This window comes from Phyllobates terribilis, unplaced genomic scaffold (assembly GCF_046119375.1).
Source record: "Phyllobates terribilis strain yellow unplaced genomic scaffold, ASM4611937v1 Scaffold_152__1_contigs__length_4461920, whole genome shotgun sequence".
NCBI classification, from domain to species: Eukaryota; Metazoa; Chordata; class Amphibia; order Anura; family Dendrobatidae; genus Phyllobates; species Phyllobates terribilis.
Window position 1 is genome coordinate 4338434 of NW_027362912.1, and position 72089 is coordinate 4410522.

Below are 72089 nucleotides of genomic sequence, written 5' to 3' on the forward strand. Positions count from 1 at the left end.
GGCTTTAGACCCCTCACAGTTGTACTATTTTGGTGCAGGAAAAATCAGTTTGCAGAACCATCCTGTTCATGTTACTCACTGATTCTCACTTGTTGCCTCATTTCAGGCCAAACAGGAGATACAGAGCAGAATACCGAACTTACCAGAAAGCAGACAGATCAGACCCCAGCCGGGTGAGATGGGCGTCCTCTGATTATTATCCAGATTATTTTGTGCATATTATGTGACAGATACCACAGTGGGGCAGTGGGGTCTTAATCACTGCAACGGTCACATGATGCAACCAACGTGGGGGGTCACATAATTTCTTATGCAGTTGATTACATGTAAATGCTGCTTGGCTTTTGCCGATTTTATTGTGTTTTTGTTCACTTTTTGTTTTTATTTCTGTGTTAGGTTTCTGCATTAAAACTCGCACATCCAAAAATACCAAAATCTTTATTAACATCTGCAAGTCGAACCAGATCCCAGCGGCCCCGGACCTGACGGAGCAGGAGTTAGTCAGCATCCTGGAATCTGATGATCCCTCCGGCTATCGAGTCCCCATGAGCCTTGGAGAGCCCCACGTTGAAGTTGATAATAGTACGTTTTTTTTTAATACAGCGCTTCTCTTTTTAAAGGGATAGTCCAGAGATATCCTTAAAGGGGTTAAAATAGCAAGTATTACAACTTACTAATCCTCAATGGTCAAAGGTGCCATCTCCACAGGTTCTGGTAGGTCCACTTCCAGTCTGCGGAATAAAGTTTGACATCTTGTTGTTGACTTTTGAACTTTTTTGGTTTAGATTTGGGACTTAGAGGGATTGTCCACTACTTGGATTCCCCTTTAAGAACTTATACCACTTATTCATAGCAGCCCTACTAAGGTCAATGGATTGAGTCGGCACCGCAAAGTATCTAAGTCCTGGTGCACTTTGTCCTACAGGTAGAGGCGGCTGCTCGGCGTACGACATAGTGATTAATGGCACCTTCTTTGAGAAAATTACGGTAACTGCAATTGCTTATTCCGACATACGAGCTGTCTGCTCTCCTTTGTGTCAGCTCCTTACTTTGTATTTTTTTTATTAGAATAATGAGCTTTTCAGGGAATTTTTTATCACCGTGGCCATGGAGGGACTAGAGAACAAGTACGAAATGGAGCTGTCAAGAGGTAACGACCGCATCACTGATCTTTTCCTTGATTTTTCCATCGACCACACAAGGACTTGTTCTTTCGTGGAGCAAGTTTACCATATAATATATTGAACATTTTTATGTACCAACCTGTTGTATGGCACCGTATCAAATGCCTTTGAAAAGTCCAGATAGACAACATCCACTAAGTTTCCCTGGTCCAACCTGAACTTACCTCCCCATAGAATCTTTTCAGATTAGTTTGCAGGACAGATCCCTCATAATCATATGTTTAGGTTATTCTTATTGAGGTGCTCCAGGTTAGTATCTCTTAGAAAACCCTCAAAGTTGTTGCCCACAGTACAAGTTAAACTTACCGACCTATAAATTCCAGGCTCAGATGTTATCCCCTTCTTGAATATTGGTACCACATTTGCTATGTGGGTGTAACCCTGGTGGATATGGACCCACTGCCCCACGGGAGGGTTGTGACTAGGTGTCTACTGGGTCTCCACTAGAACCTCTGGTGGTGAGGATAGACTGGGCCTCCGGTAGACACCAGGTACCACTTCAGTGCAGTTCCCGGGACTGCAGCAGCATTCCGGAGGTACCAGGGTACCAGACTCAGGAGAGCGAAGACAAGGACTAGGTCAGACAGTCCGAGATCAGGGCAGGAAGCACAGGTTCAGGATAGAGAAAAATGGCAAGGGGGACAGGGGTTTTTGATACCAGAAAACTCCTTTAACGCTTGCAACCTCTGTTGCTTGACTGCTACTCAAACAGTCAAATCAGTCAGTAAGAATTTAGGGAACTTCCATGGCGATATTTTGCATCAGTATTTGTTAGCAGACGCCAGGAATGGATCCAAAACAGAAGAGGTGAAAGTGTTTCAGTTACTATTTTTCACTGTGTTTGTTCCCCTCTGGTTTTTAGCTTACAAATACTGATGTAAATTAGTGCCCAAAATACTCACTGTGTGAATGAGACGAGGAAGCTGCTTGTAGTACTGTAATAGAAGTCCTTATTCTGAGGATGAGTTCTGTAATTCTTGTCTTCTCTGCTCCATCAAACTCCCCAGAGCAGGGGCAACCCCTGGAGCAAAACTTCTGGCGGCAGATGTCCAGACGTATGACTCAGTGATGTGTGATGGACCCCGACTCCCAAACAAAATGAATCAGACACATACAAAATAAATACACAAATCATTGCAATTAGGTGTCAAACGTTCTCAACTTTATTTAAATTTACATGACACCGAAAATGGCACAACCCTCGACTCACGAAGAGTCACCCTCCAGCTCTCAGGAGAGGAAAACCCCCTGTGGAGGAAACCTCTAGGGAACCATGGCTGGAGGGCTGCCCTTCCCTTGGGCTTAGAGAGTTAGTGCCGATATATGACGGAGTTTTAGAATTTCTACATATTTACAGAGAACGACATAACAAATATAGACTATTAATGTGATAAACTGGATGTGGGAGAGATCTGGCTGCGATATCTGTCACCACATTTATTGCTGGAACGAATTTAGTTGATCTGATTTCCCAGGTGGATCTACCACTTCTCCCTTACAGATCCAGCTCCGTCTCTCAAGATGTTGGGTACTTGGTTACAGGGGTTTCTCATTATGGATAACCCCTAATAGGATGAGTATCCCCTCCCCCTCCCAATTTATCACCCATTAAAGTCAAGGATCCATCTATGAACTCCCAAAGAAGAGCAGCTCTTTGTACATAGTAACAGAAGGGGATCCTGTTTTGGGGACCCCCCCTCTGTTACCTTCCCTTCCCCCCGGGGTGTCTAAGAAGACAACCCCTTTCCCTGCTAGAACCTCCAAATTACACCAACATTGGCACATTACGTGGGGTGGTCAAGCTCAAGGTCCTCAGGCGCATCATCAGTAATGGCGCTGATCATGGCAGCGCGGCATTCTTTTATGGAATCTTCTTTATGACACTTGTTTATGCCCTCACAATAGTTGTCATGGTTACTACAAGGGCTATTACTGATGCAGGGTCCAAGTATTAACCCTTTCATCATTGGTAATTCACTTTCATTATGGAGGCAAATAACTGCACTTGTTACCAAGCAGGAGTCTTATCATTACGGCTTCCCTTAGGCACCATAAGAAATAAAGATTATAGAACATACGTACAAGTGTTTCAGGAGTGTTTTGCACTTTTTATATCCATAGATTGGGCTTATAACTAGCACTTTACAAAGCGGAAAATTAAGAGGAAATTACTTGTAAAATAATATTATAGGGAATTGCATTTCAAGCATTTTCCTAATGTGCATTCTGCATACTTGCATAGTTACATAGGTTGAAAAAGTTTTAACTTTAATGTCCTTGGTCTATCTCCAAAGTTATACATTTTCTATTACTAGATTATTTATAACCCACAATGTCATGTTTTGTTAAAAAAGTATCCAGCCCTTCTATAAATGCTGTTATACTATCTGCCATTACTATATCTTGTGGTTGGCATTCCACAGTCTGACTGCTCTAACTGTAAAGAATCCTTTCCTATTAAGTTGCCAGAATCGCTTCACCTCCGCTTGTTATGAATGTTCCTGGTGCTTTGTAAGGTCCTGGAAAGTGATAAGTCATGTGCCAGTACTATGCATTGACCACATATGTATTTATACATATAAATGTATATTTATGAAGAAGATGATAATTACCCTTCATAGAGGTGTTACGATCATTCATAAATTGCTTTCATAGGTTTGATCTCCAGGATTAGGAGAGATTTGGGGTGTAAACGTAATAAACAATGAGTAAAACATCAAAGCAAACGAAAAAGGGTTTGTGACCCAAACTGGTAGGCGAGACCGGCTAGCCCCATATTATACAAGGTCACAACCAGGTTTCGCCTGAGGAGGGCAGCACTAATGAGTCCTCAGGAGCGCATAACCCTGAAATATGCAGCGATTCTACACTACCCATTATAAAAGGGTTTAATATGCTACTTACTACCATGTTTTAATTAAGATACAAGGCATACTTGTAAGGAGAGATGAAAAAGGTGATGGGGGACAACATATAAATATACTGAGGAACTCTATACACTAGTGGCCAAAATTGAGGCAACACCCCCAAGATTTATGAATTTTTAGCATTTTGCCAATACAAATACAAATTTCATGAATGTTTTTGATTTCACAGTAAAGTTTTTAAGTAGAAATAAAATCTCATATAGAAACACAATATTAGCTGGAAATTTGTTCATTTGTCAACAAATTGGACACTATTGTCACTCAGATGACTGTGGGAGAAAAGCCATTGATTTGTCCTATTTTCATATCTAACACAATGTTAATACTCAGTTGGATAGCCCTCGGCCTTGATGACTGCCTGGCGTCTACTTGGCATGCTATCTACCAGTTTGTGTAAATCAGATGGTGTGATGATATGAAGCCATGATTTGATGATGGCTGCAATGAGTTCCTGCTTGTGTGAAGCCCGCTGTTTTGACACCGCTCTTTTGAGCCGAGCCCAGAGATTCTCAATAGGATTGAGATCTGGGCTGTTTCCTGGCCAATTCAATAGCTGGACATTTTTGTCCTTGAACCAAGAGAGCCATTTTTTAGCTGTATGGCATGGGGCTCCATCTTAAAATAAACGGTGTCCCTTCACCAAATACATCACGTGCCGAAGGAATGAGTTTAGGCTGAAGGACTTCCTTGATGTACTTTTCAGCATTAACTGTTCCTTCAATTACCTGCAGCCGACCACCTGCATCTCTGGACACGCAGCCCCCTACCATAACACTCAGAGGAGGCTTCATGGTGGGTATTGTACCCTCTGGCAACCAGTCCTCTCCAGGTCGTCGTCGAACGTAGCGGACACCGTCGCTGCCAAAGATGGATATGCGTGTCTCATTGCTCCATATAACATTTCTCCATTGTTCAATGGTCCATTTACAATGTTCTTTGGCCCCTGCAGACGTTTCTGACGCTGTGAGGCATTCAGAAATGGCTTTTTACCTGGTATTCTGGCTCTTAACCCTGCATTTACCAATCGTCGTCGAACCGTCCGATCAGACACTGTCACTCCGGTGTTGACAAGCTCCTTGTTGATGTTAACAGCAGTTTATTTCCTGTTATTTAGGGCGATTCTAACAATTCTTCTATCAGTCTGAGGAGTTGTAGCCTTCTTCCTTTCTCTACCTGGTTTATTCTTTATCGAACCAGTCTCTTGAAACCGCTTACACACTTTGAGAACGGAAACATGTAATTGCTTACCTTCTGATGACAAACTGGCTTTAAAATATAAAAACCGCATTTTAATCGCACAATATCTGTCTTACAACCCACACCCAGGTCACTATAAACCAACATAGAATACATATGGCAGAAGAGGGCGTGTGTACAAGTAAGTAGGTCAGTGAAAACCTCCATTAAATATTGGTGATGGTGAAAAACTGAAAGTGTTGCCTCAATTTTGGCCACTAGTGTATAACACAAAATATAAACAAAAAAGAAAGGAAAGAACATTTCAGCACAAAAAACTTGTCGCTCGGCAGGAAAATCCCGTTGATGCTGCGTTTTTTGAGATTTTTTTTTCCCTTTCTTTAGAAACGCTGCAAAAATACTGAAAGAATAGACATGAAACTGCTTCAAATCTGCAAGGATTCACTTTTCCTGCTTTTCCTGGTACTATCAAACATAGCATTTTTGGGAACTTGGAGCTCTATATTACAAATATGTCCGTCCCTCCAGTTGAAAGAAATTAACATTTTCCTGGAGGGAAGTTTATATTTTACATTATGTCAGTTTTTGTCTATTGATGATAAAGTGCAGTTTGCTGCAATTTTTATTGTGACATATACCCAAATCATTCTCGAAAATATTTCACATTCAACGCGCGTCGGGCGGGCCTGCGTGCTCTCACATGCCAGGCCTGAGTTTCAGTTCCAGTCCGACCCTGTTAATCATCTATGGTTTCCCTTCAGAGTGGAAAATGCTGAAAAATCGGAAGTTCCTGGGATCCATTTTTGAACAGAATATCAGAACCAAATCAAAACCGATGATTCAGGAAATGGACATAATGGGGTAAGTCCCAACTCTAAGGTACAAGTCTATGGCATACAGTCTGTAAAAGATGACAGAGTAGGCTGCTGTTGAGCATCAGCGGCTTCTTCTCTGATGTTCCTCGCTCATCCATGCAGTACATGGTCGGCCATTCAATTGATTGGATGTCTTATAATACCACATTTCCCCTAGGGACACAAAGTATGACGAGCGCCACTCCTCCTGGTGATAGGTTATACCCAACAGATGGGGCAGCGCCACTCCTCGTGGTGATGGGTTACACCCAACAGATGGGGGAGCGCCACTCCTCCTGGTGATAGGTTATACCCAACAGATGGGGCAGTGCCACTCCTCGTGGTGATGGGTTACACCCAACAGATAGGGGAGCTCCACTCCTCGTGGTGATGGGTTACACCCAACAGATGGGGGAGTGCCACTACTCGTGGTGATGGGTTATACCCAACATATGGGGGAGCGCCACTCCTTGAGGTGATAGGTTATACCCAACAGATGGGGGAGCGCCACTCCTCATGGTGATGGGTTATACCCAACAGATGGGGGAGCGCCACTCCTCGTGGTGATGGGTTATACCCAACAGATGGGGGAGCACCACTCCTCGTGGTGATGGGTTATACCCAACAGATGGGGGAAGTTGCAGAATGGCTTGTTATGGTGCAAGAACAATGTGGACATTGTTTTGTTTTTTTGTTTTAACTATTATGCCTTTATGTTCTTTATTTTTTTCCTACAGACCCTCCCAGCTAACTCCAAGCAAGTCCCTCATCTCAGAAGTTGAAAGGTTTGGGTTACTTTGAGGTTTAATGCATGCATTTACTTTTTTTAGAATCCCATCTTACAAAAGATATAGGATATCCAACTTCTTGGACTCCAAGAATAAGGGGGCTGCAGCCTGGAAGTAACCCCGCTGCCCTTTTTAAAGAATATGCTGGTGTGGGTCAGCTACCCGGATTTTCACTGTGCAGGAGAACTGCAGCTAAGCCCATTCACTTTGCTGGATCTATGCTGTCGTTCCGCTGCACAGTGGAGGCCATGATGCCAATGTGCAGGGAATGACTGTGAAAGGGGCTGTTCCTCATTACCAGCATCAGTGCCCCTTTATTATATTAGAGATCGACCCCAACAGATCATAAATTGATGGTGTACCCTTGCAGTATACTGCTTCCTTCCTTTTTTTATCAGTTCACCCGTGAAACCAGATTACATGATTGTGGCGGAACCTCCTGTAGGACACCCAAGTTTTCTGGTGGCTGAAATCTCTTTACCTAAAGTGGTGAGACCCTCAGATGTGGTTTAGGATTGTGACCTTTTTGTATTTCATGTGATTTCCAATAGTCTTCCTAGTCTTCCCTTATTAAAAGTCTGTGCCAACCTCGTGCTACCGATCCTCCTCTGCCAACTTTTATCATCACAGCTTTGATGTGTCCACAGTAGCCAATTGCTGGCAGCTGTGACACATTTGCTGGATGATGATGATATAATTTTTTTTTCATACCATGGTGGGTTGTTTGCAAGCTGTTGGAATTGGAAAGAAGATCTCTGTAAACGACTCTGTCAGCGGAGAACGACTGTTCAAACCAAGCACAGACGCCCAGTGCTTCACGGCGGGACCAGTCATTTATATAAGCCTTCCCCCCTGCTTGTTTCCCCTCCATCTCCACCATCACCTCTTCTTTGACAGTTCTGGCTTCATAGATCCAGAGAGGGGATAGAGGGAAAACAAGCTGGTGGGAAGATGTATATATTATTATTATTATTTAATTATATAGTGCCATTGATTCCATGGTGCTGGTGCATATAAATGATGTTATAATGATGATATAAATGATGAAAGAGGCTTGTTGCAATAGTGTAGAACACGCCGCTCTTTATTTTTTCTATATTAATGCGACATTTGGAGGAATCGCACAGAAAATGCTTTAAATGTATTTATTTTTTAATTTGGTTTTTCCCATGTCCATAATTCACATTGCGTTAAATGAGGCATAATGAAGATTAAGAATGTTTCAGCTAACGTAGCCTTCATCAGACAGGATAATGTAGCTTAAGGGGACCCACTTGGTTAAATATAGGGGTCAGTTCTGGTCTTCCCAAAAAGAAGATGAAGTAGTCACCACACGGGAATCTGGTGATTACTTGGTTTGCTTTTGGGGACCCCAGATTTCTTCATATAACCGAGTGGGCCTTCTGCCTAATGAAGGCTACATTATGTGAAATTCTGGTACCATTCATTATGCCTCACTTAAAGGGGTTGCCTGGCACTTTAATATTGATGACCTATCCTAAGGATATTCCATTAGTATTAAAGTGGTGGACAACCCCTTTTAATGCAGTGTGAATCCTAAAAAATATTTTTCAGCATTTTCTGTGAGCAGTTCCTCCACGTGTCAGATTTAATGTATGAGACGTGTGGAGCTACACAGTAACTTCTAGTTGGCCACGTATCAAGATAAAAGTTTAGATTTTTGTGCACTTGTTGGTTACAACTTTCTTTCCCGTACAGAAGCATTCAGCGACATAAGCGTTGTTACCACGCTGGTCTTCTCTTTACAGTCTTCTGCTAGATCTCTTGTGTTGGAGTTGGGTGAAGACAGAATAGTCAGACGTCCCGATTTGTATCATCTAGACGTCTTCATTCCTTACAATATCATCCAAGAACAAAGTGGAGCTCAGTTCAACAAGGACAGTAAGGTGAGACAATTAAGCAAAGCTGGACATGTCTTACACCCCATTCTGAAATCTCCTTCTTAAAGAGGTTCTCTGAGAAAATATATAAAATAAAATTTTAAAAAATGTATACATTTATTTAGCAAAAATAAATTCTTTTAATTAGTGGATAATTCTATGTGAATACTTTTATGCCCAAAAATGGCAAAAGTATTCTTGGAGTGATACCTTTATTGGCTAACCAGAAAAAATATATATATATATGCAAGCTTTCAGAGCACAGAGGCTCCTTCTTCAGGCAATATTACAAATGAATTCTTAACATTTGTAATCCTGCCTGAAGAAGGAGCCTGTGTGCTCTGTAAGTTTGCATATATATATTTTTTTTTCTGGTTAGCCAATAAAGGTATCACTCCGAGAATACTTTTGCCATTTTTGGGCATAAAATTATTTCCATCAAATTTTCTGGCTAACACGGTACCACAATATAAATTTGTACTGTACATCACAATTAGGGGATAATAATTGTGTATGGACATAATGGCCAACGATGTCAGCAGCCATCCATCCTAGATGGGTGAAGGTAAACTGATTGAGACGGACATCTCTGACCTACCTGGCACTCAGAAGACTCATGGGTTCTTTTAGTGATTTTTAATAAAGTAATGTAGTAAATAACAAATAAACAGACGTTTCGGTCACAATAGACCTTCATCGGTGTACTACAAAAGCAAAAAAATATAATAGTGAGTACCACATAGAAATATGCAATTCATATAACTTAGGTTTGACAGAATGAGATCAAAATTCAATTGGTCATGGATAATGTACATACAGAAAATACAACATCGGGAAAAAATAATAATATAGTAGAGGATCTGGGGAAAGGGGATGGGAAGGAGAACTAGGTTAGGAGGGAAAGGGAAAAATAAAAAGTGACATACCGGTTTTATTAAAGGCGAGATGCATTTGGGCCGCTGTCTGTAGAAATTTGTAAACTAAGGGAACACATATAAAAAAAAATTTTTTTAAATAAAGAGGTCTAGAACAATGTAAGATGTGTGATGACACTTAGTGTAATCGGTGGCTATGAGGTTAGAAATACCCCGATAGGTGCTGTGGGATGAGGAACAATGAAGAGCACATAATGTGTGAGGGCAGGGGATGAAAAAACGTACCAGTTGCTTGCGGTAGGTACTTAAAGGTAATGGCCTGGTCGGTGCCGTAAGCTGTATAGAAAATGGAGTAAATAATAAAATATCTATGGGATATAGGGGCATTAAGTATAGTAGGAGCCAAAAAAGGAAAACATACCCGTAGAAGAAAATGAATAACCAGAGGCAGTAGCCCGGTAGGAAGTTGCATGCTAAGGGAAAAAATGGCACATTAAATGAAGCCCCAATAAGTATTAAGGATAAGGGGACCAGTGTAGGAAGCGTACCTGTATTGTAAAGGACGCAGGACGCGGTATCCACCGTTTGTCCAGAAGCATGTGGCAGGATAAGGCACCAGGGGTCTTTAAATAGGGGGTAGGAGGGGTGAAAGGTTGTAATAGGAGCCAATCATTGGTGGTAGTGGTGTGGGAACGCGCTTTACTAGATTCTGGGATAGGACCTGAAAACCGGAAGTAGCGTCAAATGACGCTATTCAGGTCCTGTAAGGAAAAAACCGGTCACGTGACCAGAAGTGACGTGTGTATGCGTTCCACACAGTGTTCTATGCGTTCCACTGAGCGAGGGGAGCGCTGTAATACTTGTAACAGCGCTGTAGAGCAGAGGAGACCCACTAATAGATATGTGGTTGCGTTCCACACAGGTACCATGCGTTCCACAGAGCGGTGGGAGCGCTTTAATACTTGTGACGGCATAGTAGAACAAGGGAAAGCCAGGATGGGAGTCCAGGAAGGATGGGGATCAGGAGGAGGGATGCCATATTAGGATGGGATCTGGAGAAACAGATAATGATAGCATAAGTTATTAAGGCAGAAAACACGGTGTATATCATAAAAACCACAATAAAGTGTAGTCATATCATCACGACCCCCCAAGTAACAAATAAAAGAAAATAAAAGAGGTTCCAACAAATAATATACCTGTGGTCTTGGTAGTGAATACATGTATATATGCAATCCGTGTTGTGTGGCAAGAATCAGTCGAAGTGGAAGAACTTAATTGGTTAGGAGGCACACACACATAAACACACATATACATTTATTTATAACTTATGCTATCATTATCTGTTTCTCCAGATCCCATCCTAATATGGCATCCCTCCTCCTGATCCCCATCCTTCCTGGACTCCCATCCTGGCTTTCCCTTGTTCTACTATGCCGTCACAAGTATTACAGCGCTCCCACCGCTCTGTGGAACGCATGGTACCTGTGTGGAACGCAGCCACATATCTATTAGTGGGTCTCCTCTGCTCTACAGCGCTGTTACAAGTATTACAGCGCTCCCACCGCTCTGTGGAACCTGTGTGGAATGCAGCCACACATCTATTAGTGGGTCTCCTCTGCTCTACAGCGCTGTTACAAGTATTACAGCGCTCCCCTCGCTCAGTGGAAAGCATAGAACACTGTGTGGAACGCATACACACGTCACTTCCGGTCACGTGACCGGTTTTTTCCTTACAGGACCTGAATAGCGTCATTTGACGCTACTTCCTGTTTTCAGGTCCTATCCCAGAATCTAGTAAAGCGCGTTCCCACACCACTACCACCAATGATTGGCTCCTATTACAACCTTTCACCCCTCCTACCCCCTATTTAAAGACCCCTGGTGCCTTATCCTGCCACATGCTTCTGGACAAACGGTGGATACCGCGTCCTGCGTCCTTTACAATACAGGTACGCTTCCTACACTGGTCCCCTTATCCTTAATACTTATTGGGGCTTCATTTAATGTGCCATTTTTTCCCTTAGCATACAACTTCCTACCGGGCTACTGCCTCTGGTTATTCATTTTCTTCTACGGGTATGTTTTCCTTTTTTGGCTCCTACTATACTTAATGCCCCTATATCCCATAGATATTTTATTATTTACTCCATTTTCTATACAGCTTACGGCACCGACCAGGCCATTACCTTTAAGTACCTACCGCAAGCAACGGGTACGTTTTTTCATCCCCTGCCCTCACACATTATGTGCTCTTCATTGTTCCTCATCCCACAGCACCTATCGGGGTATTTCTAACCTCATAGCCACCGATTACACTAAGTGTCATCACACATCTTACATTGTTCTAGACCTCTTTATTTTAAAAAAATTTTTTTTTATATGTGTTCCCTTAGTTTACAAATTTCTACAGACAGCGGCCCAAATGCATCACGCCTTTAATAAAACCGGTATGTCACTTTTTATTTTTCCCTTTCCCTCCTAACCTAGTTCTCCTTCCCATCCCCTTTCCCCAGATCCTCTACTATATTATTATTTTTTCCCGATGTTGTATTTTCTGTATGTACATTATCCATGACCAATTGAATTTTGATCTCATTCTGTCAAACCTATGTTATATGAATTGCATATTTCTATGTGGTACTCACTATTATATTTTTTTGCTTTTGTAGTAAACCGATGAAGGTCTATTGTGACCGAAACGTCTGTTTATTTGTTATTTACTACATTACTTTATTAAAAATCACTAAAAGAACCCATGAGTCTTCTGAGTGCCAGGTTATTTTTCTGTATCTATACGGGCTTGTAACCCTACCTGGGCACCACCACCACTCCAGGAGTGCGGTAGTTTCTATTTTTTATATCTCTGACCTACCTGTTGGAATCAAGAACGTGCATCTGTCATTGATTGACTGACTGATCACGTCCATGAGTCAACATGTTGTAAACCTGTCATGATGAGTGAGCAGATAGGATGCTGCCCCTCACCCTGACAGGAACTTATCTATCACAACATATAGTTGCCCAGAGACATCTGAATGCATCGGCTTTCCTTTATGCCATTCATCAAACATGTCGTATATTTTGTGTATAGCGAGTCACAAGCCTCGCACTGCTCTGCGTCTTATCATTTGGTTCTATGAGCTGCAGTGAAACGTGACGTATATTCCAGGTGCTGACGATCACAATGCCGGTCCAGCCAGCATAGCGGTGGGCTCCGAAGATCAGCTTTGGAAAATGTTCCTCTTATATAGATCCAGTGGATCCTACTTACATTCGCTGCTGTTTACTTTGTATGGTTACAATTCTATTTACACTTCAATATGACTCCAGAATAAATTTTTGTCTTTCTTATACTTGCCATATATTTTTCCCAAGGAAGGGGTTTAGGTATTGTGCTTTTTTTTTTTATTTCTACTGTAATATTTCATAATATCTGTGAATAAGTCTTGAAAATAATTTGCATTGAAAAGGTTGAGATTCTCTGAATCTACAGGGATTTTTAGGAATTAAAAATCTACAGCAGTAAATCTGCAGCAGAATTTAAATTTTGCACCATGTCTGGATTTAGTAGCAGCTGCCCCTTTAAATGGAATATGTCAGCAGGTTTTTGCTATCCCATTTGAGAGCAGCATAATCCGAGGCCCTGATTCCAACGATGTATCACTTACTGGGCTGCTTGGTGTTATTTTGATAAAATTGCAGGTTTTTTTTTCTCATGCAGATCTCTGAATGCTGAGCTCTGTATAATAACCCCACCCACACCTCTGATTGGCAGCTTTCTGTGTACACTGTATTTAAACTGCCAATCAGTGGTGGGGGGCGTGGTTGGACTACCTGGCTGCAGGTTTACTAGTCCTCTAGTGATAATCTTCTGCTAATAAAAGACCAGTAAGGGGTCTTTGTCTCTACATCATGCTGCTCTCAACAACAACCAATATATAGTACATCCGACAAGGGGTCAATGTGTTAAAAAAGACCTTTATTATAACAATTTGGGTACATGGCGGCAAAGAAAAGAGCACACACACATATATATAGTAATACCATATAATAGTGAGGAGGTATAATGTAAATATTTGAATTGCAGAGACACCAGGGCTAAATAGTAGTAGCTCCAATTGTGCTAATGCATACTGATAGTATATCCTAGGTCACATAGTAAAAGGATATAATCCCAAATAATAAAAGCCAATATAGGCATTCCCAAGATAATGACCTTTTGGTATATACATATCAAGGGATGTATTATATCCAAGTAGGTTAATTCCCAAGTAACAATAATGTTGTATTGGATTCATTCATACCTGGTATATATTGTCTGCACGTCTTGCAATAGCTCTGGGCTCGGTGGTCCTACTCCTAGTGTGGCGCTCACCCCATCATGCTGCTCTCAGAATAGCCAAGAAAAACCTGCTGACAGATTCCCTTTACAAATAGCTGAAATGGCTCCTAGATACCAGAGAAGGAAAACGTTATTAAAACGGTTTTGTTTCCTAAATAGGAAAGCAAATTAAACACCACTGGATAATGTGGTGTGTGAAACCGTCCATTGGATTGCTGTTTCGGGTGGGCTCAGGAGCAGAGCCCCCATCCTACACAGCTGACATCTTGCTGTAACAGCAGCAGCCAGAGCGGAGCGTCAATCACTGCTGTTTAACCATTTATATGCTGTCAATCACTGATGGCAAGTTAAATAGCGCAATCGCCGGTACGCTATGCAATGTTACTAGAATTTTTTTTTTTACTTTTCCATTTCCTTGAATTACTTGTTGTGATTTGCGGATCCATTGACTGGCCACGTGGAAGGGCTGCAGCCGATCATTCATGTCCGTAGCAGATACACATTTACATGTGTAAATAGGCCTTTATAGAAATCAATCAATAGAACGTATACCTGGATATCCAGGTTTATCCTTTGCATACATTTAAAGAGGTATAAGTCATGGCATATTACTAGGATGTCATTCTTGGGGGTCTGACAGCCTAATTTAGAAAGAAGTGGATGCATTATTTTTTTCACATTCCCAATTTAACAATTTGAGTACAGTTGGATCTATTGTTTTTTTTATTTTTTGCACTATGGGTGGGTGGTTGGGAGCACAGCTGTGCAGGAAAAAAAAAGCTTACAGGTTCTCAATTCCTTCATTCTTGGGATCGGTGGCGGAACCACAGGTCGGACCATCGCCAATCAAGATATTATATCCCTTCACACTCATCATTGCTCCCAATTAACAATTTGAGTACGTGCATTTTTTTAGGGTATTTTTGCGCAATGGGTGGGAGCACAGCTGTGCAGGAAAAAAAGCTGATAGGTTCCCCATTCCTTCTTTCTCAGAATCAGGGGATGGAACATCGCCTATCACAATATTATATCCTTCACACTAATCGCTGCTCCCAATTATCAATTTGAGTACGGTTATACCTATTGTTTTTTTAGGTTTTTTTTTTGCACTGTGGGTGGTTGGGAGCACAGCTGTGCAGGAAAAAAAAAAGCTGATAGGTTCCCCATTCCTTCATTCTCAGGATCAGTGGTGGAACCAGAGGTTGGATCATCTCCAATCAAAATATTATATTATTCACACTAATCATTGCTCCTAGTTAACAATTTGAGTACGGTTGAACCCATTGTGTTTTTTTAGGGTTTTTGTTTTTTTTGCACTATGGGTGCAAGTTATCGTAATATGTGTCACCGTAAAAAAAAAAAACTAATAGTGTCTCCTGATTGTTCAGACACAAATATATCTGTTGAAAATAGTCTGGTATACACCAGTAAATTATAACTGTGGTTTTGCTGTTCCACGGTAAAAAATCTCTATTATCCTGCTTTTGGCATTTTTTGCCGCAAAGAAAAACAGTAGTAGTGTCTCCTGATTGTTCAGACACAAATATATCTGTTGAAAATAGTCTGGTGTAGGCCCGAGAAATACAAGTGTGGTTTTGCAGTTCCACGGGTCAAATCTCTGTATTATCCTGCTTTTTTGCATTTTTTGCTGTAAAGAAAAACAGTACTGTCTCCTGATTGTTCAGACACAAATATATCTATTTAAAATTTTCTGGTAAACCCCAGTAAACAATAACTGTGGTTTTGCCATTCCACGGTAAAAAATCTCTATTATTCACCTTTTGGTATTTTTTCCGTAAAGAAAAACAGTAATAGTTTCTCCCTGATTGTTCAGATTGTTTAAAAGAGTCGGGTGTAGGCCAGAGAAATAGAACTGTGGTTTTCCTCTTCCACGGTTCTAATCTACTTTATTACCCTTTTTCCATTGATGGTGCGAGTGTAAGCTATTTTACTTACTTTACAATGGGCAAGGCGCGTGGCAAGGGACATGGAAGTGGACGTTCTGGTGATGGTGCATGCAGAGGACGGGGCCGTGGCCAAGGTGAAAATGTGCCACAACCAACAGCCATATCTTCTCGCTCCCACTTCTTGACCGAATTACTAGGGAAGCACAGAACAACACCAGATCAGTGTGAACAGGTTATTAATTGGATAGCAGATAATACTTCCAGTTACCTGGGCACCACCACCTCCGGTCTGTCTTCCACACGGTCAACTCTTAGTAGCCATGAGTCTCGACCGCATACTCCTCCTCACCCTGATGCTCCTCCCTCCCACCATGCCGAGTGTCGTCAGACAGCAACTGATCCCACACTTGGACACTCTGAAGAGCTGTTCACTGGTCCATTTCCAGATTTGTGCCCCTCGCCTGCTCCGCTTGAAGTGGTGGAAGAGGAGATCCCATGTAGAGATGCCCAAATATTTGAACAGCCACGGCCAGAGGAAGTCAACGCTGGCAATTTGTCACAAGAGGTTGACGATGACGAGACACAATTGCCAGGAAGTGAGGAGGAGGATCGTGGTGCGCAAGTGGAAGAGGAGGAGGTGGTGGATGATCTAGTAACTGACCCAATGTGGCAGGAGGACATGCAGAGCGAGGCCAGCAGCAGACAGGGTGAGGGAGGCAGAGTACTCCAACAGGCAGAAAAAAGCAGTGTGGTGGCCGCACACAGAAGGCCGGCAACAGTTCCCCGTAACACCAACACGAGGGACGTTGCCAGTACAACCTGTAGGTCTTCCAGAGTCTGGAATTTTTTTAAAGACTCTGCTGATATCCCCAAAAAGGCCATTTGTACCACCTGCCATGCCAGCATCAGCAGGGGTGACAAAACTACCAGCCTGACCAAGCACATGGCAGCAAAGCACCCGACTTTGTGGGGCGAACCCCAGGGTCCATGAGCAGTGTCAGCGGGTGTCACCTGTTGTGTGTGCATGGCAATCCCCTGTCCATACTGCATGCAAAGATGCCCCCTCCTCTCAGTCTTTATGGCAGTCTCTCAAGAGTGCAAAGCAGTCATCAAAGCAAAAGGTGGCTACTTTGAAGAACCTAGAATATAAGACATATTTTCAGTTGTTTCACACTTTTTTGTTAAGTATATAATTCCACATGTGTTAATTCATAGTTTTGATGCCTTCAGTGTGAATGTACAATTTTCATAGTCATGAAAATACAGAAAAATCTTTAAATGAGAAGGTGTGTCCAAACTTTTGGTCTGTACTGTATGTACCATCTTGACAAACTTTGAGGAGTCCACCAAGATGGTGAGTGGCGATGACGCCATCATTAGCGTCAGCATTCCACTTGTCTTTCTTTTGCAATGCTCTCTGCAGAGAATTAAAGAGGAGGCATTGCAGCCAGAGTATGATGAAATGGATCAAGAAGCCGTAGCGGTCGATTACACACAGCCCAGCCTCATCTCATCCCAACGTGCATTGGGGGACAATGAGGGAGAGGAGGAGGAGGAAGAACAGGAGCTTGTATCATGCGCTGTAGACGGTAGTACCTGTACAACTGTCATACTGTCAGTTCAGCGTGGGTGGCCTGAGGACAGGGGGGGGGGAGGAGGAGGAGGAGGAGAGCATGGTCAGTCGTCATCTTGGTGAGGACACGGAAGTCTTGCCCGTTACCAGTCTGGCACGCATGGCTGACTTTATGTTACTCTGCCTTAACCGTGACCCTCGCATTGTCAAAATGTTGGGTGACAGTCATTACTGGTTGGTGACACTTTTAGACCCCCGCTACAAGGAGAACTTTCACTCTCTTATTCCTGAGGTGGAGAGGTCTACGAAAATGGGGCAGTACCAGAAGGCCCTTGCTGCAGAACTGTTAAAAAAAAATTCCCATCTGAACACGCTAGCGGCAGAGGTCACAGTTCGTTGACCAACCAAGGCGTACAAGCGAGAGAGAGGCAACTCCAATCCAGCAGAGGCAGGGGAACACTGTCAACATTCTGGGACAGTTTTCTGAGACCTGCCCAGCTTACAGGCCCTGAGGCGCGGGGTACTCTCACAAGCAGTGGAAAGTTTCAAAAGATGGTGAGGGAGTACCTTGCCGACCGTACCAGCGTCCTCCGTGATTCCTCTGTGCCTTTTAATTATTGGGTATCCAAGCTGGACACTTGGAATGAAATCGCTCTGTACGCCTTGGAGGTCCTGGTCTGCCCTGCCGCTAGCGTGTTATTAGAGCGTGTTTTTAGTGCTGCTGGGGTAATTATAACTGATAAGCACACTCGCCTGTCAACTGACAATGCTGACAAGCTGACCCTTATCAAAATGAACAGTAGCTGGATTGGGCCAGACTTCTCATCACCACCAAATGACAGCAGAGTAACATAAAGTCAAATTCACTGTGTTATTTTGGAAGGTGTATTCACATGCACCGCTTCACACCCACACATGGGTATACGCTTCCTCATTTCGGCTGTTTTATGTTCTTCTCCTTATCCTCAGCCTCCACCACCATTATACCACTAGGGTGACCGTGGTCCGTGTTGCCATTATTGAAAGTTCCTCCGTCCTTATTTTTGTCAGCTTTTGCTTGGAAGGCATAAGCAAAGACTGTGGGAGACCCACTCCCCAATAATGGGAATAATATTTTTAAAATGCTGTACTGTATGGCTCTTGTAAGGGGCATTAAAAGCGTCTTGTTAAGCTACTGCGACCTCCACCACTTTTCCGAGGAGCATTAAAACCGTCTTGTTAATCTACTGGGACTTCCACATCTCTTCCAAGGGGCATTCAAACCGTCTTGTTAAGCTACTGGGACCTCCACCACTTTTCTGAGGGGCATTAAAAGCGTCTTATTAAGCTACTGGTACGTCCACCACTTTTCCGAGGGGCATTAAAAACGTCTTGTTAAGCTAGTGGGACCTCCACGTCTCTTCCAAAGGGCATTCAAACTGTCTTGTTAAGCTACTGGGACCTCCACGTCTCTTCCAAGGGGCATTCAAACCGTCTTGGTAAGCTACTGCGACCTCCACCACTTTTTCGAGGGGCATTAAAAGCGTCTTATTAAGCTACTGGGACCTCCACCACTTTTCCGAGAAGCATTAAAACCGTCTTGTTAAGCTACTGGGACCTCCACGTCTCTTCTGAGAGGCATTAAAAGCGTATTGTTAAGCTACTGGGACCTCCACCACTTTTCCGAGGGGCATTAAAACCGTCTTGTTAAGCTAATGGGACCTCCACCACTTTTCCGAGGGGCATTAAAACCGTCTTTTTAAGCTACTGGTACCTCCACGTCTCTTCCAAGGGGCATTCAAACCATCTTGTTAAGCTACTGGGACCTGCACCACTTTTCCAAGGGGCATTCAAACAGTCTTGTTAAGCTACTACGACCTCCACCACTTTTCCAAGGGGCATTAAAACCGTCTTGTTAAGCTACTGGGACCTCCACTTTTCCAAGGGGCATTAAAAGCATCTTGTTAAGCTACTGGGACCTCCACCACTTTTCCGAGGAGCATTAAAACCATCTTGTTAAGCTACTGTGACCTCCACGTCTCTTCCAAGGGGCATTCAAAGCGTCTTGTTAAGCTACTGGGACCTCCACCACTTTTCGGAGGGGCATTAAAACCATCTTGTTAAGCTACTGTGACCTCCACGTCTCTACCAAGGGGCATTCTAACCGTCTTGTTAAGCTACTGTGACCTCCACGTCTCTTCCAAGGGGCATTCAAACCGTCTTGTTAAGCTACTGGAATCTCCACTTCTCTTCTGAGGGGCATTAAAAGCGACTTGTTAAGCTACTGTGACCTCCACCACTTTTCCGAGGGGCATTAAAACCGTCTTGTTAAGCTACTGGGACCTCCACGTCTCTTCCAAGGGGCATTCAAACTGTCTTGTTAAGCTACTGTGACCTCCACGTCTCTACCAAGGGACATTCAAACCGTCTTGTTAAGCTACTGCGACCTCCGCCACTTTTTCGAGGGGCAGTAAAAGCGTCTTTTTAAGCTACTTGGACCTCCACCACTTTTCCGAGAAGCATTAAAACCGTCTTGTTAAGCTACTGGGACCTCCACTTCTCTTCCAAGGGGCATTCAAACCATCTTGTTAAGCTACTGGGACCTCCACGTCTCTTCTGAGAGGCATTAAAAACATCTTGTTAAGCTACTGTGACCTCCACAACTTTTCCGAGGGGCATTAAAACTGTCTTGTTAAGCTACTGGGACCTCCACGTCTCTTCCAAGGGGCATTCAAACCGTCTTGTTAAGCTACTGGGACCTCCACGTCTCTTCCAAGGGGCATTCAAACCGTCTTGTTAAGCTACTTGGACCTCCACGTCTCTTCCGAGGGGCATTAAAAGCGTCTTGTTAAGCTACTGTGACCTCCACCACTTTTCCGAGGGGCATTAAAACAGTCTTGTTAAGCTACTGGGACCTCCACGTCTCTTCCAAGGGGCATTCAAACCGTCTTGTTAAGCTACAGGGACCTCCACGTCTCTTCCAAGGGGCATTCAAACCGTCTTGTTAAGCTACTGCGACCTCCACCACTTTTCCAAGGGGCATTAAAACCGTCTTGTTAAGCTACTGGGACCTCCACCACTTTTCTGAGGAGCATTAAATCCGTCTTGTTAAGCTACTGGGACCTCCACGTCTCTTCCAAGGGGCATTCAAACCGTCTTGTTAAGCTACTGCGACCTCCACCACTTTTCCAAGGGGCATTAAAACCGTCTTGTTAAGCTACTGGGACCTCCACCACTTTTCTGAGGAGCATTAAAACCGTCTTGTTAAGCTACTGAGACCTCCACGTCTCTTCTGAGGGGCATTAATAGCGTTTTGTTAAGCTACTGTGAGCTCCACCACTTTTCCAAGGGGCATTTAAACCGGCCAGTTAAGCTACTGGGACCTCCACGTCTCTTCCAAGGGGCATTCAAACAGTCTTGTTAAGCTACTGGGACCTCCACTACGTTTCTGAGGGGCATTAAAACCATCTTGTTAAGCTACTGGGACCTCCACCACTTTTCTGAGGAGCATTAAAACCGTCATGTTAAGCTGCTGGAACCTCCACGTCTCTTCTGAGGGGCATTACTAAGCGTCTTGTTAAGCTACTGTGACCTCCACGTCTCTTCCAAGGGGCATTCAAACCGTCTTGTTAAGCTGCTGGGACCTCCACGTCTCTTCTGAGGGGCATTAATAGCGTCTTGTTAAGCTACTGCGACCTCCACCACTTTTCCAAGGGGCATTAAAACCGTCTTGTTAAGCTACTGGGATCTCCACGTTTCTTCTGAGGGGCATTAAAAGCGTCTTCTTAAGCTACTGTGACCTCCACCACTTTTCCGAGGGGTATTAAAACCGTCTTGTTAAGCTACTGGGACCTCCACCACTTTTCCAAGGGGTATTAAAACCGTCTTGTTAAGCTACTGGGACCTCCACATCTCTTTTGAGGGGCATTAATAGCGTCTTGTTAAACCACTCTGAACTCCACTGCTCTTCCAAGGGGCATTGATATGTTGTTTTTAATTAACTCTAACCTCCACGACTCTTCGAACGGGCATTGCAGTTCCTCTTAATTTTTGGCAGCTTTTTCTTGGAAGGCATAAGCAAATACTATGGGAGACCCACTCCCCAATAATGGGAATAATGTTTGTAATATGCTGTACTGCATGGCTCTTGTAAGGGGCATTGCAAGCTCCTTCGTCCTAATTTTTGGCAGCTTTTGCTTGGAAGGCATAAGCAAAGACTATGGGAGACTCACTCCCCAATAATGGGAATAATGTTTGGAATATGCTGTACTGCATGGCTCTTGTAAGGGGCATTGCAAGTTCCTCCGTCCCAATTTTTGGCAGCTTTTGCTTGGAAGGCATAAGCAATGACTATGGGATACACACTCCCCAATAATGGGAATAATGTTTGTACTATGCTGTACTGTATGGCTCTTGGAAGGGGCATTAAAAGCCCCTCTTCCGAGGGGCATTCAAACCGTCTGGTTAAGCTACTGGGACCTCCACGTCTTTTCCGAGGGGCATTAAAACCATCTTGTTAAGCTACTGTGACCTCCATGTCTCTTCAAAGGGACATTAAAACAGTCTTCTTAAGCCACTCTGAACTCCACAGCTCTTCCTAGGGGCATTGAAATGTTGTTTTTAATTACCTCTAACCTCCACAACTCTTCCAACGGACATTGCATTTCCTCCTAATTTTAGTCAGCTTTTGCTTTTCAATGCAAAGGCGAATACTAAGGGAGACCCACTCCCCAATAGTGGGTAGAAGGTTTTTAGTACGCTGTAATCCACGTCTGTTTCAAGGGGCATTGCAGTTCCTCATAATTTTTGGAAAGCCTTCCATTCACTGTTTAGGCCAACAGTGTACAGGAGACCCAGTTGCTATAAATGGAAAAAACTGTTTAGTTAAGGCCCTCTGACCTCCATGTCATTTCCAAGGTACATTGGAGTGCCTCGAAATTTTTGGTAGGCATTGCACTCACTGTATGCCCTATAACTGTGTAGCCAAACCGCTCCTTTTGTTACAGAAACATATCCTACAAGACATATGTGGTTGACTGGCCTGATATTGATGTGAATGGTCCCTGTTCCTCCTGCTCTCCTTTGCCACCACCTCATCCATCATTCATCACCTGAAGCTTTGTTTTAACGGGAGTCATAGAACTGGGATAGTAGCAGGAAAACATCCAGCAATCCTCGGAGGAGGTAGGATATGCGCCAAAACGCTGACCACCTCAGGCCTTGCCGCTACTACATACATGCGCTTGCATTCCAACAAAACAAAGCAGATGCTAACTTGTATCATCATCATGGTCCTCACCTTGGCACTCTCAACTCCCCTGATGGAGAAGCCAGGGCCCACCGGAGGAGTCTGGTTCTCTGGTGGGCTCGTCCAATGCTGCCCTAAAGCAGGCCAGGCTAAGAAAAGTGTGTGGGTGGATGTTCCAAGGAGAAATAGGGGCGGCTGGGGACCGTTTATGGACACCCGGCTGCCCCCAGGCGGCTGGCGACCGAGTATGGACACCCGGCCGCCCCCTGGCGGTTGGGGACCGAGTGTGGACACCCCGCCGCCGGGCGGCTGGGGACTGAGTATGGATACCAGGCCGCCAACGCTGCCATGACATGGTGGCCAGATTCCGCCTCCACATGCCTAAAAGGCCCAATTTCAAGTGCAAGCAAGCAGTATGGTATTGCAGCCTGGGGGTGGGTGGGTGGTTGGCTGCATATTTGCGCTTGCATTGCAAGGAATGGGGGAGGTACAATTGAACCCTGCCCTGGGACAAGAACTTGCACGGGGATAGTTGCAAGTCTGCATCTTCTGATGCTGCAAGGATGACTTCTGATGGGCACACTTTTAGGCAGTGACCGGGGAGTCAGAGATGCTTCCAGGGGTCTTCCCCATGCTGTCCCCATGTCTTTTCAGCACTGTATGCATGTGTCACACAGCACATGGCCAGATAAGGTTGTAAAATGTTAAAATGACATTTCCCGGTGAATGCATTTGTCACGGTTGAAGCAATACAAAAGTGCAAAAACACATTAAAAATGCTACTTGTGAACATAGCCCAAGGTGTGGAGGAGTATTTTTTTTTTTTTTGTTATTTATTTTTCCTTATACACAAGTCTTTACCCTGGAAAGGAACTTCCTTAACATATTTCACAGGAAAGCAGTTTCAGTTTAGTTTTTGAACGTTTTATTGTGAGCCCTTAAAAGTGGCTTAATACCTCTGACCACGTTGTTGACAGAAGTGACCTGGGGGTCAGAAATGCTTCCTGGGGCGATCCCCATGCTGTCCCCATGTCATTTGAGCACTGTCACTATCGTTTTGGGCACTTGTTAGGCTTTTAAAAGACAGCCGGGGATGCCGCCGCGAAAATGCTCGGGTCTCCCATAGACTAACATTGGGCTCGTGGCTCAGGTCGAGCAACCAAGTATCATGGCGAGCTCGGCCCGAGCTTTGAGCATCCGAGCATTTTAGTGCTCGCTCTTCACTACTAAATACCCTTCATTATTTATTATTTTTGCACTTTGCGATTTACCCATTTACTTCTTGTTACTTGGGTATTTTGCTTGCCTTTGGTTTTTCTTTGTCTAGTGTCCTTGTGTGAACATGCATTTACATTTTGCATGCACATCAATTTATGTTTCAGTTCAGACTTCTAGGTTTTTTCTTTGTAGTTCAGTGTGCTTTAGTACATATTAGGGTGTGGCCACCCTTTGTCTGAGCTGAAATGTTTATTCTGCCTCAGGTCTATGCTTCTACTAGGGGGTTAGTCTCTCTGCCCTTATCCATATGTACGTCACTTGACAAATGGTAAGGTTTTAATATTAGAGTTAGGACTGTCCCATAAGGGTTGCTATGACGTGGCGGGATAGCTTTTACATTATTTTGATCAAAATTATGTTAACTAAATACCCTTCATTATTTATTATTTTTGCACTGTGCGATTTACTCATTTACTTCTAGTTACTTGGGTATTTTGCTTGTCTTTGGTTTTTCTTTGTCTAGTGGCCTTGTGTGAACATGCATTAACATTTTGCATGCACATCAATTTATGTTTCAGTTCAGACTTCTAGGTTTTTTCTTTATATGCTATATATGCTGTATGTGCGGGAAGGGAGCTTGTCTGTACACTGCTTGCTATGTGTGGGGGAGGGAAGCTGTCGGACAAAGAGGGGTCCTGCAAACATCCAACTAATGGCCCCCCATATATATTACAGGAAGGTAGGTCAAACCCAAGGATTTTTGCTGGAGCAGCCGACCATGTGCTGTGTATGGGGCCATCTCCCCCACACATATAACCACATTCATGTATATGGGGGAGTCGGGATGTGTTGTGTGGACAAGCGTCCGGTCTAAAGCTAACTAGTGTATGGGCATCTGAGACTAAGGCAAGTTATCTCCAGAAAGTCATTCTCCAGCCTGCTGCAAAAATACCGGATAGAGAAAGGCTTTTATCACCTAAGCCAGATCTCACTGGATGGGAAGCAAGAAGAAAAAAGGAGAAATGTAAAATAAGACACAAGTTCAGACAGTTGTCATCCAAAACTTTATCTGGTATTGACCAAGAAAATTACAATCAGTAAAAGTATAATCCACATTTAGGAAAAACACAGATGAGCTGCGGGACCATCGCTTCTTCTTCTGGGAATTTTTGGCGGACAGGTTGCTCTGCTGTCGGAGGCCTTTCTTGTTCTTGGACTTCTCCTTCATGTGGATTCTGAAGACTAGGAGGCTCCTGAGGGTCCATCTCTCCTGCCGGCAGCTCAGAGTGACTTGGAGATATGTTTCCTTCAGTCCAGGAAAGCAAGAGAGGAAAAAGATGAATGTGATGTAATAACAAGACAAACCTAAAAAAAAACATGTATAAAAAATCATGTAACTGCAAACTGCACAAAAATGACCCCAATAACGTAAGTGCTGTAGCATTAAAGAACCTGCAAAACGAGTGGTGTGAAAAGACCTGGGACTTGTCAGAAATATGTAATGTTTTGTCTAAAATGACAAAAAAAAAGAAAAGATTCAAGGGATCATCAGCATTTTATAACAGGTAAAAATATACAAATTTGTGACAAGTGACCGGTATTAAGTTTTGTGGATGATAACCAGACGTTTATTTCTAATGAAGAGTTTAATGAACGTCTTGTATTTGGCCAATTGGAACCTTCCCGGAAATGTCTGCGCCGGTGATAAAATCTACTTACTAATAGAGCTCCCGACTGGACACAAAGAACTGCAGCTCATGGAGGAATGAAGCTTCTTTCCTTCTCAGCCAAGAACTTCTTATATCAGTCCCGTACGGCCTCTATCATGTGCTGATATCTAGCAGAAAGAGAAAAAATCAATTATAAACTAAATAAAATTTATTAAAGAAAAAAAAACCTCCTGCGAACATGAAGCATTTGTAGCAAAGCACAGCCATTATTTACAGAGCACAATTGTTTTACTTTATTCTATATTAGTGGCCGCTCTGTGCAAAAACTTGTGGGAAATTACTGCAGCACTAATATTGTCCGTCCAGAGAGCACCCAAGTATTCCCCAATTTCTGACTCCACCGCCCGATTGCCCCCACAAGCACAATGCTGCACCGCTGTCACCTGCCTGGTACAGGCTCCTTTATAGGGTCCTTTCAGCTGTTGTTCACCAAGATGTGAAGTAATCCGAGTACAGGGTTTCCCATGTCTGAGTGCAGGGGTGGAGAGCAGAGAGGATCAGACAGGGACAGGCCCATACACAGACTGCTGGTATATAGAGGACAAATCTCACTGAACAGCAGCCACAAGAAGCTTCTGGATGGGGGCAGTGGGGGTGAGACAGCACTTCAGCAACGTGTTTGGGAGAGAAGTAAGAAAATAAGCAAATGAAGAATATTTATAAAGTTCACAAGTCTGCAATGTGAGGAGGATAATTACATGAAGAAAACCCTCTAGGTGCAGCGTCCGCAACCGGAAAACCGCCCCAAGGTCCACCTGTGTCATCAGCGCCCCCTGCTGGACCCCTAATCAGTTGTACTGCAGACTCTGATGATTGATAGTGACACTAGGTCAGCTCTTTCCCAATGGCGGCACTAGCTGACCATCCTGTGGATAGGACAGGTGCCGGATTATTCAGTCCTTTCCCTCTTCCCCAACGTGAAGCAAACATCCCTCTGACCAGACAAACATCCCCCTGACCAGACAAACATCCCCCTGACCAGGCAACATCCCCCTGACCAGGCAAACATCCCCCTGACCAGGCAAACATCCCTCTGACCAGGCAAACATCCCTCTGACCAGACAAACATCCCCATGACCAGGCAAACATCCCTCTGACCAGGCAAACATACAACCCCTTTTTTTCTTTCCCATTTTACTTGCTTTATTAATTTCACCTCCAACATTACTGACAACTCCAAGTTCAATAGTTTGATAGTCTCATCTCCTGCCTTTGTATGTGGAGGAGGCAATAAACAGCCGTATACATCCTAAACCTGTCACAAGGACTTTCTCTGCAACTCCCTACTCTCAGCTGTCCCCCTGTAACAATTCACCTTTTTCTCTTTCTCGCTCATACATTTCAGACACTTTATTAACATGTTAATCATATTTCCAAACTTACTGCATTCCACTTCATCTGATCATACATCACCGTTTAAAAGAATCACAATCACTTACTTGTCTGCTGCGGTAATTCTTGGATTGTTTTCTTGCTGTTGCTTGGTCTTATTTTGCTGTTTGCTGTCCTTAAACCACCATCTGCCGCACAGTGTCCACATCTTGTTCCACCGGGTCGCTCTTTTGATCCCTGCAACAACAGACACTATGCGAGTATGACTTCACATGTGACATTTCCAAGTCCCTTGACCATTGTGGTGCCAATGGAGTACCCCTTTTCTCGTTATCATGCCACCGAAGCACACCATTTCCCGCTAGCATGCCACCGTAGCACACCTTTTCCCATTAGTATGCCACCGGGCACACCTATTCCCGTTAGCATGCCATCGGAGCACACCTATTCCCGTTAGCATGCCACCGGAGCACACCTTTACCATTAGCATGTGACTGCAGCACACCTTTACCGTTAGAATGCCACTGGAGCACACCTTTACCATTAGCATGCCACCGGAGCACACCTTTTCCCGTTGGCTTGCCACCGGAGCACGCCACTTTCCCGCTGGCTTGCCACCGAAGCACGCCACAGTCCCGTTGGCTTGCCACCGGAGCACGCCACAGTCCCGTTGGCTTGCCACCGGAGCACGCCACTTTCCCGTTGGCTTGCCACCGGAGCACGCCACTTTCCCGTTGGCTTGCCACCGGAGCACGCCACTTTCCCGTTGGCTTGCCACCGGAGCACGCCACAGTCCCGTTGGCTTGCCACCGGAGCACGCCACTTTCCCGTTGGCTTGCCACCGGAGCACGCCACTTTCCCGTTGGCTTGCCACCGGAGCACGCCACTGTCCCGTTGGCTTGCCACCGGAGCACGCCACTGTCCCGTTGGCTTGCCACCGGAGCACGCCACTGTCCCGTTGGCTTGCCACCGGAGCACGCCACTGTCCCGTTGGCTTGCCACCGGAGCACGCCACTTTCCCGTTGGCTTGCCACCGGAGCACGCCACTTTCCCGTTGGCTTGCCACCGGAGCACGCCACTTTCCCGTTGGCTTGCCACCGGAGCACGACACAGTCCCGTTGGCTTGCCACCGGAGCACGACACAGTCCCGTTGGCTTGCCACCGGAGCACGCCACTTTCCCGTTGGCTTGCCACCGGAGCACGCCACTTTCCCGTTGGCTTGCCACCGGAGCACGCCACTTTCCCGTTGGCTTGCCACCGGAGCACGCCACTTTCCCGTTGGCTTGCCTCCGGAGCACGCCACTTTAACGTTGGCTTGCCACCGGAGCACGCCACAGTCCCGTTGGCTTGCCACCAGAGCACGCCACTTTCCCGTTGGCTTGCCACCGGAGCACGCCACTTTACCGTTGGCTTGCCACCGGAGCACGCCACTTTCCCGTTGGCTTGCCAACGAAGCACGCCACTTTCCCGTTGGCTTGCCACCGGAGCACGCCACTTTCCCGTTGGCTTGCCACCGGAGCACGCCACTTTCCCGTTGGCTTGCCACCGGAGCACGCCACTTTCCCGTTGGCTTGCCACCGGAGCACGCCACTTTCCCGTTGGCTTGCCACTGGAGCACGCCACTTTCCCGTTAACTTGCCACCGGAGCACGCCACTTTCCCGTTGGCTTGCCACCGGAGCACGCCACTGTCCCGTTGGCTTGCCACCGGAGCACGCCACAGTCCCGTTGGCTTGCCACCGGAGCACGCCACAGTCCCGTTGGCTTGCCACCGGAGCACGCCACAGTCCCGTTGGCTTGCCACCGGAGCACGCCACTTTCCCTTTGGCTTGCCACCGGAGCACGCCACTTTTCCCGTTGGCTTGCCACCGGAGCACGCCACTTTCCCGTTGGCTTGCCACCGGAGCACGCCACTTTCCCGTTGGCTTGCCACCGGAGCACGCCACTTTCCCGTTGGCTTGCCACCGGAGCACGCCACAGTCCCGTTGGCTTGCCACCGGAGCACGCCACAGTCCCGCTGGCTTGCCACCGGAGCACGCCACTTTCCCGTTGGCTTGCCACCGGAGCTCGCCACTTTCCCGTTGGCTTGCCACCGGAGCACGCCATTGTCCCGTTGGCTTGCCACCGGAGCACGCCACTGTCCCGTTGGCTTGCCACCGGAGCACGCCACAGTCCCGTTGGCTTGCCACCGGAGCACGCCACTTTCCCTTTGGCTTGCCACCGGAGCACGCCACTTTTCCCGTTGGCTTGCCACCGGAGCACGCCACTTTCCCGTTGGCTTGCCACCGGAGCACGCCACTTTCCCGTTGGCTTGCCACCGGAGCACGCCACAGTCCCGTTGGCTTGCCACCGGAGCACGCCACAGTCCCGTTGGCTTGCCACCGGAGCACGCCACAGTCCCGTTGGCTTGCCACCGGAGCACGCCACTTTCCCGTTGGCTTGCCACTGGAGCACGCCACTTTCCCGTTGGCTTGCCACCGGAGCACGCCACTGTCCCGTTGGCTTGCCACCGGAGCACGCCACTGTCCCGTTGGCTTGCCACCGGAGCACGCCACTGTCCCGTTGGCTTGCCACCGGAGCACGCCACTTTCCCGTTGGCTTGCCACCGGAGCACGCCACTTTCCCGTTGGCTTGCCACCGGAGCACGCCACAATCCCGTTGGCTTGCCACCGGAGCACGCCACTTTCCCGTTGGCTTGCCACCGGAGCACGCCACTTTCCCGTTGGCTTGCCACCGGAGCACGCCACAGTCCCGTTGGCTTGCCACCGGAGCACGCCACAGTCCCGTTGGCTTGCCACCGGAGCACGCCACTTTCCCGTTGGCTTGCCACCGGAGCACGCCACTTTCCCGTTGGCTTGCCACCGGAGCACGCCACTTTCCCGTTGGCTTGCCACCGGAGAACGCCACTTTCCCGTTGGCTTGCCACCGGAGCACGCCACTTTCCCGTTGGCTTGCCACCGGAGCACGCCACTTTCCCGTTGGCTTGCCACCGGATCACGCCACAGTCCCGTTGGCTTGCCACCGGAGCACGCCACTTTCCCATTGGCTTGCCACCGGAGCACGCCACTTTCCCGTTGGCTTGCCACCGGAGCACGCCACTTTCCCGTTGGCTTGCCACCGGAGCACGCCACTTTCCCGTTGGCTTGCCTCCGGAGCACGCCACTTTCCCGTTGGCTTGCCACCGGAGCACGCCACTTTCCCGTTGGCTTGCCACCGGAGCACGCCACTTTCCCGTTGGCTTGCCACCGGAGCACGCCACTTTACCGTTGGCTTGCCAACGAAGCACGCCACTTTCCCGTTGGCTTGTCAACGAAGCACGCCACTTTCCCGTTGGCTTGCCACCGGAGCACGCCACTTTCCCGTTGGCTTGCCACCGGAGCACGCCACTTTCCCGTTGGCTTGCCACCGGAGCACGCCACTTTCCCGTTGGCTTGCCACCGGAGCACGCCACTTTCCCGTTGGCTTGCCACCGGAGCACGCCACTTTCCCGTTGGCTTGCCACCGGAGCACGCCACTTTCCCGTTAACTTGCCACCGGAGCACGCCACTTTCCCGTTGGCTTGCCACCGGAGCACGCCACTGTCCCGTTGGCTTGCCACCGGAGCACGCCACAGTCCCGTTGGCTTGCCACCGAAGCACACCACAGTCCCGTTGGCTTGCCACCGGAGCACGCCACAGTCCCGTTGGCTTGCCACCGGAGCACGCCACAGTCCCGTTGGCTTGCCACCGGAGCACGCCACAGTCCCGTTGGCTTGCCACCGGAGCACGCCACTTTCCCTTTGGCTTGCCACCGGAGCACGCCACTTTTCCCGTTGGCTTGCCACCGGAGCACGCCACTTTCCCGTTGGCTTGCCACCGGAGCACGCCACTTTCCCGTTGGCTTGCCACCGGAGCACGCCACTTTCCCGTTGGCTTGCCACCGGAGCACGCCACTTTCCCGTTGGCTTGCCACCGGAGCACGCCACAGTCCCGTTGGCTTGCCACCGGAGCACGCCACAGTCCCGTTGGCTTGCCACCGGAGCACGCCACAGTCCCGTTGGCTTGCCACCGGAGCACGCCACTTTCCCGTTGGCTTGCCACCGGAGCACGCCACTTTCCCGTTGGCTTGCCACCGGAGCACGCCACTGTCCCGTTGGCTTGCCACCGGAGCACGCCACTGTCCCGTTGGCTTGCCACCGGAGCACGCCACTGTCCCGTTGGCTTGCCACCGGAGCACGCCACTGTCCCGTTGGCTTGCCACCGGAGCACGCCACTGTCCCGTTGGCTTGCCACCGGAGCACGCCACTTTCCCGTTGGCTTGCCACCGGAGCACGCCACTTTCCCGTTGGCTTGCCACCGGAGCACGCCACTTTCCCGTTGGCTTGCCACCGGAGCACGCCACAATCCCGTTGGCTTGCCACCGGAGCACGCCACTTTCCCGTTGGCTTGCCACCGGAGCACGCCACTTTCCCGTTGGCTTGCCACCGGAGCACGCCACTTTCCCGTTGGCTTGCCACCGGAGCACGCCACAGTCCCGTTGGCTTGCCACCGGAGCACGCCACAATCCCGTTGGCTTGCCACCGGAGCACGCCACTTTCCCGTTGGCTTGCCACCGGAGCACGCCACTTTCCCGTTGGCTTGCCACCGGAGCACGCCACTTTCCCGTTGGCTTGCCACCGGAGCACGCCACTTTCCCGTTGGCTTGCCACCGGAGCACGCCACTTTCCCGTTGGCTTGCCACCGGAGCACGCCACTTTCCCGTTGGCTTGCCACCGGAGCACGCCACTTTCCCGTTGGCTTGCCACCGGATCACGCCACAGTCCCGTTGGCTTGCCACCGGAGCACGCCACCTTCCCGTTGGCTTGCCACCGGAGCACGCCACTTTCCCGTTGGCTTGCCACCGGAGCACGCCACTTTCCCGTTGGCTTGCCACCGGAGCACGCCACTTTCCCGTTGGCTTGCCACCGGAGCACGCCACTTTCCCGTTGGCTTGCCACCGGAGCACGCCACTTTCCCGTTGGCTTGCCACCGGAGCACGCCACTTTCCCGTTGGCTTGCCACCGGAGCACGCCACTTTCCCGCTGGCTTGCCACCGGAGCACGCCACTTTCCCGTTGGCTTGCCACCGGAGCACGCCACTTTCCCGTTGGTTTGCCACCGGAGCATGCCACTTTACCGTTGGCTTGCCACCGGAGCACGCCACTTTCCCGTTGGCTTGCCACCGGAGCACGCCACTTTCCCGTTGGCTTGCCACCGGAGCACGCCACTTTCCCGTTGGCTTGCCACCGGAGCACGCCACTTTCCCGTTGGCTTGCCACCGGAGCACGCCACTTTCCCGCTGGCTTGCCACCAGAGCACGCCACTGTCCCGCTGGCTTGCCACCGGAGCACGCCACTTTCCCGCTGGCTTGCCACTGGAGCACGCCACTTTCCCGCTGGCTTGCCACCGGAGCACGCCACTTTCCCGCTGGCTTGCCACCGGAGCACGCCACTGTCCCGCTGGCTTGCCACCGGAAGCACGCCACTTTCCCGCTGGCTTGCCAAGGGAAGCACGCCATCATCCATTTAATAAAATGGGCCACACTTAGCTTTTTCTTTTATATAATGGGTCCATATAGTTTTTCATTGAATATATTGGGCCCTACATAACCTTACATTTAATATATATAATCGTCTTATCATGTCTGTCTGTCCTTCTGTCCAGGAAGTCCTGCGTCGCTGATTGGTCCGACCGTGGTCAATCAGCGACGTGGGATTTCAGAAAAAGATGGCGGCCATTAGCAGCTCATCTGCCGCACGGAGGTCAGCGGCGATGTAGCCGGGAGATGACCGGCGCTAGCAGCAGAAGTACCCCGACCAGCGGCGCCGCTGACCTCCATGCGGCTACCGTCGGGAGATCAGCGGTTAGGGCCGCTGATCTTCCGACGGAAAGTGTGAAGGGAGGACCGGGGAGCGGCGCCACCGGTCGGGATACTTCTGCTGCGAGCAGCCGGTCATTTCCCGGCTGCTCGCAGTGGAAGTACCCACACAGGCAGCGCCGCTCCCCTGTCCTCACTAATACGATTCGGCGGCCACGACCAATCAGCGATATTGGCTCCAAATTTAAACACCGCTCTGCACAGAGGTCAGTGGCGATGCAGCCGGTCATCTCCCGGCTGCTCGCAGCAGAAGTACCCCGACCTGCGGCGCCGCTGACCTTCATGCGGCTACCTTCGCGAGATCAGCGGCTACGGCCGCTGATCTCCCGACGGCAAGTGTGAAGGGAGGACCGGGGAGCGGCGCCGCCGGTTGGGATACTTCTGCTGCGAGCAGCCGGTCATCTCCCGGCTGCTCACAGTGGAAGTACCCGCTCCCCGGTTCTCACTAATACGATTCGCTGATTGGTCGCGGCCGCCAGCCGTGACCAATCACCGGTTTTAGCGCCAAATTTAAACATGCTCTCCGGTCCTCACTAACATGGATCGCATACATATTCTAGAATACCCGATGAGTTAGAATCGGGCCACCATCTAGTTTAATATAATGGGCCACAAATTGCCTTCTAGTTATTACAAGAGGTCCTGCATAGTCTTCCATTTATTTAAATAGGCCCCATATAACCTTTCAGCATCTGAAACAACGGATACTGAAAGCCTGTGCTAGCATTTCTTCTGCGGTGTTGCTATCAGTGTGTCAAGAGTGGGAGAAGAGGGTTGCATTGACAATCCAACACAATGGGCAGCACTTTAAACACAATTTATAAGTGGTCATAAACTTGTAAAAACTTCATGAAAGAATAAAGTTATGTTAAAACCAAGCACACCATTGTATTTTCTTATGAAATTCTCAATGAGTTTGATGTGTCACATCACCCTCTTCCCATTGAAAAAAATAAAGTTAGATCCAAAATGGCCGACTTCAAAATGGCCGCCATAGTCACCACCCATCTGGAAAAGTTTCCCCCTCCCATATACTAATGTGCCATAAACAGGAAGTTGACATCACCAACCATTCCATTTAATTTAGGTGTATCCATATAAATAGCCCACCCTGTATTATTACCATTTTTATTATTGCTGTACATACTGTAGCTTTTCATTTAATTTATTGGGCCCCATATAGGCTTCCATTTAATATAATGGTCCCCACATTGCCTTCCATTTATTATAATGGAGCCAAGATACATCTCTATTTAATATAATGGACAAAACACAGGCTTCCATTTAATATAATTGGCGCTACATAGCCCTTTATTTGATAAATGTGCCTCACATAGCCCTCCATATAATATTATGGGCCCCGCAACGCTTTCCATTTAATTTAATAGGCCTCACATAGCCCTCAATTTAATACAGAGGGCCCCACAAAACCTTCCAGATAACATAGTGGGCCCCAATATAGCTTTCTTTTTAATGTATTGGTCCCCACATAGTCCTCTATTTAATATAATGGGCCTCACATAGCCTTCCATTAAATATCATGGGCCCCATATAGAATTTATCATATACGTAGATGTCCCTTTAAGATAACGGGCCCCACATAGCTTTCCCTTTAATATAATGGGCCCCACATAGATTTTATTATTATATAATGGGCCCCACATAGCTTTCCCTTTAATATAATGGGCCCCACATAGCTTTCCCTTTAATATAATGGGCCCCACATAGCTTTCTCTTTAATATAATGGGCCCCACATAGCTTTCCCTTTAATATAATGGGCCCCACATAGCTTTCTCTTTAATATAATGGGCCCCACATAGCTTTCCCTTTAATATAATGGGCCCCACATAGCTTTCTCTTTAATATAATGGGCCCCACATAGCTTTCTCTTTAATATAATGGGCCCCACATAGCTTTCTCTTTAATATAATGGGCCCCACATAGCTTTCTCTTTAATATAATGGGCCCCACATAGCTTTCTCTTTAATATAATGGGCCCCACATAGCTTTCTCTTTAATATAATGGGCCCCACATAGCTTTCTCTTTAATATAATGGGCCCCACATAGCTTTCCCTTTAATATAACGGGCCCCACATAGCTTTCTCTTTAATATAATGGGCCCCACATAGCTTTCCCTTTAATATAATGGGCCCCACATAGCTTTCTCTTTAATATAATTGGCCCCACATAGCTTTCCCTTTAATATAATGGGCACCACATAGATTTATTATAATATAATGGGCCCCACATAGATTTATTATAATATTATGGACCCCACATAGATTTATTATAATATAATGGGCCCCACATATCCGTCCCTTTAATATTATGGACCCCACATAGATTTATTATAATATAATGGGCCCCACATAGATTTATTATAATATAATGGGCCCCACCTAACCCTCCAGTTTATACACTGCAGTCGCTCTCTTTCTTCTCTTCTTTACCTAGTCCAGTCTTTCGTGACGACTTCCCGCCATGATTCGTCTTTGCAGTTTGCTGTCCAGGTTTCGGTTGCTCCGCACTTTTCAGCAGATCACTGCACTCCTGAAAAACAAAAATGTTACAAATATAAGCGACTTAAATAAATAATGCCGCCCACTGTGCCACCAAATGCAAATATGTGCTACACTGTGCCCATGAGTATATCATTCACCGCAATGAATCCTGCTCCACTGAGAATATAAATCAGTCACTAGCTTGTGCCCCCGTTATAAATAGTGTTGAGCGAGCACTAAAATGCTCGGGTGCTCGAAGCTCGGCCCGAGCTCGCCGTGATACTCGAGTGCTCGACCCAAGCAACGAGCCCATGTTAGTCTATGGGAGACCCGAGCATTTTTGCGGAGGCACCCCCGGCAGTCTGTAGAAAGCCTAAAAAGTGCCCAAAATGATAGTGACAGTGCTCAGATGACATGGGGACAGCATGGGGATCGCCCCAGGAAGCATTTCTGACCCCCCAGGTCACTGTTGTCAACAACGTGGTCAGAGGTATTAAGCCACTTTTACAGGCTCATAAGAAAATGTTCAAAAACGAAAGTGAAACTTTTTTCCTGTGAAATATGTTAAGGAATTTCTTTTCCAGGGTAAAGACTTGTGTATAAGGTAAAATAAATAACCAAAAACAAAAATACTCCTCCACACCTTGGGCTATGTTCACAAGTAGCATTTTTTATGCGTTTTTGCACTTTTGTATTGCTTTCAACTGTGACAAATGCATTCACCGGGAAATGTCATTTTAACATTTTACAACCTTATCTGGCCATGTGCTGTGTGACACATGCATATAGTGCTGAAAAGACATGGGAACAGCATGGGGAAGACCCCTGGAAGGATCTCTGACTCCCAGGTCACTGCCTAAAAGTGTGCCCATCAGAAGTGATCCTTGCCGCATCAGAAGATGCAGACTTGCAACTATCCCCGTGCAAGTCCTTGTCCCAGGGCAGTGTTCAATTATACCTCCCCCATTCCTTGCAATGCAAGCGCAAATATGCAGCCAACCACCCACCCACCCTCAGGCTGCAATACCATACTGCTAGCTTGCACTTGAAATTGGGCCTTTTAGTTTTGAGGAGGCCGAAGCTGACCACTACCTCATGGCTGCTTCGGCAGCGAGGTATCCATACTCAGTCCCCAGCCGCCCGGCGGCCGGGTGTCCACACCTGGTCCCCAGCCGCCTGGGGGCGGCGGGGTGTCCATAGACGGTCCCCAGCCACCCCGATTTCTCCGCGGAACATCCCCACACACTTTTCTTAGACTGGCCTGCTTTAGGGCAGCATTGGACAAGCCCACTAGAGAAACCGACTCCATTAGGGGAGGTGAGAATGCCAAGGTGAGGAGCATGATGATGATAGAAGTTAGCATCTGCTTTGTTTTGTTGGAATGCAAGCATAAGTGTGCAACCTGCCACCAACCCACCCCGAGGCTGCAATACCATACTGCTAGCATGCGTGCACTTGAAATTGGGCCTTTTAGGCATGTGGAGGCCAGAGCTGGCCACTACCTCATGGGTGCTTCGGCAGCGAGGTATCGATACTCAGTCCCCAGCCGCCCGGCGGCCGGGTGTCCATGCTCGGTCCCCAGCCGCCAGGGGGCGGCCGGGTGTCCACACTCGGTCCCCAGCCGCCCCGCGGCCAGGTGTCCATAAACGGTTCCAAGCCGCCCCGATTTCTCCGCGGAACATCCCCACACACTTTTCTTAGACTGGCCTGCTTTAGGGCAGCATTGGACGAGCCCACCAAAGAACCCGACTTCTCCGGTGGGCCCTGGCTTCTTTATCAGGGGAGTTGAGAGTGCCAAGGTGAGGAGCATGATGAGGATGATAGAAGTTAGCATCTGCTTTGTTTTCAAGGAATGCAAGCGCATGTATGTAGTAGCGGCTAGGCCTGAGGTGGTCAGCGTTTTGGCGCATATCCTACCTCCTCCGAGGATTGCTGGATGTTTTCCTGCTACTATCCAAGTTCTATGACTCTCGTTAAAACAAAGCTTCAAGTGATAAATGATGGATGAGGTAGTGGCAAAGGAGAAAGAGCAGGAGGAACAGGGACCATTCACATCAATATCAGGCCAGTCAACCACATATGTCTTGTAGGATATGTTTCTGTAACAAAAGGAGCGGTTTGGCTACACAGTTATAGGGCATACAGTGAGTGCAATGCCTACCAAAACTTTTGAGGCACTCCAATGCCCCTTGGAAATGACATGGAGGTCAGAGGGCCTTAACTAAACCTTTTTTTCCATTTATGGCAACTGGGTCTCCTGTGCACTGTTGGCCTAAGCAGTGAATGGAAGGCTTTCCAAAAATTATAAGGAACTGCAATGCCCCTGGAAACAGATGTGGATTACAGCGTACTAAAAACCTTCTACCCATTATTGGGGAGTGTGTCTCCCTTAGTTTTCACCTTTGCATTGAAAAGCAAAAGCTGACTAAAATTAGGAGGAAATGCAATGCCCGTTGGAAGAGTCATGGAGATTAGAGGTAAGGTAATTAAAAACAACATTTCAATGCCCCTTGGAAGAGCTGTGGAGTTCAGAGTGGCTTAAGAAGACGCTTTTAATGCCCCTTTGAAGAGACGTGGAGGTCACAGTAGCTTAACAAGAGGGTCTTAATGCCCCTTACAAGAGCCATACAGTACAGCATCTTAAAAACATTATTCCCATTATTGGGGAGTGGGTCTCCCATAGTATTTGCTTATGCCTTCCAAGCAAAAGCTTCCAAAAATTATGAGGAAATGCAATGCCCGTTCGAAGAGTCGTGGAGGTCCCAGTAGCTTAACAAGACGCTTTTAATGCCCCTCAGAAGAGACGTGGAGGTCAGAGTGGCATAACAAGACGGTTTTAATGCCCCTTACAAGACACGTGGAGGTCAGAGTGGTATAACAAGACGCTTTTAATGCCCCTCAGAAGAGACGTGGAGGTCAGAATGGTATAACAAGACGGTTTTAATGCCCCTTACAAGAGACGTGGAGGTCAGAGTGGTATAACAAGATGGTTTTAATGCCCCTCAGAAGAGACGTGGAGGTCAGAGTGGTATAACAAGACGGTTTTAATGCCCCTCTGAAGAGACGTGGGGGTCAGAGTGGTATAACAAGACGGTTTTAATGCCCCTTACAAGACACGTGGAGGTCAGAGTGGTATAACAAGACGGTTTTAATGCCCCTTACAAGACACGTGGAGGTCAGAGTGGTATAACAAGACTCTTTTAATGCCCCTTACAAGAGACGCTCATTATTCTGGCATTTGGCAAATATTAAAAATGATGGTAATCCTAATTGACCTAAAATGGGAAAGGTTTATTCTGATTTCATGTCAGATATTGAGAAAAACCTGCAGATGTGTCTATTTATACAGTGTATGGAAACTTCTGATTTCACCTGTGTATATATATATATGTGTGGATATTATATACACGGCGAAGCTCACACAACACAACACCCACAGCAGAGGAACTGGCTGCACACACACCTGCTCCTGTCAGTGCTGTGAGCGCCCCTCATATCGCTGCTGGCTCTGCCCCTCATATCGCTGCTGGCTCCGCCCCTCATATCGCTGCTGGCTCTGCCCCTCATATCGCTGCTGGCTCTGCCCCTCATATCGCTGCTGGCTCCGCCCCTCATATCGCTGCTGGCTCCGCCCCTCACATCGCTGTTGGCTCCGCCCCTCGTGTCGCTGTTGGCTCAGCTCCTCATATCGCTGCTGGCTCTGCCCCTCACATCGCTGCTGGGTCCGCATCTCATATCACTGCTGGCTCCGCCCCTCATGTCGCTGCAGGCTCCGCCCCTCACATCGCTGCTGGCTCCGCATCTCATATCACTGCTGGCTCCGCCCCTCATGTCGCTGCAGGCTCCGCCCCTCATATCGCTGCTGGCTCCGCCTCTCACATCGCTGCTGGCTCCGCCCCTCATATCGCTGCTGGCTCCGCCCCTCATATCGCTGCTGGCTCCGCCCCTCATGTCGCTGCTGGCTCCGCCCCTCATGTCGCTGCTGGCTCCGCCCCTCATATCGCTGCTGGCTCTGCCCCTCACATCGCTGCTGGCTCCGCCCATCAGCCGCTCACAGTCCTCAGCAATATGGAGACATCCGCACTGATCAGAATCCTCGGGGGCGTGGCCTGTCACTGTAGTCACACAAGGGTTGTCATGGAGATCTCAAGGGAAGGCAGGTGGGCGGGGCTTAGAGCAGGAAGTAGAAGCCGTGCAGTGTGATTGGCTCTTTACCTTCTGCCAGTAATGGAGCAGATATATGGCTCCTATATAATGGAGGGGGCTCAGGAGGGGTTCCCCACCCAAAAGGTCAGAGGATAAATAATACTGGACATGAGCGAGGGCAGGAGGACATTATTCTATATTGGAAGAAATCTGATTTCTTCTTTCCTCACAGTTTTTCCTGTGCAAGGCCACATGTATTGTGCGATAATCTGTGAATATGGGGGGATCTGCTCCTCACATCCACATCAATCCCCCCACGTCTGAGCTCTCCCTTACAGGGGTCTTCTGCTCTGCATATTGATGCCGTATCCATGGAGATGACATCATGGCCGGTACATGCGGATCTCCCCGATGGGACCCTCATGTATCTGGAGGACGAGGCACTGCTGCTCCTCGTGGAGAGGGGGCACAATTCCTGTACACATGATACAGGGGCTTCTGCCATCTCTGGGCTGAGAATAATGCTGGCAGCGCGCAGTCTACATGATGTGAGGATTACAAGTCTGCAGTCACAGAGAGTCACACAGATGACTGCAGCCTTCAGCTTCACACCGGACAATCCCTTTAAATACATGTATATTGGTCTAAAAATACTTTTTACTATTTTGCTTCATGTAACATTTGCTCTGTTCGGCCTTTACCAGCTTTTTGTTTCCCAGCAGCACATTGATGGCTGCAGAATGAGTTAACTTGAGATTCAGTCAGTGAGCTCCTTATGATGTGGAGTTTCCAGCTCTTTTATTTCTGCGATGATTTATGACTGCATCAGAGATCAGCCCAACTTTCATGCTGGTCTGTGAACATAATCAGCACAGAGAAGGTCAGAATGAGCTCACTGATAAATTCTCAGTGAGCTCATTCTGCAACTAGCAATGCAAAGGAAATAAAAAAGCCAAATTGTTTATGAAACGTTATTGAAAAAATATTTGTATGTATATATTTAGCCCAAAATGTCTGAGTGTCCATATCCTTAGTACCAGCACAGCTGAGGATTTGGTATAATCAGGGGCGTACATAGGACGCAGAAATTCTAATTGGGCCCCCCCCCAGCAATAAAAATGTAAATAATTGTCGGGGTCGCAGAAGATCAGATCTCACAACCTTCCAGCCTTTACATAGTAATTTTCCTCCTGCTGAAGTCCTAGATCCCTTTTTCATTGCCCATAAAGTGTGGTGCCAACAAAAGTGCCCCCCAAACACGGTATGATACCCCCATGGTGAATTCCTCCATATGCGCAGTACAATGACCCTACTGTACCCGACCTCAACTCCCAGGGTAAAGTATGATGACACCAACACAGTATGATCCCCCAACTGCACCACACCTCTCCATACTCCATAGAGTACAATGCACTCAGTATAAGACTCTCGCCATGGTTCTCCACACAGTATAAGGCACTCGCCATGGTCCTCCACGCAGTATAATGCACTCCCTCGTGGTCCTCCACGCAGTATAATGCACTCCCACGTGGTCCTCCACACAGTACAATGCACTCCCCGTGGTCCTCCACACAGTATAATGCACTCCCCCATGGTCCTCCACACAGTACCATGCACTCCCCCATGGTCCTCCACACAGTACAATGCACTCCCCCATGGTCCTCCACACTGTACAATGTACTCCCCCATGGTCCTCCACACAGTATAAAGCCCCCGTCTCACATAGCGATATCGCTAGCGAGATCGCTGCTGTGTCACGGTTTTGGTGACTCACCAGCGACCTCACCAGCGATGTCGCTATGTGTGACACTTTGCAACGATCAGGCCCCTGCTGTGAGGTTGCTGATCGCTGCAAAGTGTCCTGGACCATTTTTTGGTCGTTGGCCTCCCGCTGGCCAGCACACATCGCTGTGTGTGACCAGCGGGACCAACGATCTGGCTGGTAACCATGGTAAACATCGGGTTACTAGGGGCACGCGCGCACTTAGTAACCCGCTGTTTACCATGGATACCACTCTGCTACGGTGCGCGGAGGCTACCGTTCACCTTAGCAGAGTCGTATCCATGATAAACAGCGGGTTACTAGGGGCACACGCGCACTTAGTAACCCGATGTTTACCATAGTTACCAGCCTGCTCCTGCTTAAGCAGCAGGCTGGTAACAGGAGCAGGACATCGTGGAACGATTCTTTCCACGATATCGCTGCTCCCCTGATCGCTGGTGAGCCTGCCTGTTTGACAGCTCCCCAGCGATGTATTAGCGATGCAGCAACGATCCCTGACAGGTCGTATCGTTGTCGGGATCGCTGCTGCATCGCTTAGTGTGACGGGGCCTTAAGACACTCGCCATGGTTCTCCACTCAGTATAATGCATTCCCCCATGGTCCTGTACGCAGTATAATGCAGCCCCCCATAGGGTAAAATGCAGCCCCCCCACCCGTAGGGTAAAATGCAGCCCCAGTCCTCCAGTATTATCAGTACACAATGATTTAAAAAATAAATACATACTTACCGCTCCTCGTTCCCCGCTGCTTCAGTCTCTGCAGCTGATCACCTCAGCAGCTGCCAGCTCCACTGTCTGACACAGCGTGGCGCGTCATCATGCTGCTGCGTCAGACGCAGAGGAGGAATGATGGGAGAGGGAGTGTCACATGATGCTCCCTCCTCCAGGTTTTCGTGGGCCCCGGGCGAAAGAGTCTCAGTGGCCCCTTTAACACATCCAACCATTCATGATGCACAGATACAGCAGAGAAATTATAGATATAGATATAGTACAATGCCAAAAATGTCACTGACTTCTTACATTTCATGAGTGATATCTACTGTAAATTCTACAATAGCTCAGAAACCAGTGAATCCTCACAGTGCACAGTGCAGACCGGACAGTATAGTCCTCCATACAGTGTTATTGCACCACATAGTCCTCCATACAGTATTATGAGCCCTATATAATGCTCCATACAAAATACTGGATCCCATATAATTCACCATAGAGAATACTGCCTGGTCCCCATGTAATGCCATATGCAGGCTGGACCCCATACAGAGGCCCCACAAGCCCGCTGCATCCTCCCCGGGGCCCCCACAAGCCGGCTGCATCCCCCCAGGGCCCCCCTCAAGCCTGCATCACTCCCCCCAGAGCCCCCACATGCCTGCAGCATCCCCCCCATAGACCCCACAAGCCTGCAGCATCCCCCCCAGAGCACCCACAAGCCCACAGCATCCCCTCCAGGGCCCCACAAGCCCGCAGAATCCCCCCCAGGGCCCCACAAGCCCGCAGCATCCCCTTAGGGCCCCCACAAGCCCGCAGCATCCCCCCGGGGCCCACACAAGCCCTGGACCGTACCTGCATCACCACCAGTAAAGGTATTGAAGTTTACCCTTGTGTGTGTGCCTGTACTTCCTCTGGGACCGTCCTGCCGACTCCCTCCTGCTTCCACCATCTTTCTACACCTCTACACTGCCCTGAGGCCTGCTCTACCTGTGGGGAGCCGTCCCATCATAGCTGCCCCTAACATCAGCCTCAGTGGACTGTCGCAGCGCTGGTAACCTCTTACCAGAATCCACAGGTGGCGTCACGACAATTTCCCCTATAAGCATCCCCCCCCCCTTTGAGTGACCGCCCTGGGCCACGGACTGGGCCAGCCACCGTGATATCCCCCGGCAACCAGAGGCCCGGCTGCCGAGTGCCCCACGGCCCTGGGGGCGAGTCACTATGCACAGTGGTTCATGAATTAATATTCACAGTGACCCTCCATCCTGTGATTAAAAGGGTCCATACATTTGACACCTCCGTCTGACTCCCACAGTCTCCTCCGCACAGATCGATATTAAGATGGCCACCGCAATGGCATGGGGAGTGCAGCGGTGAGTCCAGAGCGCAGCTCCTCGCTCTAAAATGCCCATCAGAAAGAAGAGGTCAGACATTTATTTTCTATGAGCGCTCTATTATCCTATTTATCAAACATCAGCACTACAAGAATCCGTCCTGAGCCGTGCTGGGATCTTTGAACGTGGGCCCCCGGGAGGATCGGGCCCCTCATGGTGGAGCAGATCACACTCATTATAATCCATCACTGATAGAAGATACATAAACAACAACACAGGATGATTGTAAAACAGTGAGGTAATATTTTATTGAGCCACCAAACACACAATAAACATATCGAACAGTCCCAGCAAATACCTAATATGGTGCAAATTAGAGTCTCACCCTTCCGCTGACTCGCTGGGATTAAAGCAGCTGCCAATCCGAGGGGCTTCTGGGGCTGACTACCCCCACCAATGGCACCCCCACCAAAGAGCACCCACAAAGAGGAGGTAACAACAAGCTTAGAAAGCTGACAGTCCATTGAGGTACGTGGCCAGGAGACCAGAAAGTTCCGACCTGGCTTCTCCGAACATATCCATGGAACTAGGTGACCGGAAGGTCCCGACTTGGCTTTTTCCGAGCATATTCACGAGTTCCAGGTGGCCAGAGTGTCCCAACCTGGCTACTCCAAACATCTCCATGGGACCAAGTGACTGGTGGGTCCCAACCTGGTTTTCCCAGATGTATCCATGGGTTCTATAGTAGTCAATGGAGCAGATCTGTATTCCTCCAGCCAGGGCTGTGGTCCCTTAAGCTGGCATCCTGTAGAAACCAAATCTGTGTCCCTCTTAATGGATTCATGGTGTTCTGTAGAGCTGTCCCATAGAGTGTTCCTGGCAGTGGTTTTGTAAAAAGACTCCTTTATGTAGTTCACAACTGTCCTTCTTCAAGACTTCATTCACAGGTCAAGAGAAAGGGGTGGTGTTACTAATTCCCATTACTGGAGCATCCACAGTTCATCCCCCAAATGTTGACTTGCAAACATTGCAAACATTGAAGGATAAACTATAAATTCCGAAACAATGCAAGTCAACAAATTGCATGGACTTATAAAATGGTAATCAACATATTTAGCAATCATCCATTGTTCAAAGAGCCTGCGTCCCTGTATTGCAAAGATAACAGTACAATAAACCAGAAGAGTTGATATAAGAGGTAAATAACCATTTATCAATTAACAAATATCACCTCAACCTACAAGATGAGTCAACATTCGGACTCATGACAAAAGATCATGTGCGTTGACCAACCGAAGAAAGAAACACATAAATTCAATAGTTAATAATTCAGGCAATAGTGTATCATTCTGGGCCTATGGAATTTACATCTGGATAATTACGATTAAATGCTGTGTCGTCACAGGCCCCTTTAGTTTTAGGGACTGGCAGGGGTCCTTTACAGTTGCTCTCCCACTAGTTCATCCTTCTTCCCTTTACTCCGTTTCAATAAAATATTTGGAAATATACAAAGTAAAAACTCAAATATAATTTTTTTTCTTACATTAAAACTAGATTTTATTAAAATAAACCCCCAAAAAACAAGAACAAAAAAACTAAACCTGATTAACATCGCAGAGAACAACAACCCAAACTGTACAACGATCACATGATTTATCCGGCACGAAAAACAGCATCAAGAATAAAATAGTAATAATTAATGGCAAAATTGTAGCTTTTGTTCATTTTGTCTCTATACTGCACGATAAACGCTGGAAAGAAAAAATATAAGAACCATTCCTGGGGTTTTGCCATTGAATGCTGGAAAAAATAAAAAAACATCAGCAGAATTGTTTTTTTATTAATCTCACGCAAAAGAAAAATGGAATAAAAATTATAAAAACGTTGTCTGTTCCCCAAAATGTTACCAGTGAATCCTATAGCTGCTCCGCATGGACCCAAACTGGTAAACTAAAAACTCCTGCATGCCCCCGTGTGTGTGTATATGTATATATATATATATATATATATATATATACATACACATATATATATACTCCTCTGTACTATATACACGGCAGAGCTCACACACCACAACACGCTCCGCTGCGGCGCCACAAAAAGAGCGGACCTGGCTGCACACACACCTGCTCCTGTCACCTGTATACACGGTTGAAACCAGAAATTTACATACACTATATAAATGTTAGAACCCTCCTGTTTGTTTTTTCCATCTTGTGTTTTGCGGTCACAAGACCATCTGCCTTTATATTCCAGCTCCGCCCTTTTGGCTGTGTTGGACTTCAGTGTTGTTTGACTGCTTTTCTAGCCAGGTGCTTCTGTGCCTTTCTCTGTCAGTTCGCTTGGTCCTTCTGGGACCTCTAGTACCTTTTTGTCAGTTTATCTTTTTGTGTTCTGTAACAACTTCTCTGTTTAGGAGATGTCCCATTTTTGTTCCAGTCCTTAGTTCTTTTAGGGACCCTTCTCCTTTATGCTATAGGTCTTCGTTCAGACTAGCCGAGGACTAAGGCGGGTCTGTTCGCTAGGAACAGGCAGCCCGCTACATCGTAGGGATTCAGCTTAGTCTTACTGTAGGGATAGCTTTCTCCTTTCTTTCCTTAGTACTTGTTGCAGATCATAACAATAAAAAGACACATCTGCCTGTTTTTCTCAATATCTGACATGAAATCAGAATAAACCTTCCCGTTTTAGGTCAATTAGGATTACCATCATTTTTAAGATTTGCCAAATGCCAGAATAATAAGAGAGAGAGAGAATGTTTTAAAGCATTTTTATTACTTACTGCAAAGTCATAAGTTTACATACACTAATATTGCTATACCTTTAAAAAATTCTGGACTGCCCATATGATGATGTCATGTGTTTGGAAACTTCTGATAGCTTTTTTGGCAACATCTCAGTTAATTAGAGACACACCTATGGATGTATTTTAATGCACACCTGAAACACACTGCTTCTTTGTGTAGCATCATGGGAAAGTCTAAAGAAATCAACCAAGATATCAGGAAGAGAATTGTGGACTTGCACAAGTCTGGCTCATCCTTGGGTACAATTTCAAGATACCTGAAGGTGTCTCGTTAATCTGTACAAACAATTATATGCAAGTACAAACAAGATGGAAATGTCCAGCCATCATACCGCTCAGGAAGGAGACGGGTTCTGTGTCCCAGACATGAACGTGCTTTGGTCCGATATGTGCATATCAAGGACAAAAGCAAAAGATCTTGTGAAGATGATAGGGGAAGCTGATAAGATTGTGTCAATATCCACAGTGAAATGAGTACTGTATCAATATAGGATGAAAGGCCACTGTGCCAGGAAGAAGCCATTACTCCAAAAGAAAGATAAAAAAACCAGATTAATGTTTGCAAATGCACACAGGAACAAAGACCTTAATTTTTGGAGACATGTCCCGTGGTCTGATGAAACTAAAATTGAACTTTTTGGGCATAGTGACCATCGTTACTTTTGGAAGAAAAAAGGAGAAGCTTGGAAGCCTAAGAACACCATCCCAACTGTGAAACATGGGGGTGGCAGCATCATGTGGGGTTGATTTCCTGTAGGAGGGACTGGCGATAGCGCCACTCACAGGCATCACGTGACCCCCCGGCTGCAGCCGGCTCTTTCTTCCACTGATGTCACGTCAAATGAGGGGTGACATTAGTGTCGCAGACCCCGCGGTGGATGCTGGGCTGTGGGCGGGGGTTACCCCGCGCGTCCCACCCAGCATCCTCCGCGCCCCACTCCCAATGAATGAGGAGAGGGAAAGAGGTAAACTTTTGACTTAGCAGTAAGTAATAAAAATGTCCTAAAACATTCTCTCTCTCTCATTATTCTGGCATTTGGCAAATATTAAAAATGATGGTAAACCTAATTGACCTAAAATGGGAAAGGTTTATTCTGATTTCATGTCAGATATTGAGAAAAACCTGCAGATGTGTCTATTTATACAGTGTATGGAAACTTCTGATTTCACCTGTGTGTATATATATATATATATGTGTGTATATTATATACACGGCGAAGCTCACACACCACAACACCCACAGCAGAGGAACTGGCTGCACACACACCTGCTCCTGTCAGTGCTGTGAGCGCCCCTCATATCGCTGCTGGCTCCGCCCCTCATGTCGCTGCTGGCTCCGCCCCTCGTGTCGCTGTTGGCTCCGCCCCTCATGTCGCTGCTGGCACTCCGCCCCTCACATCGCTGCTGGCTCCGCCCCTCATGTCGCTGCTGGCGCTCCGCCTCTCATATCGCTGCTGGCTCCGCCCCTCATGTCGCTGCTGGCTCCGCCCCTCATGTCGCTGTTGGCTCCGCCTCTCATATCGCTGCTGGCTCCGCCCCTCATGTCGCTGTTGGCTCCGCCCCTCACATCGCTGATGGCTCCGCCCCTCACATCGCTGCTGGCTCCGCCCCTCATATCGCTGCTGGCTCTGCCCCTCACATCGCTGCTGGCTCCGCCCCTCATGTCGCTGCTGGCTCCGCCTCTCATATCGCTGCTGGCTCCGCCCCTCATGTCGCTGCTGGCTCCGCCTCTCATATCACTGCTGGCTCTGCCACTCATATCGCTGCTGGCTCCGCCCCTCATGTCGCTGCTGGCTCCTCCCCTCGTGTCGCTGTTGGCTCCGCCCCTCATGTCGCTGCTGGCACTCCGCCCCTCATGTCGCTGCTGGCGCTCCGCCTCTCATATCGCTGCTGGCTCCGCCCCTCATGTCGCTGCTGGCTCCGCCCCTCATGTCGCTGCTGGCTCCGCCCCTCATGTCGCTGTTGGCTCCGCCCCTCACATCGCTGCTGGCTCCGCCCCTCACATCGCTGCTGGCTCCACCCCTCATATCGCTGCTGGCTCTGCCCCTCACATCGCTGCTGGCTCCGCCTCTCATATCGCTGCTGGCTCCGCCCCTCATGTCGCTGCTGGCTCCGCCTCTCATATCACTGCTGGCTCTGCCACTCATATCGCTGCTGGCTCCGCCCCTCATGTAGCTGCTGGCTCCGCCCCTCATATCGCTGCTGGCTCCGCCCCTCATATTGCTGCTGGCTCCGCCCCTCATATTGCTGCTGGCTCCGCCCCTCACATCGCTGCTGGCTCCGCCCCTCATATCGCTGCTGGCTCCGCCCCTCATGTCGCTGCTGGCTCCGCCCCTCGTGTCGCTGTTGGCTCCGCCCACATGTCGCTGCTGGCACTCCGCCCCTCACATCGCTGCTGACTCCGCCCCTCATGTCGCTGCTGGCGCTCCGCCTCTCATATCGCTGCTGGCTCCGCCCCTCATGTCGCTGCTGGCTCCGCCCCTCATGTCGCTGTTGGCTCCGCCTCTCATATCGCTGCTGGCTCCGCCCCTCATGTCGCTGTTGGCTCCGCCCCTCACATCGCTGATGGCTCCGCCCCTCACATCGCTGCTGGCTCCGCCCCTCATATCGCTGCTGGCTCTGCCCCTCACATCGCTGCTGGCTCCGCCCCTCATGTCGCTGCTGGCTCCGCCTCTCATATCGCTGCTGGCTCCGCCCCTCATGTCGCTGCTGGCTCCGCCTCTCATATCACTGCTGGCTCTGCCACTCATATCGCTGCTGGCTCCGCCCCTCATGTCGCTGCTGGCTCCTCCCCTCGTGTCGCTGTTGGCTCCGCCCCTCATGTCGCTGCTGGCACTCCGCCCCTCATGTCGCTGCTGGCGCTCCGCCTCTCATATCGCTGCTGGCTCCGCCCCTCATGTCGCTGCTGGCTCCGCCCCTCATGTCGCTGCTGGCTCCGCCCCTCATGTCGCTGTTGGCTCCGCCCCTCACATCGCTGCTGGCTCCGCCCCTCACATCGCTGCTGGCTCCACCCCTCATATCGCTGCTGGCTCTGCCCCTCACATCGCTGCTGGCTCCGCCTCTCATATCGCTGCTGGCTCCGCCCCTCATGTCGCTGCTGGCTCCGCCTCTCATATCACTGCTGGCTCTGCCACTCATATCGCTGCTGGCTCCGCCCCTCATGTAGCTGCTGGCTCCGCCCCTCATATTGCTGCTGGCTCCGCCCCTCATATTGCTGCTGGCTCCGCCCCTCACATCGCTGCTGGCTCCGCCCCTCATATCGCTGCTGGCTCCGCCCCTCATGTCGCTGCTGGCTCCGCCCCTCGTGTCGCTGTTGGCTCCGCCCACATGTCGCTGCTGGCACTCCGCCCCTCACATCGCTGCTGACTCCGCCCCTCATGTCGCTGCTGGCGCTCCGCCTCTCATATCGCTGCTGGCTCCGCCCCTCTTGTCGCTGCTGGCTCCGCCCCTCATGTCGCTGTTGGCTCCGCCTCTCATATCGCTGCTGGCTCCGCCCCTCATGTCGCTGTTGGCTCCACCCCTCACATCGCTGCTGGCTCCGCCCCTCACATCGCTGCTGGCTCCGCCCCTCATATCGCTGCTGGCTCCGCCTCTCATATCGCTGCTGGCTCCGCCCCTCATGTCGCTGCTGGCGCTCCGCCCCTCACATCGCTGCTGGCTCCGCCTCTCATATCGCTGCTGGCTCCACCCCTCATGTCGCTGCTGGCTCCGCCTCTCATATCACTGCTGGCTCTGCCACTCATATCGCTGCTGGCTCCGCCCCTCATGTAGCTGCTGGCTCCGCCCCTCATGTAGCTGCTGGCTCCGCCCCTCATATCGCTGCTGGCTCCGCCCTCATATCGCTGCTGGCTCCGCCCCTCACATCGCTGCTGGCTCCGCCCCTCATATCGCTGCTGGCTCTGCCCCTCACATCGCTGCTGGCTCCGCCTCTCATATCGCTGCTGGCTCCGCCCCTCATGTCGCTGCTGGCTCCGCCCCTCATATCGCTGCTTGCTCTGCCCCTCATATCGCTGCTGGCTCCGCCCCTCATATCGCTGTTGGCTCCGCCCCTCACGTCGCTGCTGGCTCCGCCCCTCATGTCGCTGCTGGCTCCGCCCCTCATATAGCTGCTGGCTCCGCCCCTCACATCGCTGCTGGCTCCGCCCCTCATGTCGCTGCTGGCTCCGCCCCTCATATCGCTGCTGGCTCTGCCCCTCATATCGCTGCTGGCTCCGCTCCTCATGTCGCTGCTGGCTCCGCCCCTCATATCGCTGCTGGCTCCGCCCCTCACATCGCTGCTGGCTCCGCCCATCAGCCGCTCACAGTCCTCAGCAATATGGAGACATCCGCACTGATCAGAATCCTCGGGGGCGTGGCCTGTCACTGTAGTCACACAAGGGTTGTCATGGAGATCTCAAGGGAAGGCAGATGGGCGGGGCTTAGAGCAGGAAGTAGAAGCCGTGCAGTGTGATTGGCTCCTTACCTTCTGCCAGTAATGGAGCAGATATATGGCTCCTATATAATGGAGGGGGTTCAGGAGGGGTTCCCCACCCTAAAGGTCAGGGGATAAATAATACTGGACATGAGCGAGGGCAGGAGGACATTATTCTATATTGTAAGAAATCTGATTTCTTCTTTCCTCACAGTTTTTCCTGTGCAAGGCCACATGTATTGTGCGATAATCTGTGAATATGGGGGGATCTGCTCCTCACATCCACATCAATTCCCCCACGTCTGAGCTCTCCCTTACAGGGGTCTTCTGCTCTGCACATTGATGCCGTATCCATGGAGATGACATCATGGCCGGTACATGCGGATCTCCCCGATGGGACCCTCATGTATCTGGAGGACGAGGCACTGCTGCTCCTCGGGGAGAGGGGGCACAATTCCTGTACACATGATACAGGGGCTTCTGCCATCTCTGGGCTGAGAATAATGCTGGCAGCGCGCAGTCTACATGATGTGAGGATTACAAGTCTGCAGTCACAGAGAGTCACACAGATGACTGCAGCCTTCAGCTTCACACCGGACAATCCCTTTAAATACATGTATATTGGTCTAAAAAGACTTTTTACTATTTCTCTTCATGTAATATTTGCTCTGTTCGGCCTTTACCAGCTTTTTGTTTCCCAGCAGCACATTGATGGCTGCAGAATGAGTTAACTTGAGATTCAGCCAGTGAGCTCCTTATGATGTGGAGTTTCCAGCTCTTTTATTTCTGCCATGATTTATGACTGCATCAGAGATCAGCCCAACTTTCATGCTGGTCTGTGAACATAATCAGCACAGAGAAGGTCAGAATGAGCTCACTGATAAATTCTCAGTGAGCTCATTCTGCAACTAGCAAAGCAAAGGAAATAAAAAAGCCAAATTGTTTATGAAACGTTATTGAAAAAATTATTATGTATATATTTAGCCCAAAATGTCTGAGTGTCCATATCCTTAGTACCAGCACAGCTGAGGATTTGGTACAATCAGGGGCGTACATAGGAATCATGGGGCCCCATAGCAGAAGTTCTAATTGGGCCCCCCCCCCCAACAAAAAATTGTAAAAATGTAAATAATTGTCGGGGTCACAGAAGAGCAGATCTCACAACCTTCCAGCCTTTACATAGTAATTTTCCTCCTGCTGAAGTCCTAGATCCCTTTTTCATTGCCCATAAAGTGTGGTGCCAACAAAAGTGCCCCCCAAACACGGTATGATACCCCCATGGTGAATTCCTCCATATGCACAGTATAATGACCCTACTGTACCCCACCTCAACTCCCAGGGTAAAGTATGATGACACCAACACAGTATGATCCCCCAACTGCCCCACACCTCTCCATACTCTATAGAGTACAATGCACTTGCCATGGTCCTCCACACAGTATAAGACTCTCGCCATGGTCCTCCACACAGTATAAGGCACTCGCCGTGGTCCTCCACGCAGTATAATACAGTCCCCATGGTCCTCCACGCAGTATAATGCACTCCCTCGTGGTCCTCCACACAGTACAATGCACTCCCCCATGGTCCTCCACACAGTACAATGCACTCCCCCATGGCCCTCCACACAGTACAATGCACTCCCCCATGGTCCTCCACACAGTACAATGCACTCCCCCATGGTCCTCCACACAGTACAATGCATTCCCCCATGGTCCTCCACACAGTATAAGACTCTCGCCATGGTCCTCCAAACAGTATAAGGCACTCGCCATGGTCCTCCACGCAGTATAATACAGTCCCCATGGTCCTCCACGCAGTATAATGCACTCCCTCGTGGTCCTCCACGCTGTATAATGCACTCCCTCGTGGTCCTCCACGCTGTATAATGCACTCCCACGTGGTCCTCCACACAGTACAATGCACTCCCCGTGGTCCTCCACACAGTACAATGCACTCCCCCATGGTCCTCCACACAGTATAAGACACTCGCCATGGATCTCCACTCAGTATAATGCACTCCCCCATGGTCCTCCACACAGTATAAGACACTCGCCATGGATCTCCACTCAGTATAATGCACTCCCCCATAGGGTAAAATGCAGCCCCCCCCCCCCCACCCCACCCGTAGGGTAAAATGCAGCCCCAGTCCTCCAGTATTATCAGTACTCACTGATTTAAAAATAAATTCATACTTACCGCTCCTCGTTCCCCGCTGCTTCAGTCTCTGCAGCTGATCACCTCAGCAGCTGCCAGCTCCACTGTCTGACACAGCGTGGCGCGTCATCATGCTGCTGCGTCAGACGCAGAGGAGGAATGATGGGAGAGGGAGTGTCACATGATGCTCCCTCCTCCAGGTTTTCGTGGGCCCCGGGCGAAAGAGTCTCAGTGGCCCCTTTAACACATCCAACCATTCATGATGCACAGATACAGCAGAGAAATTATAGATATAGATATAGTACAATGCCAAAAATGTCACTGACTTCTTACATTTCATGAGTGATATCTATTGTAAATTCTACAATAGCTCAGAAACCAGTGAATCCTCACAGCGCACAGTGCAGACCGGACAGTATAGTCCTCCATACAGTGTTATGGCACCACTATGTCCTCCATACAATATTATGGGCAACACATAGTCCTCCATACAGTATTATGAGCCCCATATAATGCTCCATACAAAATACTGGATCCCACATAATTCACCGTAGAGAATACTGCCTGGTCCCCATGTAATGCCATATGCAGGCTGGACCCCATACAGAAGCCCCACAAGCCCGCTGCATCCCCCCCGGGGCCCCCACAAGCCTTCTGCATCCCCCCGGGGCCCCCACAAGCCTGCAGCACCCCCCCGCAGAGGACCCAGAAGCCTGCAGCATCCCCCCCAGAGCCCCCACAAGCCCACAGCATCCCCCCCAGAGCACCCACAAGCCTGCAGCATCCCCCCGAGAGCACCTACAAGCCCACAGCATCCCCCCCCCAGGGCCCCACAAGCAAGCAGCATCCCCCCCAGAGCACCCACAAGCCCACAGTATCCCCCCAAGGGCCCCCAGAAACCCACAGCATCCCCCCAGGGCCCCAGAAGCCCACAGCATCCCCCCCAGGGCCCCCACAAGCCCACAGCACCCCCCCAGGGCCCCACAAGCCCGCAGCATCCCCCCCAGAGCACCCACAAGCCCACAGCATCCCCTCAGGGCCCCACAAGCCCGCAGCATCTCCCCCAGGGCCCCACAAGCTCGCAGCATCCCCCCCAGAGCCCCCACAAGACCGCAAAATCCCCCTTAGGGCCCCCACAAGCCCGCAGCATCCCCCCCAGAGCCCTCACAAGCCTATAGCATCCCCTTAGGGCCCCCACAAGCACACATTATCCCTGCATTATTCCCCAGAGCCCCCTAAGATCTCCACAAGCATTAATTAACCCCACCAGACTGCCCTCCAGCATTAACCCCCCCAAATCCCTCGCAAGTATCAAGCCCCCTCACCCCAAAAACAACAAGAAGAAAAGACATCAGACCAGCAATTAATAGAACAATCTCCTGTTTCTCAGCTTAGGATACTGACCTCCTCCTGCAGCTTCTCCGGCAGCTCTGTCTCTGCATGAGACTCTGGCGTCTGGTGCTGAACTAGAACACGCCCCCGGAAATGACATCATACCTGGAAGGATCCCATACATTCTAGCGTCTAGGGCACTGGAAGAGGTAAGTATTGTGCCGGCCGGGGCCCTGAGCAGGCGGGGGTGGCCCATAGCGCGCCGGGATGCCCGACGGCGAGTAAGCCCCCCGCCTGCTCAGGGCCCCGCCGCTTGCCTGGGTGCAGGAGAGGGACCCGATGCTGGGGTACACAGTGCAGGCGACTGCTATGGGGCCCCCCCAGCTCACGGGCCCCATAGCAGTCGCGTGGCCTGCCGCCATTGGCGGGACGCCACTGGGTACAATGGTGTCTGGCCTGGACAATCCTCTGTAAGGGAAACCAAGTCCAAACTGATAGATTTTCCCTGCACTGATACATTGTAGCAAACGGTCAGGACAGGAGGGGGATCGTCTAGACTGAATACCATTGTAATAAATGCTCCGCTGCTGTCAGGATTAGATTTTTTTCAGGTTCTGGATATTAACAAGAATGATTTTATTCTCAGACAACAAGCAGAGATCTTACAAATGGCAGAAAAGTTGAATAATCCTTCATTGCAGAGAGGAGAACTTTCCTCCTGTATCCGGCGGATCGTCCTGTGGCTGAGAACAGTCTTTGCGGAGCGATTCCTCCCTATGAGGGGAACGTCGGCGCGGTGGAGCTGCTGTATCAGCCACGGAGGGGAATGAAGAGCAAGAAAGATTTATCCCTCATCCTGGAGGATCCGGAACTGAAGACTGCGGAGATCAAAGCTGAAGGTGAAGCCACATGTGATCTGTATACATCGGCAGAGGGGTCGTCACATGAGGAGATCCCCCCCATATATATGGAGATGGCGATCTGTGGGGGCCGGACACAGAATGGGTGTGTGGTGTAACCAAAGAGAACACTAAGTCAGCACAGGAGCTGTGTACACAAAACGGAAGCATTCTGCAAAGTTACTTTATTCTCTTTATCCCCTTCCCGACATCCGCAGAATTTAAGTGTCGCAATTCCAATGAGTTGTGGATTTTTGGTTCAAGTTGCCCAACGGGACCAAAAAATAATGTGATAGAAAAGGATTAAAATTGAAATTTATATATATAAAAAAATCCTTTGAAATTTCCTACCTCCATTTGTCAATACAAAGCAAGACTAAAAGATTATATATATATATTTATTTATTTAGTATTGACACACTGACAAAAAGTCCGATCTATCAAATCATAAATATATTAACCCCTACAGCAAATGCCCAACAGCAAAGATAATCTAAACACCCAATTTTTTTTTCTTTTTGGGTAATTTTACCTCCCAAAAAATGCATCAAAAAGAGATGAAAAGTTTGTAGACAGCAGAGAATGACATCAATAACCCCCACAGGTCGGCGAGCAGAAAGCGAACCTCGCCCAGATTCATCAGCAGAAACATGGAACAAATGCCGGGTCTCACAAAATGGTGACACAATACCGGGTTATTTATTACTGTTTGGTGACACCATAATACGGCAATTCTGGCTTCTTAATTTATTTTTCCGCTATTTAACGTGCGGTTTAAATAATTTGGGCTTTGATAGGTCGGACTTTTACAGACACGACAATATAAAATGTTTCTTTTTTAATTTCTTTTTTTTTACCTCGGAAAATAGGGGTGATTTAACATTTTTGTTTATTTTTTTTCCTTTATAAAACTTTTTCTTTTTTTTCCATTTTTACTTTCTTTTTTTATGTCCCCTTAGGGCACTTTAACCTGCAATCTCTTGACTGCTTATTCTATATACAGTAATCCTCTAGTAATGCAGTATACAGTTTATAAGATTAAGTCCAGACTGTGGATGAACTTCACAGGAGTACCAAGATGGCAGCCATGCAGGCCTTCACCATTCCCCTGACTGCCATTGTCATCCATTTCCTGGCGATAGCGCAATTTAAATGCCGCTGTTGGCTCAGGTGGCCACAGTCTACTCAAGTCGCTGCTGTCGGCTCAGGTCACCGCTGTTCTGGGCTGGCTGGCAAATTGCACACAGTAGCAACCCATCCTTACTGAGTTTTATCTGTGGCTGATTCATAAAGTGAGTAAAGGTTACAAAGCTTTAAAAAGATAAAGCCGGTGTTATGATGTAATAGTTGAGGTCAAATGCCGACTAGATTCTCATCCACTTCTATCAGTGGGCTACTCAGAGAGGTGTCTGAGACTCTAGCCAGCATGTGACCAGGCTCGGACTGGCCTGCTGGGGAATTCCCCGGTGGGCTCCACTGCAGGGCCAGCACTGACAAGAGAAGGAAGGCTCCTCCCACTCCTACCCTAGCACAGCTATGCACTTGTCTATACATCGTATGCTGTGTGTGTGGGGGTGTGTGGTTTGACTTGTCTATATACCGTATGCTGTGTGTGGGGGGGACTTGTCTATATACTGTATGCTGTGTGGGGGGGGACTTGTCTATATACTGTATGCTGTGTGTGTGGGGGGGGGCTTGTCTATATACCGTATGCTGTGTGTGGGGGACTTGTCTATATACTGTATGCTGTGTGTGTGGGGGGGGACTTGTCTATATACCGTATGCTGTGTGTGGGGGACTTGTCTATATACCGTATGCTGTGTGTGGGGGGGACTTGTCTATATACTGTATTCTGTGTGTGTGGGGGGGGACTTGTCTATATACCGTATGCTGTGTGTGGGGGACTTGTCTATATACCGTATGCTGTGTGTGGGGGGGACTTGTCTATATACTGTATGCTGTGTGTGTGGGGGGGGACTTGTCTATATACCGTATGCTGTGTGGGGGGGACTTGTCTATATACTGTATGCTGTGTGTGGGGGACTTGTCTATATACTGTATGCTGTGTGTGGGGGACTTGTCTATATACCGTATGCTGTGTGTGGGGGACTTATCTATATACTGTATGCTGTGTGTGGGGGACTTGTCTATATACCGTATGCTGTGTGTGGGGGACTTATCTATATACTGTATGCTGTGTGTGGGGGACTTGTCTATATACCGTATGCTGTGTGTGGGGGACTTGTCTATATACCGTATGCTGTGTGTGGGGGACTTGTCTATATACCGTATGCTGTGTGTGGGGGACTTGTCTATATACTGTATGCTGTGTGTGGGGGTCTTGTCTATATACTGTATGCTGTGTGTGGGGGACTTGTCTATATACCGTATGCTGTGTGTGGGGGACTTGTCTATATACTGTATGCTGTGTGTGGGGGACTTGTCTATATACTGTATGCTGTGTGTGGGGGACTTGTCTATATACCGTATGCTGTGTGTGGGGGACTTGTCTATATACTGTATGCTGTGTGTGGGGGACTTGTCTATATACAGTATGCTGTGTGGGGGACTTGTCTATATACTGTATGCTGTGTGTGGGGGACTTGTCTATATACAGTATGCTGCGTGTGGGGGACTTGTCTATATACCGTATGCTGTGTGTGGGGGACTTGTCTATATACTGTATGCTGTGTGTGGGGGACTTGTCTATATACCGTATGCTGTGTGGGGGGGACTTGTCTATATACCGTATGATGTGTGGGGGGGACTTGTCTATATACCGTATGCTGTGTGTGGGGGACTTGTCTATATACCGTATGATGTGTGTGGGGGACTTGTCTATATACCGTATGCTGTGTGTGGGGGACTTGTCTATATACTGTATGCTGTGTGTGGGGGTCTTGTCTATATACTGTATGCTGTGTGTGGGGGGGACTTGTCTATATACCGTATGCTGTGTGTGGGGGACTTGTCTATATACCGTATGCTGTGTGTGGGGGACTTGTCTATATACCGTATGCTGTGTGGGGGACTTGTCTATATACTGTATGCTGTGTGTGGGGGACTTGTCTATATACCGTATGCTATGTGGGGGACTTGTCTATATACTGTATGCTGTGTGGGGGGGACTTGTCTATATACCGTATGCTGTGTGGGGGGGACTTGTCTATATACCGTATGCTGTGTGTGGGGGGGACTTGTCTATATACCGTATGCTGTGTGGGGGGACTTGTCTATATACTGTATGCTGTGTGGGGGGGACTTGTCTATATACCGTATGCTGTGTGGGGGGGACTTGTCTATATACTGTATGCTGTGTGTGGGGGGGACTTGTCTATATACCGTATGCTGTGTGTGGTGGACTTGTCTATATACTGTATGCTGTGTGGGGGGGACTTGTCTATATACCGTATGCTGTGTGGGGGACTTGTCTATATACTGTATGCTGTGTGTGGGGGACTTGTCTATATACCGTATGCTGTGTGTGGGGGACTTGTCTATATACTGTATGCTGTGTGTGGGGGGGACTTGTCTATATACCGTATGCTGTGTGGGGGGACTTGTCTATATACCGTATGTTGTGTGTGGGGGACTTGTCTATATACTGTATGCTGTGTGGGGGGACTTGTCTATATACCGTATGCTGTGTGGGGGGGACTTGTCTATATACTGTATGCTGTGTGTGGGGGACTTGTCTATATACTGTATGCTGTGTGGGGGACTTGTCTGTATACCGTATGCTGTGTGTGGGGGACTTGTCTATATACCGTATGGGGGGGACTTGTCTATATACCGTATGCTGTGTGTGGGGGACTTGTCTATATACTGTATGCTGTGTGGGGGGGACTTGTCTATATACCGTAAGCTGTGTGTGGGGGACTTGTCTATATACTGTATGCTGTGTATGGGGGACTTGTCTATATACCTTATGCTGTGTATGGGGGACTTGTCTATATACCTTATGCTGTGTGTGGGGGGACTTGTCTATATACCGTATGCTGTGTGTGGGGGACTTGTCTATATACCGTATGCTGTGTATGGGGGACTTGTCTATATACCTTATGCTGTGTGTGGGGGGACTTGTCTATATACCGTATGCTGTGTGTGGGGGACTTGTCTATATACTGTATGCTGTGGGGGGGGACTTGTCTATATACTGTATGCTGTGTGGGGGGACTTGTCTATATACCGTATGCTGTGTATGGGGGACTTGTCTATATACCGTATGCTGTGTGTGGGGGGACTTGTCTATATACCGTAAGCTGTGTGTGGGGGACTTGTCTATATACTGTATGCTGTGTGGGGGACTTGTCTATATACCGTATGCTGTGTGGGGGGGACTTGTCTATATACCGTATGCTGTGTGTGGGGGACTTGTCTATATACTGTATGCTGTGTGTGGGGGACTTGTCTATATACCGTATGCTGTGTCTGTGGGGGACTTGTCTATATACAGTATGCTGTGTGGGGGGGACTTGTCTATATACCGTATGCTGTGTATGGGGGACTTGTCTATATACCGTATGCTGTGTGTGGGGGGACTTGTCTATATACCGTATGCTGTGTGTGGGGGACATGTCTATATACCGTATGCTGTGTGGGGGGGACTTGTCTATATACCGTATGCTGTGTGGGGGGGACTTGTCTATATACCGTATGCTGTGTGGGGGGGACTTGTCTATATACTGTATGCTGTGTGTGGGGGACTTGTCTATATACTGTATGCTGTGTGGGGGGACTTGTCTATATACTGTATTCTGTGTGTGGGGGACTTGTCTATATACTGTATTCTGTGTGTGGGGGACTTGTCTATATACCGTATGCTGTGTCTGTGGGGGACTTGTCTATATATAGTATGCTGTGTGGGGGGGACTTGTCTATATACCGTATGCTGTGTGTGGGGGACTTGTCTATATACTGTATTCTGTGTGTGGGGGACTTGTCTATATACCGTATGCTGTGTCTGTGGGGGACTTGTCTATATACAGTATGCTGTGTGGGGGGGACTTGTCTATATACCGTATGCTGTGTATGGGGGACTTGTCTATATACCGTATGCTGTGTGTGGGGGGACTTGTCTATATACCGTATGCTGTGTGGGGGGGACTTGTCTATATACCGTATGCTGTGTGGGGGGGACTTGTCTATATACTGTATGCTGTGTGGGGGGACTTGTCTATATACTGTATGCTGTGTGTGTGTGGGGGACTTGTCTATATACCGTATGCTGTGTGGGGGAGACTTGTCTATATACTGTATGCTGTGTGTGGGGGACATGTCTATATACCGTATGCTGTGTGGGGGGGACTTGTCTATATACCGTATGCTGTGTGGGGGGGACTTGTCTATATACCGTATGCTGTGTGGGGGGGACTTGTCTATATACTGTATGCTGTGTGTGGGGGACTTGTCTATATACTGTATGCTGTGTGGGGGGACTTGTCTATATACTGTATTCTGTGTGTGGGGGACTTGTCTATATACTGTATGCTGTGTGGGGGGACTTGTCTATATACCGTATGCTGTGTATGGGGGACTTGTCTTTATACTGTATGCTGTGTGTGGGGGACTTGTCTATATACCGTATGCTGTGTGTGGGGGGCTTGTCTATATACCGTATTCTGTGTGTGGGGGACTTGTCTATATACCGTATGCTGTGTGTGGGGGACTTGTCTATATACCGTATGCTGTGTGTGGGGGACTTGTCTATATACCGTATGCTGTGTGTGGGGGACTTGTCTATATACCGTATGCTGTGTGTGGGGGACTTGTCTATATACCGTATGCTGTGTGTGGGGGACTTGTCTATATACCGTATGCTGTGTATGGGGGACTTGTCTATATACTGTATGCTGTGTGTGGGGGACTTGTCTATATACCGTATGCTGTGTGTGGGGGACTTGTCTATATACCGTATGCTGTGTGTGGGGGACTTGTCTATATACCGTATGCTGTGTATGGGGGACTTGTCTATATACCGTATGCTGTGTATGGGGGACTTGTCTATATACCGTATGCTGTGTATGGGGGACTTGTCTATATACCGTATGCTGTGTGTGGGGGACTTGTCTATATACCGTATGCTGTGTGTGGGGGACTTGTCTATATACCGTATGCTGTGTGTGGGGGACTTGTCTATATACCGTATGCTGTGTGTGGGGGACTTGTCTATATACTGTATGCTGTGTATGGGGGACTTGTCTATATACTGTATGCTGTGTGTGGGGGACTTGTCTATATACCGTATGCTGTGTGTGGGGGCTTGTCTATATACTGTATTCTGTGTGTGGGGGACTTGTCTATATACCGTATGCTGTGTGGGGGGGACTTGTCTATATACTGTATGCTGTGTGTGGGGGGGACTTGTCTATATACTGTATGCTGTGTGTGGGGGGGACTTGTCTATATACCGCATGCTGTGTGGGGGGACTTGTCTATATACTGTATGCTGTGTGGGGGGACTTGTCTATATACTGTATGCTGTGTGGGGGGGACTTGTCTATATACCGTATGCTGTGTGTGGGGGACTTGTCTATATACCGTATGCTGTGTGGGGGGCTTGTCTATATACCGTATGCTGTGTGGGGGGGACTTGTCTATATACCGTATGCTGTGTGTGGGGGACTTGTCTATATACCGTATGCTGTGTGTGGGGGACATGTCTATATACCGTATGCTGTGTGTGGGGGACTTGTCTATATACCGTATGCTGTGTGTGGGGGACTTGTCTATATACCGTATGCTGTGTGTGGGGGTCTTGTCTATATACTGTATGCTGTGTATGGGGGACTTGTCTATATACTGTATGCTGTGTGTGGGGGACTTGTCTATATACCGTATGCTGTGTGTGGGGGCTTGTCTATATACTGTATTCTGTGTGTGGGGGACTTGTCTATATACCGTATGCTGTGTGGGGGGGACTTGTCTATATACTGTATGCTGTGTGTGGGGGGGACTTGTCTATATACTGTATGCTGTGTGTGGGGGGGACTTGTCTATATACCGCATGCTGTGTGGGGGGACTTGTCTATATACTGTATGCTGTGTGGGGGGACTTGTCTATATACTGTATGCTGTGTGGGGGGGACTTGTCTATATACCGTATGCTGTGTGTGGGGGACTTGTCTATATACCGTATGCTGTGTGGGGGGCTTGTCTATATACCGTATGCTGTGTGGGGGGGACTTGTCTATATACCGTATGCTGTGTGTGGGGGACTTGTCTATATACCGTATGCTGTGTGTGGGGGACATGTCTATATACCGTATGCTGTGTGTGGGGGACTTGTCTATATACCGTATGCTGTGTGTGGGGGACTCGTCTATATACCGTATGCTGTGTGTGGGGGTCTTGTCTATATACCGTATGCTGTGTGGTGGGGGAGGGGGTGCTGGACTTGGTTCTCTTTGCTATATGTGGGGGAGGGAGACCTGGATAAATATGCTACACATGGAGAAGGGGATCTTGGCTATATACTGTGTGTGGGGGAGCGGAGACCTGGATAAATATGCTATACATGGAGGAGGGGACCTTGGCTATATACTTTGTGTGGGGGAGCGGGGACCTGGCTATATACTTTGTGTGGGGGAGCGGGGACCTTGGCTATATACTTTGTGTGGGGGAGGGAGACCTGGATAAATATGCTATACATGGAGGAGGGGACCTGGCTATATACTTTGTGTGGGGGAGCGGGGACCTGGATAAATATGCTATACATGGAGGAGGGGACCTTGCCTATATACTTTGTGTGGGGGAGGGAGACCTGGATAAATATGCTATACATGGAGGAGGGGACCTTTGCTATATACTGTGTGTGGGGGAGCGGGGACCTGGATAAATATGCTATACATGGAGGAGGGGACCTTGGCTATATACTTTGTGTGGGGGAGCGGGGACCTGGATAAATATGCTATACATGGAGGAGGGGACCTTGGCTATATACTTTGTGTGGGGGAGGGAGACCTGGATAAATATGCTATACATGGAGGAGGGGACCTTGGCTATATACTGTGTGTGGGGGAGCGGAGACCTGGATAAATATGCTATACATGGAGGAGGGGACCTTGGCTATATACTTTGTGTGGGGGAGCGGGGACCTGGATAAATATGCTATACATGGAGGAGGGGACCTTGGCTATATACTTTGTGTGGGGGAGCGGGGACCTGGCTATATACTGTGTGTGGGGGAGCGGGGACCTTGGCTATATACTTTGTGTGGGGGAGCGGGGACCTGGCTATATACTGTGTGTGGGGGAGCGGGGATCTTGGCTATATACTTTGTGTGGGGGAGCAGGGACCTGGCTATATACTGTGTGTGGGGGAGCGGGGATCTTGGCTATATACTGTGTGTGGGGGAGCTGGGATCTTGGCTATATACTGTGTGTGGGGGAGCGGGGACCTGGCTATATACTGTGTGTGGGGGAGCGGGGATCTTGGCTATATACTGTGTGTGGGGGACCTGGGATCTTGGCTATATACTGTGTGTGGGGGAGCGGGGACCTGGCTATATACTGTGTGTGGGGGAGCGGGGATCTTGGCTATATACTGTGTGTGGGGGAGCGGGGGCCTGGCTATATACTGTGTGTGGGGGAGCGGGGACCTTGGCTATATACTTTGTGTGGGGGAGCGGGGACCTGGCTATATACTTTGTGTGGGGGAGCGGGGACCTTGGCTATATACTGTGTGTGGGGGAGCGGGGACCTGGCTATATACTGTGTGTGGGGGAGCGGGGATCTTGGCTATATACTGTGTGTGGGGGAGCGGGGGCCTGGCTATATACTGTGTGTGGGGGAGCAGGGACCTGGCTATATGTGGTAGGTGTGGGGCAGTTGATGTTACGGGGGCAGCTTTATTGTGAATGTATATGTAGTGGGTACAATGTGGAGGACTCTTTATAGATCACAGACATCATATGTGCTGATCAGGAGCCTTTCTGTGAATGCTATGTGTCAGGTCAGAGCTGCACTATTGCTAGATGATCTTGTGGGTGAACGTCTCATTCAGACGTCTGTTTTTTTACATCCATGTTATTGACAGACATAATACGCACCTTTATCATCTATGGGGCAGTTCACATATCCATATATATATATTTTTTTATTTGCATATAGTAACAAACATTGATACAATTCGGATCGATCCCTTTGATGAAAATCAGTTTTGTTTTTTTTCCTTTTTTTTAATGTACCAGAAAACTACAGATGTCTGAATGAGGCCTGAAGATCTGTTCAAATGTGGCAGATTGTTCCTGGAGGATTTCCATAGAAAATCAGAGCAAATTAGCAAAAATCCGCAAGAAAATCCACAACAGCAAATTTGCACTCCATGATTATGGTGCAGATCTTTCTGGTAATTCACTGTGGAAAACAGCAGCGTGTAAAATAAAAAGAAATAAACTTGCTGGGAGTTGTAGTCCCTCACCACATACTGCAGTGCTATTATGACGCAGTGATGGTTTAGTTACATGATCGGTGCCTGCGCTGTCACTTGCTGGGAGTTGTAGTCCCTCACCACATACTGCAGTGCTATTATGACGCAGTGATGGTTTAGTTACATGATCGGTGCCTGCGCTGTCACTTGCTGGGAGTTGTAGTCCCTCACCACATACTGCAGTGCTATTATGACGCAGTGATGGTTTAGTTACATGATCGGTGCCTGCGCTGTCACTTGCTGGGAGTTGTAGTCCCTCACCACATACTGCAGTGCTATTATGACGCAGTGATGGTTTAGTTACATGATCGGTGCCTGCGCTGTCACTTGCTGGGAGTTGTAGTCCCTCACCACATACTGCAGTGCTATTATAACGCAGTGATGGTTTAGTTACATGACCAGTGCCTGCGCTGTCACCTGCTGGGAGTTGTAGTCCCTCACCACATACTGCAGTGCTATTATGACGCAGTGATGGTTTAGTTACATGATCGGTGCCTGCACTGTCACTTGCTGGGAGTTGTAGTCCCTCACCACATGCTGCAGTGCTATTATGACGCAGTGATGGTGAACTGTGTATCTAATCCTATCCTGTGTGATACTGTTTGCTGAGCCATGTATCTAATCCCGCCCTGTGCGATACTGTCTGCTGAGCCGTGTATCTAATCCACTCCTGTGTGATACTGTCTGGTGAGCAGTGTATCTAATCCTCTCCTGTGCGATACTGTCTGCTGAGCCGTGTATCTAATCCTCTCCTGGTGAAACTGTGTGCTGAGCTGTGTATCTAATGCCATCCTGTGTGATACTGTCTGCTGAGCTGTGTATCTAATCCTCTAATGTGTGATACTGTCTGCTGAGCTGTGTATCTAATCGTCTCCTGTGTGATACTGTCTGATGAACTGTGTATCTAATCCTATCCTGTGTGATACTGTCTGCTGAGCCGTGTATCTAATCCCGCCCTGTGCGATACTGTCTGCTGAGCCGTGTATCTAATCCACTCCTGTGTGATACTGTCTGCTGAGCTGTGTATCTAATCCTATGCTGTGTGATACTGTCAGCTGAGCTGTGTATCTAATCCTCTCCTGTGTGATACTGTCTGCTGAGCCGTGTATCTAATCCTCTGTGTAATACTGTGTGTTGAGCCGTGTATCTAATCCTCTCCTGTGTGATACTGTCTGCTGAGCCGTGTATCTAATCTTATCCTGTGCGATACTGTCTGCTGAGCTGTGTATCTAATCCCCTCCTGTGTGATACTGTCTGCTGAGCTGTGTATCTAATCCTATGATGTGTATCTAATCCTCTCCTGTGTGATACTGTCTACTGAGCCGTGTATCTAATCCCCTCCTGTGATACTGTCTGCTGAGCCGTGTATCTAATCCTATCCTGTGTGATACTGTCTGCTGAGCTGTGTATCTAATCATATCCTGTGTGATACCATCTGCTGAGCAGTGTATCTAATCCTATCCTGTGTGATACTGTTTGCTGACCTGTGTATCTAATCCTATGCTGTGTGATACTGTCTGGTGAGCTGTGTATCTAATCCTGTACAGTGATACTGTCTGCTGAGCAGTGTATCTAATCCTATCCTGTGTGATACTGTCTGCTGAGCTGTGTATCTAATCCTGTCCTGTGTGATACTGTCTGCTGAGCTGTGCATCTAATCCTATCCTGTGTGATACTATCTGCTAAACAGTGTATCTAATCATCCCCTGTGTGATACTGTCTGCTGAGCTGTGTATCTAATCCTATCCTGTGTGATACTGTTTGCTGACCTGTGTATCTAATCCTATGCTGTGTGATGCAGTCTGGTGAGCTGTGTATCTAATCCTGTACAGTGTGATACCGTCTGCTGAGCTGTGTATCTAATTCTCTCCTGTGTGATACCGTCTGCTGAGCTGTGTATCTAATACTCTCCTGTGTGATACTGTCTGTTGAGCAGTGTATCTAATACTCTCCTGTGTGATACTGTCTGCTGAACCGTGTATCTAATCCCGCCCTGTGCGATACTGTCTGCTCAGCCGTGTATCTAATCCACTCCTGTGTGATACTGTCTGCTGAGCTGTGTATCTAATCCTATGCTGTGTGATACTGTCTGCTGATCTGTGTATCTAATCCTCTCCTGTGTGATACTGTCTGCTGAGCTGTGTATCTAATCCTACGCTGTGTGATACTGTCTGCTGAGCTGTGTATCTAATCCTCTCCTGTGTGATACTGTCTGCTGAGCTGTGTATCTAATCCTGTCCTGTGTGATACTGTCTGCTGAGCCGTGTATCTAATCCTATGCTGTGTGATACTGTCTGCTGAGCTGTGTATCTAATCCTCTCCTGTGTGATACTGTCTGCTGAGCTGTGTATCTAATCCTGTCCTGTGTGATACTGTCTGCTGAGCCGTGTATCTAATCCTATGCTGTGCGATACTGTCTGCTGAGCTGTGTATCTAATCCTATGCTGTGTGATACTGTCTGCTGAGCTGTGTATCTAATCCTATGCTGTGTGATACTGCCTGCTGAGCTGTGTATCTAATCCTATGCTGTGTGATACTGTCTCCTCAGCTGTGTATCTAATCCCCTCCTGTGTGATACTGTCTGCTGAGCCGTGTATCTAATCCTATGCTGTGTGATACTGTCTGCTGAGCAATGTATCTAATCCTCTCCTGTGAGATACTGTCTGCTGAGCTGCGTATCTAATCCTCTCCTGTGTGATACTGTCTGATGAACTGTGTATCTAATCCTGTCCTATGTGATACTGTCTGCTGAGCTGTGCATCTAATCCTCTCCTGTGTAATACTGTCTGCTGAGCCATGTATCTAATCTTATCCTGTGTGATACTGTCTGCTGAGCTGTGTATCTAATCCTATGCTGTGTGATACTGTCTGCTGAGCCATGTATCTAATCTTATCCTGTGTGATACTGTCTGCTGAGCTGTGTATCTAATCTTATCCTGTGTGATACTGTCTGCTGAGCTGTGTATCTAATCCCCTCCTGTGTGATACTGTCTGCTGAGCTGTGTATCTAATCCCCTCCTGTGTGATACTGTCTGTTGAGCCGTGTATCTAATCCTATGCTGTGTGATACTGCCTACTGAGCTGTGTATCTAAACCTATGCTGTGTATCTCATCCTCTCCTGTGTGATACTGTCTGCTGAGCTGTGTATCTAATCCTCTCCTGTGTGATACTGTCTGCTGAGCTATGTATCTAATCCTGTGTGATACTGTCTGCTGAGCTGTGTATCTAATTCTCTCCTGTGTGATACCGTCTGCTGAGCTGTGTATCTAATACTCTCCTGTGTGATACTGTCTGCTGAGCAGTGTATCTAATACTCTCCTGTGTGATACTGTCTGATGAACCGTGTATCTAATCCCGCCCTGTGCGATACTGTCTGCTGAGCCGTGTATCTAATCCACTCCTGTGTGATACTGTCTGCTGAGCTGTGTATCTAATCCTATGCTGTGTGATACTGTCTGCTGATCTGTGTATCTAATCCTCTCCTGTGTGATACTGTCTGCTGAGCTGTGTATCTAATCCTACGCTGTGTGATACTGTCTGCTGGGCTGTGTATCTAATCCTCTCCTGTGTGATACTGTCTGCTGAGCTGTGTATCTAATCCTGTCCTGTGTGATACTGTCTGCTGAGCCGTGTATCTAATCCTATGCTGTGTGATACTGTCTGCTGAGCTGTGTATCTAATCTTATACTGTGTGATACTGCCTGCTGAGCTGTGTATCTAATCCTATGCTGTGTGATACTGTATGCTGAGCAGTGTATCTATTCCTCTCCTGTGTGATACTGTCTCCTCAGCTGTGTATCTAATCCCCTCCTGTGTGATACTGTCTGCTGAGCCGTGTATCTAATCCTATGCTGTGTGATACTGTCTGCTGAGCCATGTATCTAATCCTCTCCTGTGAGATACTGTCTGCTGAGCTGCGTATCTAATCCTTTCCTGTGTGATACTGTCTGCTGAGCTGTGTATCTAATCCTGTCCTGTGTGTTACTGTCTGCTGAGCTGTGCATCTAATCCTCTCCTGTGTAATACTGTCTGCTGAGCTGTGTATCTAATCTTATCCTGTGTGATACTGTCTGCTGAGCTGTGTATCTAATCTTATCCTGTGTGATACTGTCTGCTGAGCTGTGTATCTAATCCCCTCCTGTGTGATACTGTCTGCTGAGCTGTGTATCTAATCCTCTCCTGTGTGATACTGTCTGTTGAGCCGTGTATCTAATCCTATGCTGTGTGATACTGTCTGTTGAGCCGTGTATCTAATCCTATGCTGTGTGATACTGTCTGCTGAGCTGTGTATCTAATCCCCTCCTGTGTGATACTGTCTGTTGAGCCGTGTATCTAATCCTATGCTGTGTGATACTGTCTGCTGAGCTGTGTATCTAAACCTATGCTGTGTATCTCATCCTCTCCTGTGTGATACTGTCGGCTGAGCTGTGTATCTAATCTTATCCTGTGTGATACTGTCTGCTGAGCTGTGTATCTAATCCCCTCCTGTGTGATACTGTCTGTTGAGCCGTGTATCTAATCCTATGCTGTGTGATACTGTCTGCTGAGCTGTGTATCTAAACCTATGCTGTGTATCTCATCCTCTCCTGTGTGATACTGTCGGCTGAGCTGTGTATCTAATCCTCTCCTGTGTGATACTGTCTGCTGAGCTATGTATCTAATCCTGTGTGATACTGTCTGCTGAGCTGTGCATCTAATCCTATCCTGTGTGATACTATCCGCAGAGCAGTGTATCTAATCTTATCCTGTGTGATACTGTCTGCTGAGCTGTGTATCTAATCCCCTCCTGTGTGATACTGTCTGCTGAGCTGTGTATCTAATCCCCTCCTGTGTGATACTGTCTGCTGAACAGTGTATCTAATCCTCTCCTGTGTGATGCTGTCTGCTAAGCTGTGTGTCTAATGCTATCCTGTGTGATACTGTCTGATGAACTGTGTATCTAATCCCCTCCTGTGTGATACTGTCTGCTGAACCATGTATCTAATCCCCTCCTGTGTGATACTGTCTGCTGAGCCATGTATCTAATCCTCTCCTGTGTGATACTGTCTGCTAAGCTGTGTGTCTAATGCTATCCTGTGTGATACTGTCTGATGAACTGTGTATCTAATCCCCTCCTGTGTGATACTGTCTGCTGAACCATGTATCTAATCCCCTCCTGTGTGATACTGTCTGCTGAGCTATGTATCTAATCCTCTCCTGTGTGATACTGTCTGCTAAGCTGTGTGTCTAATGCTATCCTGTGTGATACTGTCTGATGAACTGTGTATCTAATCCCCTCCTGTGTGATACTGTCTGCTGAGCCATGTATCTAATCCTCTCCTGTGTGATGCTGTCTGCTGAGCCATGTATCTAATCCTCTCCTGTGTGATACTGTCTGATGAACTGTGTATCTAATCCTCTCCTGTGTGATACTGTCTGCTGAGCTGTGTATCTAATCCTCTTCTGTGTGATAATGTCTGCTGAGCCGTGTATCTAATCCACTCCTGTGTGATACTGTCAGCTGAGCTGTGTATCTAATCCTCTCCTGTGTGATACTATCTGCTGAGCTGTGTATCTAATCCTATCCTGTGTGATACTGTCTGCTGAGCTATGTATCTAATCCTCTCCTGTGTGATAATGTCTGCTGAGCCGTGTATCTAATCCACTCCTGTGTGATACTGTCAGCTGAGCTGTGTATCTAATCCTCTGCTGTGTGATACTGTCTGATGAGCTGTGTATCTAATCCTCTCCTGTGTGATACTGCCTACTGAGCTGTGTATCTAATCCTATCCTGTGTGATACTGTCTGCTGAGTCGTGTATCTAATCCCGCCCTGTGCGATACTGTCTGCTGAGCCGTGGATCTAATCCTCTCCTGTGTGATACTGTCTGCTGAGCCGTGTATCTAATCCACTCCTGTGTGATACTGTCAGCTGAGCTGTGTATCTGATCCTCTCCTGTGTGATACTGTCTGCTGAGCCGTGTATCTAATCCTCTCCTGTGTGATACTGCCTACTGAGCTGTGCATCTAATCCTATCCTGTGTGATACCATCAGAGGAGCAGTGTATCTAATCCTATCCTGTGTGATACCATCTGCTGAGCTGTGTATCTAATCCTATCCTGTGTGATACTGTCTGCTGAGCTGTGTATCTAATCCACTCCTGTGTGATACTGTCTGCTGAGCTGTATATCTAATCCTATCCTGTGCGATACTATCTGCTGAGCTGTGTATCTAATCCTCTCCTGTGTGATACTGTCTGCTGAGCTGTGTATCTAATCCACTCCTGTGTGATACTGTCTGCTGAGCTGTGTATCTAATCCTATGCTGTGTGATACTGTCTGCTGATCTGTGTATCTAATCCTCTCCTGTGTGATACTGTCTGCTGAGCTGTGTATCTAATCCTACGCTGTGTGATACTGTCTGCTGGGCTGTGTATCTAATCCTCTCCTGTGTGATACTGTCTGCTGAGCTGTGTATCTAATCCTGTCCTGTGTGATACTGTCTGCTGAGCCGTGTATCTAATCCTATGCTGTGTGATACTGTCTGCTGAGCTGTGTATCTAATCTTATACTGTGTGATACTGCCTGCTGAGCTGTGTATCTAATCCTATGCTGTGTGATACTGTATGCTGAGCAGTGTATCTATTCCTCTCCTGTGTGATACTGTCTCCTCAGCTGTGTATCTAATCCCCTCCTGTGTGATACTGTCTGCTGAGCCGTGTATCTAATCCTATGCTGTGTGATACTGTCTGCTGAGCCATGTATCTAATCCTCTCCTGTGAGATACTGTCTGCTGAGCTGCGTATCTAATCCTTTCCTGTGTGATACTGTCTGCTGAGCTGTGTATCTAATCCTGTCCTGTGTGTTACTGTCTGCTGAGCTGTGCATCTAATCCTCTCCTGTGTAATACTGTCTGCTGAGCTGTGTATCTAATCTTATCCTGTGTGATACTGTCTGCTGAGCTGTGTATCTAATCTTATCCTGTGTGATACTGTCTGCTGAGCTGTGTATCTAATCCCCTCCTGTGTGATACTGTCTGCTGAGCTGTGTATCTAATCCTCTCCTGTGTGATACTGTCTGTTGAGCCGTGTATCTAATCCTATGCTGTGTGATACTGTCTGTTGATCCGTGTATCTAATCCTATGCTGTGTGATACTGTCTGCTGAGCTGTGTATCTAATCCCCTCCTGTGTGATACTGTCTGTTGAGCCGTGTATCTAATCCTATGCTGTGTGATACTGTCTGCTGAGCTGTGTATCTAAACCTATGCTGTGTATCTCATCCTCTCCTGTGTGATACTGTCGGCTGAGCTGTGTATCTAATCTTATCCTGTGTGATACTGTCTGCTGAGCTGTGTATCTAATCCCCTCCTGTGTGATACTGTCTGTTGAGCCGTGTATCTAATCCTATGCTGTGTGATACTGTCTGCTGAGCTGTGTATCTAAACCTATGCTGTGTATCTCATCCTCTCCTGTGTGATACTGTCGGCTGAGCTGTGTATCTAATCCTCTCCTGTGTGATACTGTCTGCTGAGCTATGTATCTAATCCTGTGTGATACTGTCTGCTGAGCAGTGTATCTAATCCTCTCCTGTGTGATACTGTCTGCTGAGCTGTGCATCTAATCCTATCCTGTGTGATACTATCCGCAGAGCA